Source organism: Mastigoproctus giganteus, chromosome 7 (genome assembly GCF_048544385.1).
Source record: "Mastigoproctus giganteus isolate SK-2022 chromosome 7, ASM4854438v1, whole genome shotgun sequence".
NCBI lineage: Eukaryota > Metazoa > Arthropoda > Arachnida > Uropygi > Thelyphonidae > Mastigoproctus > Mastigoproctus giganteus.
This window is the reverse complement of record NC_143581.1, coordinates 73,317,578-73,389,666: the sequence shown is the minus strand read 5'-3', so window position 1 is coordinate 73,389,666 and position 72,089 is coordinate 73,317,578. Positions and strand designations below refer to the sequence as shown.

The window sequence follows — 72,089 nt, the reverse complement described above, 5'->3', positions numbered from 1 at the left end:
ATTGCGTATTTTGATCTCATATTAACAGAATTCATTCCGTCAGTTCCACATTCTAAGAAACCTTTAGTTTGAAGAATGGCAAAGCAAAAGAAATGTGCTGGCTCTTAGTACGCTGGAAGCGGAATTAATGGTTAAACAATTTTGATTTTGTACACAGTTCAGGAAACATTACAAGGATAAATATAAGCAATAACAACTCCTTTTTTTTTTGTTGCAATAATTTTTTTTTTTTTTTTGCCGAAAATTTGCTAATTCCGTTGATGATAATACGTGTAATATACATAAATATTTATAAATACTAATACTAATATATAATAACAGGTTTCTTGTGACGTTACTCTTTCTGGTAAGCGTCCCACAGTTCCGCTTTGTTTCGAGATTTGAAAATATGGCAACACTAAAGGTGCCAAAAATACCATGCAGCCTCCCAGTTAGTTTGTAGTTGGACAACCTTGATGTATCGCGAATGCGCTCGAGTGACCGTGGTTCAAGCAGGTGCGACTACCAAGTAATAACTCCAGGGGGCTCACTCTGGTGAGTATGGGCTTGGCACACCCAGGGTCCTGAGCTGGATATCATCATTCTTCTCTTTCTTGGTGATTTCCTTTTACTTCTCTCTCTGTCGTGCACGTCTGGTACAGCATAAGCTTCAGGCTTCCTTGTACCATATGGCTAATAATAATATGATGTTTCTTGTATCCTGTCTTTATCTTGTGAACTTCTCTGACCTTATGTCGAAGTCCAGGAGTATAAACAGAAAAACTAAACTAAACTGATACAGGAAAAAAAAACTTAAAAGAAATCAAATTAGAAAACAAGGCAGAATTGTGGGACACTTACCAGAAAGAAGTGGCGTTACAAGAAACTTTCGCAAAAAACTAAAGCTCTTTCTCTCGAGTAATATTAACGTAGGGCATTTAAAGTTTTATACCTGATATTTAGAAAAAAAAACCAACTAAATTTTAATAGCAGAAAAAGTGTAAACAGAGGAAAGCTATGTCTTGACGTGACAGTATAACGTATTGAATGGATACAGACGTACTAGAGATTATTTCACATACCACCATTTCTTTTCTTTCGAGTTCCATACGAAGCGTTCTCAGTAGCTGAAGCTATATTTAAAGCTGCTTTTATAGTGCTGGATCATATACGTTTGAAATCCAGAAGGCTCTGATAGAATGTCAAAGATATTCCTATGTTGGCCAAGTTTAATAGCATCAAATATCTTCTGTACTGATGCAGGCTTTTACAATAGTAATAATTCGCGATATACACTCGAAAACAAAAATTAATAATTACAAATAATAAAATAAAATAAAGTAATTCATTTATTTCATGACTACCGCCGTATTTTTTTTTTTTTTTATTATTATTTTATTATTTTTTTTTACAAGGGTGGTATGCACATATTTACCTATTTAAAAGTTCGCTGTTCCAAACTGAATGAGTGTCATTAATCCAAAACCAAGGAAAGTAGAAAGAAACTGCAAGATGCCAGACAGTTGACAGTTTTTATCTCGAAGGAGAATCTCAAAGAACGTAACATATAACAACGTTCCCGTAGCAATGCCATTTAGAACTCCGACAATTAACTCGGAAGACCCACTAATCGACTCATCGGTAATGACTGCCACAACGGTACCCAAAGGGGACATTACAGAGAAGATAGCCATGTATACCACCACGATCTTTTCCCGTCCGCCTTCGGCCAACACTTCCAAACCCACGACAAAGGCGATAACAAATTTATGTATTGCTATGGCAACAAACAAAGTCCAGGTTCCAGATGCTGTGGATTGAAGTCCCACAGCAAATCCTTCGAACAGGGAATGAAAAGACAGAGCGGCTACTGTGAATAAACCTGACAAGGTGAAGTGGACCGGGATTTCGCTGTCAACTATTGTCGTATTAACGTCGCCATCACGCTTCGATAAAGAAGTGCTCTTTCCGTCTTCGCGAGGACTAGAATGATGCCCTGCAGACGGAGTAACGTCAATGGTTCGAGCACTAAATGATCCACTTGTATAGCTGGAGATGGAAGAAGTATGTTTACGCACGACATCAACAACTCTTTGCGCATGTACTTGGAGTTCGTCACCTGGAGGAGCGACAAAGGAATCGCTCCGATGGATGGAGATAGTGATGACTTTGTTGTCTTTCTCAGATTCTTCTTTTTCATCAGGAGAATGGAGAGAGACATCTCCAGTCGAAGCAACGAAAGAGCGATTTTTGCAGTAGGAAACAGAAGAAGAAGTGTGTGTTCTAACGATATCTCCTTCTGATGAATGGGAATGTCCAGGATGGTCTCCGAGAAAACGGTGCAGCATTTCCTCGATGAAATATACGGCGAAGAATCCACAACACACCACAAATTCCGGCAAAGGAAATTCCTCATGTTCTTCTTCATCATCATTCTGGGGGTGATGATAGATTTTGGAACTCGCAGAAGATTCGGTTTCATTTTGGGATCGAAGATTCGGTGGTTTTTGTTTAGAATTTTGGTACTTCTCAAATCCTTCTCGGGCTTCTGGAAGTAAATGAATAATGCACGTGGCAAGCAATACTCCGCCACCGAAGAAAATAAGAAATGAAGTCACCATGTTGCTATACCTAGACGAGCATTTTGAATCATGTCGTACTGATTTACAGTTGCACGGCTTTATTCTCCGACGCACAATGATTGGAAGAGTGCCGAAGAAGAAGGTTCCTATAAGGAGCAAGAAGACCGTACCAATACGACTAGCTAGTAGAGACATGGCATTCGCACGAAGAACTTTGCGGAAACTGCTAAAGTAGGTGTGGAATGAAAGATCTCTGGAACAGGTAAGTATTTTATTAAGTTATCTAATCATCGTCATCAGAACTCTGGACGAAAGCACTTCTCCAAATCATCTGCATGTAGCCAAGGCTACAAAACAATGGGTGTCCGCTGATACGTAGTTATCTCCACACACTACTGATATTATTTAGAAATTTGGAAATATTATCAAAGTTGTACTGATCACTATTGTTCTTTAAAGTCTGGCTACTATTTATTAGCACAAAATCATGGAGTATGCTCAGATACAAAATATTCTGTTTAAACTAGATGTTTCATACATTTTCAATTTCTGTATAATTACAATACTTTTGCAAGAAGGCACTATACATCCAGTTGGGCACTTCAATAATAAAAATTACGATATGAAAATAAAACAAATTTATAATGCGCATTCACATCATAGGTATACATGACGTATGATTAAATATTTACATCATTATATGTGCAGAATGGCAGCGACTTGAGTACATTAATTTGCCCGTTTTTTATTACCAGTATACACTCTTTGTTTATTCACGTATGCTGTATTCAGGTTGGCCGCCACATTTATTTTCCTGCCTCGTTTCAGGAAGTACTGGGGTGTTTGAAAATGCACAAAGAAGGGAAACAAAATTAGTTGTAACGCAGTCCTACAAGGAAGATTACAACTGTGCGAGTTAAAGTCTAGAAACAAGACGCCTCTGTGGGGTTATTATGATGTCTAAGGCCTTAAACGGGTCGAGAAAACTTTAATTCTGGGAAAATATTTCCACCAATAATGTGTACAACGGAGAGACTTAAAAAAAGGAAAGATAATTAGAGGGTAGAAGTGACAAAATTTGCTGTTATTGAGTTGTCAGCTTTTGTAACTAGTTACAGCTGAACCTTCCGATCTGATACTTGCCGATGTAGTGTAGGTGGGAATATTATTATAGTGTATTACCAAATAAAAAAAAAGGAGAAAAAAAAAGCTACGAAAACGATAAGAAAAGCTAAAAAAACAAAAGTCACATCTCTTTAATTTTTGTAGTACGCTCAGTGGAACAGAAATAATGGGATACCTACCTAGTAATGGGTAAGCCCACCTTCCGTCCAGATAAGGGCAGTCAGACGGCGAGGCATTGAATCCACTAGTTCACGAAAGTTTTCCACAGGTATTTCCATCTGTGCTTGCTGCTGCACCATAGGACCATAATCCCGTCGCATTCCTGAGTGGAGGATCCAAAGCTCGAACGGATCTTTCCACAACAACCCAAAGATGCTCAACAGAGTTCATGTCCGGCGAACGGGGAGTCCGTTCCATGGTGGTAAAATCTACGGAATGCTCTTCGAACCATGTTCTAGTCACCAAGGCTCTGTGGATAGGCGCATTGCACTGCTGGAAGAGTCCATTGCTCCGCGGGTGTATGATGACCATGAAGGGATGTAGATGGTCTGCAAGGCTAAACATGTAACCTGGACCGTACACGGATGAGTCTAGACGTACAAGAGATACCGTGTGCCAGTTGAACACGCCCTAGACCATTTATCGATCGTTTACTGCTTGAACAGTTCCTTGTTGACATAATGGGTGCATAGCTTCGTGCGATTTCTGCCAGATACGCACCCTCTCGTTCGCTCGAGATATATTATACAGTGTAACTCGGTGATAGAGTGACCCGTGCATCGGGAACCCACTATCATCCCTCTTTCAAATTCGGTTAACTCACGACGTTTATCCATACTGACATCGAATTACGGTATACGTGAATGCAGTGATGCAGTGATGCAGTGTACCTATACACCTGTCAAGGCGATTTAGACGATACTCTACAGTTGAATATTATGACACTCTCTCTCTCTCTCTCTCTCTGTGTGTGTGTGTGTGTGTGTGTGTGTGTGTGTGTGTGTGTGTGTGTGTGTGTGTGTGTGTGTGTGTGTGTGTGTGTGTGTGTGTTATACCAGCCGATTTGCATGCTATGCGGGCTGAAAAATTCCACTTCCTATGTCTGAGATCAGCTAGCTATAGCTTCAATTGAACAATCCTTTAGAAATACCTCCAGTCATAGACGGGAATCGGACCCATCGAACCAAAACAACCAACACTGTGGTTGTGATGTCATGACTTCACCATCTTAAGACATCGTACGAGCTGGCCGACCTCAGACATTGAGCAACTGGAAAATGAATATCGCTGCCTCAAAAGGCAATATGCCAAGGCCATAATCCATTTTGGGAACATTTGTTTTAATGGCAGGTAATTCTGACCCTTGTGGTCTAGTTAGCCGTCTTTCTAGAAACAATGTTCACCCACCAGAAATTGACAGGTCTGTTTACCCTCACAATGCCCAAACTCCGACTTGGAACAGCACTCTCAATGCCATTGTTGACGCACTTCTTCCTTCCCCAGCTGTCACCTTCCTATACATCAAAAAATTCGATCGCTCAGCAGGGCCTACGTTACTTCTGAATCTGCTTCTTGCTTCACCCAAGCAGAGGGTGATTTTGCAGTCTCTAAAATCAATAATAATAGTCGTCCTGGAGTTGATAAACCTAAGGGCATTTTTATCAAACGATTAAATAAATTCTATCCATCTGTCTTTGTTACACTGCATAATAAACGTTTGAAAGAGGCAACTTTTTCTGTCCTTTGAAAGATGGTACTGTTAAAATTAATTTCCAAACCGAGGGGGTGCTACTACTTCTGCTAAGGCCTATCGTCTTAGGAAGTAAATGAATAATTAAATGCGTTACTGTCCAACTTGGGTAAACTTGCAATAAGTGGCCTTGGGCCACTTATTGCTGCCTGTCTAGAGTGCCTTTTTACTGAACGCTCTTTAAAGTCCTCTGACCAGTTTGGTTTTCATTCAGGGCGTGGAACTGAGGAGGCCTTGATTTAACTTCTTTCCAGAGTACAGAACTGCACGTTTAAATATGCTATGGCTATTTTCGTAGGTTTCTCTGGGGCGTTTGATTCCCTTTGGTGAGACAGTTTTGTTGCTCATAGGTTGCTGGGAAGCAGCTGTGGTGATATCGGGATGTATAGGTAACCTTAGCTGTAGTGAGATGGCTAGACTGTTTAGTTCTGTTTGAATTTGTACCGGTGAATCATTTGGCTCATCAGGTGTCGGTGCATTGTATCTTACAAATAACATAAAAGCAGAGTATGCGTTTAGGATAATCATAAGGAGGTCATCACTCTAATCCTCTCTGTCACGTCCCTACAAAAATAATCTGTTGCCAAAGAAAGACAATGCCAGACTTCACACAGCCACAGTGACCAAAAGTACCTTTTGGGAGGCGTTTCTCCCTATTCCCTATATGAGCTGTTCAAAGAGTTCTTAGGCAATAAAAAATTTCAATATAACGTCATCGAAGTATAATTCTGGTTCCAACAACAACCATAAAGCTTCTTAGAAACGGTAATCTGAAGTAAGCAGAAAGAATGACAAAGGTGTTTAGACAACGAGGCAGGGTTTTTCGAGAAGTAGTGGTGTTTGTATTATTGATACGAATGCCATTTATTATTATTATTTTTTCATTCATATATGAACTACCATTCGGATTAACTATAGGTCTAAGTCTAATGTTTTACACCTTTATGCTTTTTAATTCGTTGCAAGAATTTTTCAGAAAAAATATCTCTTTACTAAAAAAGCGATTATGTGGTGTGGTTGCCTCTTCTTTCAGATGATAAGAAAGTCGCTCATCTTCGATACACTAATTAATTTCATCCTACAGAGTTTTAACTAATTCAAATATTTAATTAAAAGTCCTTTCGAAATACTGTATTTAAAGAAATTAACCCATCTACTATTTTTCGACGGTTTTTCCTAAAATAGCCTAAATATTTCGATCAATTTATCCATTGCCAAGAATACACACGAACCGCACTGGAAGTAATTCCCGGAGTTTTGAAGTAGTAGTTGATCAGCAGCTGATATTATGTGGTTATCGTGCAGAGTATAAACCACGTGTATTATAAGAAGAAAGAAAATTCCAATTCTTATAAACTAGATAAAATGGTTTCCTCATTTCTGTCTTATGTATGGCAGCAAAGGCAACAGAAGAACAACTAATAAACCTTATTTACGAGCACAGAAATTTCAGTATGTCCAAAAAAGAATTTTGAAAACAATTATGTCAGAAAACATTTAAAATTTTTCTTTAATCTATTAAATACGTCTTCCTTCTCTCTTCTATTGAAATCAATATTTGTTCTTGGAGTAATTCAAACTATTTAATGCTATACGTGTTCAGTTGAATAAGCATAAGGTACCTACAAAATAATGGGAGCAGATGTAGTGAACTCTTTTTGGAATTTTATATGGCAAGCTTCGCTTACATTTGTTGTCGTCTCTGATGACACTTCATAAGAAGCCCAAACATTCGATGGAAAGTTGACAGAGTATCATCTGAGATAATCTGGGAAGCGCTTATACGCGATCATCAGAACTTCTAATAGTAGCATACGAGGGTTATTTCATAAGCAAGTCATATAATTTATTAAGTGCTACTTCGACCAAACTGGCAAACGTATCTGAGGGTCGGGGATTATGGAATACTGCGCCCTTTCATAGTTGGAAGCTATTACACACATCGAAGCAAGGAAAACAAACGAATGAAATTAAAACTGATTAACACAACTACAACTGTAGAGAATAATGATTACTATAGAAAATTTTCAATTGCCACAACACTTTTCATTAAGACGGCTATACCATTACATAATGAATACGTCCTGTTACATCCTTTTCTTCTCCAAAATACGATGGCTTCATTCAATCTGGAAGAGTTGATATAGATTCGTGTTGGCTGAACCAATCTCGCCCAAGCAAGCTGGGCCAGCCCGTCACAGATTGTGTATAGTAGACGTCCCGGGTCCATGTCCCTAGAATGGATTCTGGAAGTTTGCTTTCCAGGTGATTGCAACATCCCAGTAACTGACAGGCCGGTCACACAACACGAATAACATATCTACACATTATTACACACACACTGACTGGTTTGTCCAACCAATCGGTTGGACAAAAATCTTATAGCTGGCAATTTTAATACAATAGGTGAGACATCACAGCAACCATTACAGCTAAGAGAAGAGAATGTTTAATCATGATGAAGGATAATCTAAGACAAGGTAAAAATTTGGAAGAGAAACAAATAGCATATTTAAGTAAATCAAACTTCTGGAGATGATAAAGAAAAATTTCTTTTACATTGCTTTATATTCAAATCAACAAAGCATGAAATTACAGAATACAAGCCAAATGAAATAATTTGCTACATATTTCGGAATATGAGGTACAGCATTTTTTGTGAAGACTATTTTTAAAGATAAAAATAAATAAATTTTGGTTTGGAAGATTCTGCTAACTGATCATTTCACCAAGGCACAGACCAATATGACAGCACAATTTTAGACACAGCAGCCGGGGAAATAAATTGAACCGCTGAGCGAGCTAAAATAATGAATCTAAAAGGGTGGAGGAAGGTAGAATACCAAAAGGACGAAACAACATTGAACAAAACATACACAAGTCTTTTGGAAACAGAACTCTTTTATTGGAGCGAGACTCAGAAATATGTGTGGGTTAAACTAATTTTTTTACATTGATAATCATATGAAAAATAAAAGATGATCAGAATCAAACAATATATATCGGATGAGGTCATTAGCTCCCAGCTAACATCAAGTGTAAATGGGGTGGAGATAAAATTACGACCAATAATCTAATTTGCTTACAAAAAATAAATAACTAGAAAAACACTCACCGCCAAACCGCACATAAAGTGCATATCCGCTTGCTCCTGATTTGAGTACATGGTCAGAATGGAAAACCACTAGATTCTGTCAGTACCTTGTGATAAAGGAAATCACCTGCGGGAGATAAGACATTCCGGTTAATACTCGGGAACCAAGCATTTCCTGAACTATGTTGATATAAAATATTTTTATTTTTTATTGTCTACATATGAGGAACTCATTCGTGAAGTTATGCCGTGTATTTTTGAGACACCCTGTATATGTAGATCTCAGTAGTTTGGGAACCACTGTTTTAGACTATAATAAGCGACCACCTTAGCCGATAAGCAGAACTCTAGGATACTGATGCCTACGCCATCGTGGACACAGAGCAACAGGAAAAAGGCAGCTTTGTACGCATTGAACAATTAGTTTTGTGCTAGAGAATTCCATAATTCTCAATGAGAATTCCTGACAACTCTGAGAGCCTTCCTTCGGAGACACCTTGAAGTGGTGTTCGAAAGTAACGTGTTCGTCCCAAATGACACTAGACCATACACCATTTGGTTGTGGCAAATGTTTATCACGTTTCTGTTTAAGACGACATGAAACTCAACTCTTCCTAGATTCATCAGTTTGCTGAGATCACTGTACAAATATTCCTCAAATTTATAAGGAAAAGAGAAGCATGGCATTAGTCAGTGCGTTTGAATCATTACTGTACAGTTGAAGTTTTTAGACAAACCGAAGTTTGTACATTGGCATCAATGTTGTAACATCTCATATTGTACCACCACTTAAGTGGCATTCAATTGAAAATAAATAACAGTAGCCTTCTCTAATGGAGAAAGGTAGTCTTCTCTAAAAGTACCACAACTCGGGTAGTACTCAACTGAAAATAAGCATTACTTATTTGAAGTATAAGGAGAGAAACTTGTTGTGAAGGATATGTACAATATGAGATGTTACAATAATGATGCCAATGTACAAACTTCGGTTTGTCTAAAAAATTCAACTATTCAACAATACAAACGCATAACTAATATCACAGTCTGAATTTTACATACTATGAGGCTTTCTGCCCTAAAATATTATTAGCCTATGAAAACAGAAGTTAACTTTCCCTCTTTCGTCTAGGCTAGGGATTCTCAAATATACAGATTTTTTTTTTTTTTTTACCGGGATTTCCCGGAAATTTCCATGGAAATTTGACTGATTCTTGGGATCCCGTGAATGGTTATATAAATTTAGAAAAATCGACTGTTTTTGTTTATATATTTAAAAATTAAACAATTTACAGGAAAAAAGAAAGACTAGAACATTATATTTCTTTATTTATAACTAAAATAAATTTATTTGTGAAAAAATAACAAAAAATTAACTTTCTTTTAAAAAATGAAGTGTTTTATTTAAAATTTTGACATTTACAATCAAAATGAATTTTTTTTAAAATGTATTTTGATAATAACTCGTTAAAAAACACAAAGCATCAATACTCCTATCACTAAGGCTAGTTCTGAACTTTGTGATAAATAAACGGACTGCAGAAAATGCTCACTCTAATTCAACAGAGGTCGGTGGAATGGTTTTTAGTGAATCAACTAAATGCATAATGTTGGAGGCTCTATCTCCAGTTGCCTCAAATAATTGCAATTCTTGCTTCGAAACCAGGTCTAAACACTGTTTGTGATCCTGAGAAAAGTTGAAGATTGCACAAGTTTTGTCTTAGATTGAATCGCTGCTTCTAACTTGTCCCTCAATGCCGTGGGACTCATGAGTTGCGCAATTTCTTGATTTTCTTCATTTACTGATTGTGAAGATTATGGAGATTCGTCTTCGTTGAAAAGTCTAATCAATGTCATCTCAAATGATGCTTCTTTGTTCGGTAACGATGGGGAAGACCACGAGTCATGGCAGAATTCACACGATTTTCCTCAGTACTTAAATACTGAAGCAGCCCGACTAAAGTCGTATACCTTCTCTCATTAATCCGTTTTATAAGAGAGTTTTTCATCTTCTTGGCGAATTCTGACTTTTGTATTGTAATCATTAATAATGAAAGCAAATATTCCTTCAGCAGTTAGCAGAGTTGCATCACGGCTGCATAATTTCTCTGCACCAATTTTTACTGGCTGCAGGGTAGAAACAATATCTTGCAGACATCAAATTCATCATTAGTTAAACTTTGCTTTTCTTTAATATCAATTAATGCTTTATTACAGGCCTGGGCAAACTTTTTGGCTGAAGGGCCACATTAGGAATTCAAAAAGAAGGCGGGCTGCACGTAAAAGACTATTTTTAGATTATATTATTTGTTACCATGAAGAAATATAACATAAAAAAATTATTCTCTAACAACCAAGAATTAAATGAGATGAATGGAACTGTTTTTACATCTTTTAACATTTTTTTTAATTTCGGGTGTTAATTTTGTACTTGAGATTCTTAAAACTGCTTGTAAATGTTCATCGGTGATGCTTGATCGTAAAGAATTTTTATTTAGATTAATGATGGAAAATGTTTGTTCACATATGTAGGTTGATCCAAAAATAACCAACATTTTTCGGGCAAAATCTTTAATCTTTTAACTGAAATCCATTCAAACTTTTTATCATATCATGGGCGTATAAATTTTTCCCTTGTAACACGGTGTTGAGAAAGTGTTTGTGTGTCACGATGTCCAGGGTAAACGCAAAATCACAAATCCAGTTATTATCAGTTAATTCGGGAAAGTCCATAATATTTTTAAGTTTTAAAAATAGAATGATGTCATCTTTAAGATCCCATACTCGTCGAAGAACTTTTCCTAAGCTAGCTAAGCCATCGAATTTGGCTATGATAAGGAATATCTGTGTAGTCGTATTCAATATCTTGAAGAAAATTAACGAATTGTCTGTGTTTCAGGCCCCTCAATCGTATTAAATTTACTAGTTTAATAATACAAGATGTGACATGTTCAACTTTTAACACATTTTTACATAATACTTGTTGATGTATAATACAATGAATTGTAATTAAATTATAATCAGGATAATTTTCACAAATTTTATCCTGAATTTTCTTTACCGCTCCAACATTTTTACCTATCAAACTTGGTGCTCCGTCAGTTGTTACGCTTACCATTTTGTTCCATTGTAAATTATATCTTGTTAAGCATTTTTCAAATATATCAGCTCCCGTTGTTTGGTCTTTAAGAGATTCCATTGAAGGAAGCTCTTCAATAATTTCAAAATTAGAGGTACATCCACGTATGAAAATTAATAACTGCGCAGTATTCTTTTGGTCGTTACTTTCATCGAGAGCTATCGAGTACCATCTTATGGATTCTAATACTGATAATAATTGCTCATTCAAATTTTTTTATTATTATTATTATTATTATTATCTGTTTATTTCCATAAGGAAACCACCCCGGGACGGCAAAGTGCCAGGAGGGTGCTAAGTACATATCAGGATACGAGATACTACGTGCAGTGGGTTACATATACTGAACACGTAGTCTCGTCCCGAGATATTATATACACATTTCATGTTTAATATACAGTATACGGTATTTACACATTAATGATTCTGTACATACATTATACAACTCATATATTTACAATTCACTAATAATTCCATCTATAACTTACATATTAACATAACTGTTACAGAAGGTATATTTTTACAGTCAACAAATTATTATTGTTCTTAAAGCAGAAAGCTTCACTTTTATTCACAATTCTTTTGTACTTTGCAGCCGATTCATATTTCGGTAAGTCTGTACGAATCCTGGAAGATCTCTTTCCGGTATGCTGCATCCTCACACAGTTTTTCGGCATCTATGTGTAGTGAGTTAAATATTTTCGCTGCATTTGATGGGAAGAATCTTTGCAAGCTACTAAGATTGTTCAGGACTGAACGCAGTGGATTATTTAGTTCTCCGCAACGTCTAGCAGTGGCACGCGGTTTAACTAGAATATTATCCAGGACTGGAGCATCTACTCTGCCTGTGAGCATTTGTGCGAGAGTGTGTATGTTCCTGTTAGTTGTCCGCTGCATCCAGGGTGTGATGTTAAGGTTTGAGTAGAGAATGGCCCTTGAGATAGTAAAAGGGTGGCCAGCAACTCTGTTAAGCCATCGCAAGAACCAGTACTCGATCCCAAGGACGGACTTATAATTTGTATCGATACATTCAATTCTTCTTACTACGGTTCGCCGAGATAAACTTATATTCTCAAATTTGTGTTTAATGTCAGGACATATAATTCCACAAGCTTCAGTCATACATTCTTTAATATAGTCTCCATCAGAAAAAGGCTCGTTGCTTTTTGCAATTATATGAGAAATAACAAAACTTGCCTCTACAGTAGCTTCTTGTTCCTTAGTTACCCGCGTAAACACATTTTGTTGTCTACATAAATTTTGAATCAATCCATCAGCAGTTTTCTTTCTCGCTTCCGGAGTTAAATTGGCACCATATTCGGAATGTTTAGTAGTGAAATGTATTTTAATATTGTACTCTTTTAACACTGAGACACTCTCCCGGCAGATGAGACAAATAGTCTCGTTATTTATGTTAGCAAAAAAATATTTTGTGTTCCACTCTTCATTGAAGACACGATGCTCTTGTTGAATTTTTTTGTTTTTTTATTCATTTTTAAAAGGGCGTAAATATTATTTTTATCGCTACTGGCACCAAGATAATAACCGAAGATAACTAACTGCGGGATTGACCGTCAGAGAAAACAGATTGGAACTGCGGCCGATCAGCAGTCCAATCCTATTACTCCGCCACCGTAGCAAAGCCGTTGTCGTCATCATCGGTTATCTGTTACCGTAATTTCGCGCGGTTAGTTTATAATCGCAAATTATACCGTTATAAAAGCGCCTGTTGGCTCGCTCCGGTTCGCGCACAATTTCAAATTCTATCAATCTGAACAATACAGAGATGATAAAACAATTTACAAGTCGACAAATTCTATAATGTATTACATATACAAATTTATTTTTCAAAAAGGCGTCGCAAAAGGCATAAAATAAGTAAACTTTTTTTTTTCGAAAATACAATTAAAGCTCGCGGGCCGCACAAAAATGTGCGGCGGGCCACATGCGGCCAGCGGGCCATAGTTTGCCCGGACCTGCTTTAGAAACTGCTGCTCTTCTTTCGAAAAAACATACAGGATTCCGAGGAAGAAGTCCTAGTCTAGGCATTCTTATTTCCTTAAAGCCTGCCCCGACACCATAATGTGCTAAATGTGTTTAGATCTAAATGTGGATCAGACATCTGCAGTTTTTGCGCAACGCGTGTTGCCTACATATACCTTCAGTTGTAAACAGTTTTCGTTACCGAGATGTGCATAAACTACACATTTGAGCACAAACGCCTAAAACAGCTTCACAGTGATGGAAAAAGGGAGTGTAATCTTGATGCTGATTTTTTTGGTTTGGTTTTATCAAAGAGGTAAGTAAAACTCAGATGATATTCTCGTGTAACTTTTAGGCAATACACTGACTTCACAAAAGCGGTCTGGAGAGAAACAAGGAAAAAAAATTGTTTGCTGGGTTGAATCTCGATGACCGAGTTAAAAAATGAAACGTATAGAGTTTTCCATAGCGAAAGTTGCTATCAGGATGTGATACAGTGTTTGGTCCCAAACTCCTACCCCGGTCCAAAGAATATTTTAGTGTCCAATTTATCCTATTGCTGCATTATAGGCGTAATAATATAGGTGCCAAATCAAATTTTAGGCGTTTTTTATGTCTTCAGTGTGCCGATTATATAAATAATCATTTATTGCATTTTACAGCATTTGGCTAAGGGTAGATAAAATATTAGTAGTAAATAAAATAAAAAAAAACACAGCATCCATTAACATGGTAAACGTATGTTATGAACATATATTATTTAGATTGTACTTATTTTTTTACAAATTATGGCAGTTTCTGTACACAGTACGGTATCAAAATTAGTCTGCAGTATATTATGTGTTGAGTTGTTAGGTAACATCTATCAAATAAGATAAAATTTTAACTAAAACTGCTGCACTCATTTGGATAATGACAATGATAAACAAAACGTTTCAGCACAGTTTTTTTGTAATCTTTTATGCATATTCATTATGTAATTTGAAATAAAAATACGTTATTTAAAAGGAAAAAAGACTTTTAAATTAATAAAACTATTCCTGCATTATCTGAATATTAAGAAAAAATTGCAAAAATAGATAAAAATAATTGTTTTTTCTTTATGCATACAGTTTCACCTTCTCTTTGCAAAAAACCAGACACCTTTCCCCTTGTTCAACACTATCGGCACACACATATCAGAACAAAAATCCACATGAGAAAAAAATTCAGGTGCGAAAAAAAAGTGCATTTTAAGCGACATCTGGTGGCATAAATTTTTGTAATACTCAACAGTTCATCAGCCGGCTGTTCATAATTTCCTTCATTTTTATTATATAAAAAATCCGCCCTAGGGGATAACAGTTAGTATAATCAGCGTCCTTACCAACTGGATAAAAAACACTCAAGTTCGAATCCCGTCAATAACGCGAGAAACTTTTATGGTTTTATTTTTCACAAAGTGGCCGAGTTAGTCGGTCTCAGAGGAAGGTAGAATGTTTTTTTAGATTTCAAAACTCTAAAACTAAGGATTTAAAAAACTATTATCAAGCTAATTGAATAGGGTCGAAAATTCTATCATGAAACTGTTTCTAAAGTGATGCTTTGCTGTACTAAAAATTTACATCACTTGATAAATAGTAAAAACCATCGCTTTTTTTTTTCCAAAGCCTTCATAAAAATTTTTATGCCAGGCTTTATGTGCAACAGAGTACGAAGTACAAAGCTGCACTGCATGCAACGGCAGTCTTTAATATAAGCTCTTTCAACAGTGCGCAATACATGCAGGCTTTTGAAAATACACCATGAAAATCGCAGAAAACAATCACAGTTACCAATCACTACTGATCATCATCAGCTATTTTCAATCCACTGCAGGATGAAGGCCTCTCCAGCAACTTTCCAGTCCCTTCTGTTTTTGCATTGTCATGTGCTGGAGGGTGACCAAGCGTCTTTAAGGTAACCACTCTGCACGTTCGTTGCCACCTAAGTGACGTAACAGGGCTTACCTTCCAGAAGGTGTGCACGAGTGGATTTTAGGGAGGCAGGCCAACCGGACTTCTCCTAAATCTTTTGAAATAGAAAAATATTGGATCCATCGGTGTTTTAGACTGAGTGTCTAATAATACACAGAATGCCTGTTCCCCTATAAGCCTCTTCTGATAGCACAGCCTTAAACTTCTTTGTTGGCGGCAGGGGGAATAGGATGCTTCTACTGCACTGGTGCATGTTTGGTTTCGGGTTAAAATTAGTGGACTCACAATTCATAGCAAAATTCAAAATTTTACGATAGGGAGATGTACGTCACTGGTTTCAACAGCAATTTTTATAAAGAGGGGTTTCCAGAATTTAATAAAGCGATGGAACAACTGTATAGATGTTTTTGATGATTATGTTGAAAAGCAAATGCTACTTTAGCATTTAGGTGGCAGAATGGATGGTATAATCAACCACAGTTAGTATAATCAACCCGCGAGGGCAAGGAGAATACAATAATATCGTTGTTAAATTCCATATTCTTCAAATCTTAGGGATATAATCCTTATGATAATTATAGTAATATATTTATTATGTTATTACACTGGTCAACACGTAAAATGTTACGAAAACGAAAATCACATTAAAATTTGTCGATTGGCTCTTGTTTTCGAATTGCAGTTTGGGGTCACACATCAGCGAGTTATTCTACATTATCAACTACGGCTCTCGGCAAAACACATGGCAACACCACAGTTTCAGTTCCACCATGCTCTTATCAAGTGATCGGCAACTATCCTCGCTCGCTCTGCATCACATGATAAGTTGTCGCCTCAAATGCGTCTTCAACTCTGTTGCAGTAATCCTCGAATACGGCTAGGTACTGGGTGATTTGTTCTCAGTTAATGGTTGTTCTCTGTGAGATTACTATTTTTGCGCTGTATTTGTGTCGTGTAAGATTAATATATCCCGTAATTGTGTGAATAGTCCCGATGACTTCTGTTAAGTATGTGGAGAAGTCGCGGATTAGCTTCAAGAAAGCGTCCCTTAACTCAAGCCATAAAAAAGGGCTACTTCTTTTAATTTGGGTGCAAAGTAGGCGACCAGGAGACACGAACTAGGCTCCACACATGTGCTGCACTACCTGTTCATCAAAACTCAACGCGTGGGTGAATCGAAAGGAATGTTGTATGCCTTTCGCAGTTCCCATGATATGCAGAAAGCCAGCAAATCACGTCACAGACTGTTACTTCTGTATGGTGCCTCATATTCGAAAAGGGAGGACAATGAAGAAACCATGTGTGTGAACATGTGTATATATAATGGCGCACCTAGAACGTCTGTTCAACTGCGCCTCGTATCTCTATGAAGAACAGTATCACTACGAATGGACCAGATGTGTGTGATGTAGGTTTGTGTGTATTATGTGTATGTTCTGTTGTTGTGTCTGGCCATTTGGCTACCCAGAAGCATCAGTCACCAGGACAGATGATTCTGGGTACTCGTCCACACCACGGGAAGGTGGGCCAGTCCCAGTAAAACACGAAGTATTAAAAGAGACGCTGATTCACCTAGTGTTGCCAGAAGGTTGCCAGAGCTAAGTTCCGGTCAACCCTTCCATATCTCTTCCATCATGCAGTATGATTGATGACTTTTGAGGTTATGATGAACGAGTGTGGCGAGATCCAATATTCCCTACATTTCGAGGGTACAGCTCTAAAACGGTGTTCGCAGACCGGCCCCTAGTTAGTACACCGGACCGAACCTATTGGTAACAATCTAGGAGGCTTCCGGATCAGCTAGTGTATAATCTTGCTACCTCTACTCTGCCAGATAGTGACTGGAGGGAGTCCGAGTAGTGTGAATGCGGGGAGCATTGTAGAGGCCACGTTATGTCAAGGATCTGGGTATATTCTTACCATGTGTACGCCATATCCAAAAATTTCATTACTTCATACAGCATGTCCCCCCACTTTTTCTTACTACTGAATACACCATGAATTGTCAAACTAACAGAGCAAGCTTATCTGCGAAAATATCTAAACCTCCCAAGCACTTCCTAATTCATTTCACAAATATACGCGGTCTCAATTCTAATCTCAACGATGTCCATTTCCACTTGCAGTCTGCCAAACCCCATGTACTTTTTCTAACAGAATCTCAGTTATCGGTTGATTCAACTACTGCTCATCTCAGATGCCCAAATTATTCGCTGTATCATTCCTTTCGCCTCAAAGGTGGTACTTGTGCATATGTCTGTTCTGATATTCCCTGTCAGACACTTGGCAATTTAGAATCTCCTCTCATTGATCTTCTCTGGCTTAAAATCTCTTACCTCATTGTGTCAAATTCATCTATTGTCTCTAACGTTCTCCCAACTCCACTAATCACTTGGAGCTCTTTGACTTCCTCTCTTTGCAAATTGACTTTCTCCAGTCCAACTTTCCTAACAGTTAGGTAATTTTCCTTGGTGATTTTAATGTTCATAACTCCAGCTGGCTTCCATTTTCTAGTCACACCGACCCAGCTGGTCGAGATGCTGAGGCTTTTGAAATTACTAATGACCTTGCACAGATTGGTCACATACCTACAAGAATACCGGACAATCCTAATCATACAGCCAATACGCTTGATCTTTTCTCATAAACAACCCTTCTAAGTAGACGATCGAAGTGAGAGGTCCTTTAGGCACTTCAGATCACAACTTGGTGATTGACTCTTCTTCAATGGAACCATTATCTCATGGCTATTCCCAACCTCGTGTTGTTTGGCATTACAAGAATGCAAAATGGGATGACCTGCGAGACTTCTTTTCTTCTTTTCCTTGGTCGGATTACTGTTTCAAAACTTCTGATGTCAACGTTTGTTCAGATCGTGTCAGTGAAATTATTCTTGCAGGAATGGAATCCTTCATCCCACACTCCACTTTAAAATCTCATCCTTTATCTAAACATTGGTTTTCCAATAAATGTGCTAAAGCTGTTCAAGAGAAGAATGTTGCATATCGTAATTGGCTTGTTTCTAATTCTCCAGTTTCATTTTCTGCCTACACCAAAGCTCGCAACAATTGTAAAGCAGTTATTAATCAGTCCAAACTAGAGTTTGAACAGGCTAAGAGTAGAAAACTTGCTTCTTGCCCTAATGGTAGCCGAACATTCTGGTCTCTTGCCAAAGCTATTGGCCGCAACTTTTGCCCATCTCTGCTCCCACCTCTGTCCAAACCAGATGGTTCTGTTGTCACTTCAGCCAAGGATAAAGCTGATCTGCTAGCATCCCATTTTCCTTCCAACTCATATATTAATGATCTTGGTAAAACACCTCCCACCATTCCCAACACGTTCCATTCAATGCCTCCTGTGGTCTTCCATCAAAAGGAAGTCAGAAGGATTTTGACGAATTTTGGTGCTAAGAAAGCTCCAGGTCCCAATGGTATTTCTCCACTTGTTCTCAAAACCTGTGCTCCTGAACTTACTCCTATTCTTTGCCGACTATTTTCACTTTCTTATTCGAAAGGTGTTTTTCCTTCTGCTTGGAAATTTGTTCATATCCAGCCAGTTCCTAAAAAGGGTAACAAATCCCTCCCATCCAATTATCGTTCCATTGCAATTACTTCTACTCTTTCTAAAGTAATGGAGAAATCAATTAACCGCCAACTCTTAAACTACCTAGAAACCTTCCGTCTGATCAACGATTGCCAGTATGGATTCCGTCAGTGTCGATCCACTGGTGATATTCTGGCCTATGTTACCCATTTATGGACTAATTCAATGGAAAGGTTCGGTGAACCACAAGTAGTTGCTCTTGACATGTCGAAGACTTTCGATCGCGTTTGGCATAAAGATCTTGTTTCTTGTATTCTGTCTATCTTGTGAACTCCTCTGACCGTTTGGTCGTCCGGGAGTATAAACAGAAAATTAATTAATTAATTAATTAATAATCTTCTAAACAAGCTTCCATCTTATGGTTTGCCAACTCTTTTTAGTAATTGGTTATCCAGTTTTCTCTCTGATCGCTCACTGAGGGTGATGGTAGATGGCTCTCTGTCTTCTAACTTCTCCACTAATGCCGGTGTCCCCCAAGGTTCAGTTCTTTCCCCCACTCTTTTCCTCTTGTATATTAATGACCTTCTTCCATTGACTGGAAATCCCATCCATAGTTTTGCCGATGATAGCACATTTCATTCCACTTTCCATTTTGAGAAACCTTGTACTGCTCAATCAGCTTCTACTTCTCGAAAATCTGCTACCAATTCCTTAAATGCCGATCTTCAGGTAATTCTCCAGTGGGGCAAAGACAACTTAGTTGATTTCAACCCTTCTAAAACTCAGTCTTGTCTTATATCTCGCCAAAAGGATTCTTCTGCTCCTATGCTTATCTTTAGTGACACTCCGATTTCTAGGCAAAATGATATATCTCTTTTGGAGATTACCCTGACTTCTAATTTCTCTTGGCACAAGCACAATACAAATATTGTTTCCTCTGCATCTAAAAAACTTGGTTTTTCTCTTTCGCTCTCGTCGTTACTTTTCTTCCAAACAGCTGCTCACTCTGTATAAATCGCAAATCCGCCCTGCCATGGAATATTGTTCCCACATCTGGGGTGGTGCCCCCAAAACCTCCCTCAGGCTTCTTGATTCCATTTAGAAGAGGGCAGTTAGGTTCATTAATGATTCATCTCTAACAGAGTCTCTCCAATCGCTGTCTCATATACGTACTGTTTCTGCTGCATGCCTTTTCTACAGATACTTCCATGGGCACTGTTCTTCTGAATTGGCTAGAAGCTAATTATAGAATAATTCCCGCTCTCTCTTTCAAAACAGTCCGAACACGTGCCGCCACCAGCCAACATCCATTTACTGTCCAACTTCAAACTCACAGAACCAACTTTTCATCTTCCTCGTTTACTCATTCAACTGCCGTTTTCTGGAACAACCTTCCTTCATACACATTTCCTGCAAATTACAGTCTACAGAAGTTCAAGTCCAATGTCAACAAATATCTTCTTTTGTCTTCTCAACCTCCAACCCAAGCACGGTACTAAGTACTATAGGTTCTAATACCTCTCGTGTTTGGGGTTTACATAAAAAAATACGCTCGAAGACTTGTGCAGCATAAGGCTGCAGTGCTGAGAGGTTTTCTGGTGTTCGGAGTAGGAGATCCGGTTGATGCTCAGTTATGTTTGGTACTGCCTGTGTAAGAGTTCTTTTTATATCTTCATACAGCGGACATTCAAATAGCAGATGCTTCCAGTTCTCTTTTTCTCCGCAGAAACAGCTATCTGTTGTAGACAGTCCTAGCAGATATAGCTTCTCGTTGAGGGAGCCATGTCCAGCGACCAAGAAGGAGGATTCCAAGGTCAGCGACAGCCAGGACTGAAGTTTTCGTTGCAGTATACGAGACCTCTGGAAGGAATTTTCTTGTGACGGAAGTATCCCATGTGGTCTGCCAAATGTTTATTAGTTCATTGTAGCACCTGAATCTTTCGGCTTTGGGGTTGCTGTTTAGATCCTGTTCAATTTCAGAGATTTTAGTTGGAATTTTCTTCTTGATCCTGAAGTTTTGACCTCGATAGATGACGTACAAATCCAGTGGTAATGTTCCTGCGATCACTTGAATGGCAGCTGTGGACATTATACGGCAAATTCTATGAGTAGACAAAAGCATGCTTCGCTGGATGGAGTTAAGTTTGTCTCTCATTTTGACTAGCTTCACTCTATGAAATCACGCCCAGCCGCATATGTCACAATAGGCAAAAAGACCGCTCTGTAGTATAAGGACCGAGTTTTATTTGAGAGTCCCCAGTCACATCTGGAAAATCTAATGATGGCCGCTGAGAATCTTTTAGCCTTGGTCCCTAAGTGCATAAGATGTTGGTGGACGCTCAGCTTGTGATCAATAACCACCCCCAGAACTTTCGTCTGTGTTACGATCAGGAGTTGCTTTCCAGAGATCTTAATTTGTGATGGGCGTCTGAGATCTAGCTTGGATTTGAAGAGCATCATTTTTGTTTTATTCGGATTGATTCGTAGTTTGTTGAGCACCGTCCAGGAGTTGGTACTCTCGACCGCACTCATCATGTAGAACTATGGTTTCAATATTCGAGATGTAAAGCTATGGGAGTGGAAGATTTCACTAAGCTGTTTGCTTCTTAGCTTACTCTCTAGGGGACGCTCGGTCACCCTAGCACGTACACTATTTTAGATATATTTAAGCTAGCTCGGGGCTTTTAACTATTATTTCTGCTGGTTGTGCAGTTCAATTTAATCAATTTTGATTATCAACGTCTAGTGAACAATTAAATACAGATCATACCCATAATGCATTGGAAGTTATTAATATCATTTCATATCCACGTATTTAGGATCAGTATAGCCAGGGCACACAATATACTAAAGTAGACAATGAAGAAAAAAATTGGACAGTGACGTACCCAAATATACCATCTGCAATTTGCTCCATGCCTCTCGGTGAAGTACTACCTATTCCTGAACCACCTGCCGTTTTTCTGTAGACTGATGAACATCAACTTGATATACACGAAGTACAGCAGCCGTCTACATCAAAGGATCCACCATTTTATCCAAACCTTTATCCTTGTCCTTCTGAACCACATAAGATCACAGAAAGTGAGCTTAATGACATTATCAGGAATCTTGAACTACAGATGAATAAGGCAGAGCTTTTGGCCTCGAGGCTACAACAGTGGAATCTTCTAACACATCTCTTACCCTCACAGCCCTTATTTACTTCTCTTATCTCTACAACTTTATTTACTTATATATACTGTATAGGGTGTCCTTGAAATCGACGTCCATATTTATTGAGGGAATAATTAGGAACGTTTTATTTATGTAAAACGTTTTTATTTTAATTATTACTAAATATATGAATAATGTTACTTATACTGTACATAGTTATCAATAAATCCTGTTCAATAAATGTTCGTTGATTAAAATTTAGCTATGAATTGAAGAACACTCATAAACTCAATAACGTTGTACAGCAGAATTAAATGAATTTTATTATTACTGCAATCAAACTGAAGCATGATTAGAAGAAATATCACAAAAGATGTTCGAAATGAGAGGCTTCAACACGGCATGAGATGGAATCCCGTACACGTGCGAGTAGCACTGAGTTGTTTTTAATAGAAGCGACAGCTACGTGGATCCGTTTCAACAAGTCAACTCGGCTGTTAACCACTGCAGCGTAAACAGTTTGTTTCATGTGACCCCCACACAAAAAATCCAATGGGTTAAGGTCATGTGGACATGTGTTTTTGTAAGGAGCGGCTCCTAGAACGTCTGTTCAACTCTGCCTCGTATCTCTGTGAAGGACAATACCAATGTAAAAGTGCCAGTTATGAGAGTAGTATAGGTTTGTGTGAGTAGTGTGTATTGTTTTATTGCTGTGTCTGGCCACTTGGCTACCCAGAAGCATCAGTCACCTGGAGAGATGATTCTGGGTACTCGTCCACACCACGGGAAGGTGAGCCAGTCCCAGTAAAGCTCGTGCCGTCTCAATTCAAGACTCGGACTCAAAATAAAGAGAGAGAAACTTCGGAGAGAGAAAAAAAAACTACACTAGTGCAGAACGCGAGAAATTACGCTGCTCTCTGGGGATCCCCATTCGCAGCCTGTGTTATTCTGTAAGAGGTTTTCCTGCGCGTGAATACCTGCATTGAGAAGTTGTGGAAGGCAGCCACGTTCTCTGGTGTTTGCAACAGAATGTCCATGTGGACATGTGTATATGTAATGGGCGGCACCTAGAACGTCTGTTCAACTCCGCCTCTGTGAAGATATATTTAAAAATAAGTGTCTCTGTGAAGAACAGTATCACTACAAATGGGCCAGATGTGTGTGTGACGTAGGTTTGTGTGTATTGTGTGTGTGTGTGTTCTGTTGTTATGTTCTGGCCACTTGGCTACCCAGAAGCATCAGTCACCTGGACAGATGATTCTGGGTACTCGCCCACACCACGGGAAGGTGGGCCAGTTCCAGTAGAGCACGTAACGGCTCAAAAGAGACTCTGACCCACCTGATGTTGCCAAAAGGTGGGCCAGATTCCTCCGGGGGCCATTCCAGAGGAAAAAGGAAGGAGCGAGAGAGAAAATAAATAAATAAATACAATAATAATAAAATAATAAAAAAATAATATTAATAAAAAAAAGATAATAATAATAATGATAATAATAAAGTAAACACAACCCGTGGTGCTGGTAAAAAAAAAAAATAAATAAATAAAAGAATAAAATAAAATAATAATAAACTAATAGTAAAAAAAGAAGAAAAAAAAAAGTAGTCTTCAATAAATACTCTTGTATCCAGAATAATTCAGGTGTGGAACTGATGACCTTTAGGATCAGTGCAATGACAATTCATGCAGACATGAACCATAGAAGAAAATAAATCAGAGAAGCAAACTATTGTCCCACTTACACAGAATGTCCAGTTAATTTTCAGTGGCAGGGATGTTATTAACTAGATCTTGCCTCAGGTCCTCGTAGAGAGGTGGAACCAATTCTTCTTAGCGCCGCAGTAGCAGGCGTCTATGGGTATTAGGCCTAGTTAGAAGAGCTTCTCGTTCAGTGAGCCATGCCCAGTAACTAGGAATGAAATTTAAAGAGTTAGGCGGAGATGAACTAACGTCCCAGATCTTGATCGGGATTTTCTTCCTGATTCTAAAGGTCAGGCCACGGAAGGTTACATAAGGGTCCCAGCTAAGACCCGGATGGCAGCAGTGGATAACTGTCCTGTATCCAGGAGCATTGTCCGCTGTATAGAGCCTAATTTGCCTACCATTTTTACCAATCAAGCTCGGCAGAACTAAGCACTTGCAGCATACGACACGATCGGAAGGAAGACGGCTTTATAGCACAGCTGAAGCGACCGCTTGGACAGACCCTCCAATTGCTTGCTGGTGGTTCTGATGATTGAACCTGAAATTTTTTCACTTTGGAGCTGAGATGGATGAGATGGGGATGAAAGCTTAATTTGTGATCAAGAACCACCCATAGCACAGTGATCTGTGTGACAATGGGGAGTTGTATCCCGGGGACTTTAATTTGCGGAGGCCGCCTGAGGTCCAGCTTATTTTTAAACAGCATCATTTTGGTCTTACTTGGATTTATCCGTAGTTTAGTTGGTGCAACCCAATTGGTGGTCGGACACCACGATCCTGGGGTCGTCTGCGAAAGCCTCAATCTTTGTAACAGCAAAGGATTAATGTCAAAAGAGCGTGGCAGCCAAGGAATGGGACCGATCAATCCAGTGATACCGATCATTTAAGAATATTCTAACTTGTCGCCCAAAATGTGGAGATACTCCGTCGTGCTGAAACCACATATTGGCACGTGCACTTAAAGCCACATCTTCCAGAAGTGTTGGCAATGTGCTCTGATAAAAATGTAAGTAATGATCAGAGTTTAGGCGGGCAGGGAACTCGTAATGAATAAAGACATCTCCTATGCCTACCCACATATTGATGCTAAACCCCTAATTGGAAACAGGACTGCCGAATTGTGCATGCTGAATATCCCATCGCGTGTAAATGTTGCATCGTCAGGGCTGTTGTTGATACGATTAAATACCATAAACAAAATTGCTCACGCACAAGTGAAATTCCTGCTTGCAATGCCTGAACTCTCCGCATATAGTATGTATACAGCATAGTTCGCCCGGTGTGCACCAAACGAAGATTTTGGGATGACCAGTCTTGCAGAAACCCTTCGTGTGTTATCCGTTCCATGCAGCCTTACATTTTCATCACGCATTTTATAAAAAAAAAAAAAAAAATACAGTAAAGGTACAATTTATATAACAACATTTTGTGAAACAATCTGATAGGCATGGGTAGTCCTTTACAGTTCTGTCGGCAGGTGGTGGTGGTTCTTGCCAGCAATACACACCTTCGTGATGTTCACAAAATGTCAATAATCTATTTAACGCTCTAACTCAAAACTTGTTGTTCCTATTTCAAATTGAGTAGACTTTCTTGTATTTTAAGGAACTATTCCCTCAATAAATATCGAAGTCGGTTCTAAGGTACCCGTGGATACATTCAGTAATCACTGATTATAACCACGAACCTAATACTGTGTTGGGCCACGTTTCGCACGGATAACAGCCGCTATTGTTCTAGACACTGACCCCACTAGATGTCTGAATAGATGACGATTGCATGTCCATACGCCTCACTTCCTGTTCCAAAGCATTCCACAGGTGTTCATTTGGTTTGAGATCAGGCGGATTTGGAGGCCAAGCAAGATGGGTGATATCTTCCCTCTATTCACCAAGAGAAAAGAACTGTGTTCCTTGATCCATTCGTGCCCAGTGTGGGACGGATGACACTGCGCATTATAGGCTTAGAAGATCCTGTTTCTGTCCAGAAAAAATGTAGCATGGAAAGTGTGTACATGGTCTCCTAAGAGTTGCCAGCAAACATTTCTGTATTACAGCCAACCGTAATTTCATACTTATATCCGTGTATGTATTATGTCTCTAAATTGCGTGTGTTCTCTAGTCGATTTGCCTGTTTTGCTGGACGAAAAAACTCCAGTTTCTTGGGGGGGAGGGGAACCTTGCCTACGCCTGAGACCGACTAACTCAGCCACCGAGTGAAAAAAGCCCATTAAAGCTCCTCGCGTCATCGACGGGATTCGAACCCGGGCCTTTTCCATCCGGTGTGGGGAGGACGGTGACGATACCACTGTGCTACCGCGCAGACCAGACACAGTTGCCAGCACACCTCACCAGTGAAATGTTGGTCCATACGCACCAGGAGTCCTAGTTCTTGCCAGCAATACATACCCCATATTAAGCAACCGCCGCCACCTGCATGAATAGTGGGCACCAAGCAGGATGAGTCCATGGACTCGTGTTCCTTGCGCCACACACAAAGGCGTCCGTCGGCATGTTGCGCCAAGTATTTGAACTCATCCGACCAGCACGCACGTTTCCAATCCTTCAATGTCCAACCAGCGTGGTCGACACTACAATATTCGCCGTCGGCGATGATCAGCAGTGAAGGAGGGACATCTCTTGGGTCGTCTGCTGTGGAACCGAATACGTCTGAGTGTGCAGTACTTCGTCATTTGGAATATTGTTCTTTCATTCCCCATATTGTACTGCGATGTCAACTGTCGTACAGTGACCTGCCGTTCAGCCCGTACAACGCGCGCTGCACCTTCGCTCACCACGAACATCCACCTTGGGTAGTCCTTTCGACGCGTTCGACACCATGCTTTGCACACCTTAAAAGCCCTCGTGGGTAGCACATTTGGTAGAATCGTCATCCTCCCCACACTGGGCGGGAAAAACTGAGTTCGAGTTCTGTCGATGATGTGAGGAATTTTTAAGGGCCTTTTTCACTCACAACCTAGATGAGTTAGTCTCAACCGATGGTAGTATGTTTTTTCTCCTGGAAACTCGGGGTTTCGTCCAGCAAACAGCAAAGCTTCCACAGAACACGCGCAATTTACAGAGAGTATCACGGAGCAATACGGCTTTAGTCGCTGAAGCTCCTAAAACTCAACTAAAACAACAGCAACGGCAGCAGCAGCACACCTTAAGCACAGTGGGCCCTGAGCAACCAACATGACATGCCGTTTCCGATATGGAAGCATTCGACGCACAAGCTCCAACAATCGTCCCCGTATGAAACTCCGTGATATTTTTATTACGTTCCATAAATGCTACTTCATCACTTTGACTTGCACGACCAGATGCAAATAACCACTTTTTATACTGCGAGCTATGCGGAACAGTCCATTACAGATGGGTTGGTCAAAACTCAAAAGCAGAGGGTTGCGGCAAATAGTTCCATTCGGTACTATTGGTGCCAATTTAGTCATCAACTTATTTGCATATAATCGATTTTTAATAAATCGTTATAACTATTAGTTATAACACACACTATATGCATATGTTCCTATTGTCGTCACTGTCCGTCCGTCCGCATGTAACAGAAGGACTCCCCGTGTACGGATTGTCATGAATTTTGTATTTCGTTCTTTTAAAAATATTTGTATATTCCATATTCATTAAAATCCAACAAATGAAAATTCGGCTATTATTATTTTTCCCCCTCCATACAATTTGTATAGAAAAAAATAAATTCATAGATTAAATATAGTTTTAATGTAATATTGTTAGCTTTAAACAGTCCGTGCACGCTTTGCCGTGTATGAACTTGGTGTCGCTTGTGAACGTGTGTATATAGGATAAAAGAGACTTAAAAGTATATGGGAGGAGAGTAATAAATATTAAACGGTTGTAATTAAGCTGAACGGCGAAGTTTAGAGAATGTAAAACTATAGTTTTATTAATGAGTATCTTTAGCCAGGACCGCAGTTGTTAAAACTACAAAATAAAAAATTTAAAAAAAAAAACAGTACTGGAGAAGGGAGGGGAGTGATAGAATAAAAGAAAGGACACTAGTTTCAAAAAACACATTATGATAAGTGCAAAACGCAAGGTATTAAATGAATTTTGAATTCCTTAAATCAGGTGGAGCTAACTTCAAAAAGAAAGAAGAAACGTGGCAAAAAAGAGAAAAAAGGAATCTATTACAACTGCAGGTGATGCTGATTAAAGTAATCCAAAAGTTTCTACCACTGTATAGTTATGGTAATTATTGTGGATTTGGTGGAGCTGGTGTCCCCGTTGACGAAATAGATAAGTAAGTATCCAAGGAAATTATTGAAATTCAAAAGAATTTTCACAAGCCTGATAGTTATTTTTTTTTAAATGACTCTTTTCGTGAATATTTGATTTTAATCTTAAACGTATCCATATCTGATCATACTTATATATAATGGCGCGCTAGAGTAGTTGAGAAAGCAGATTGTATCAATTGGTTAAATATGGAGAGGCACGGACTGTTCTAAATATGGTTGAGGCACGGACTGTTCTAAATATGGTTGAGGCACGGACTGTTCTGAGAGAGACAGATTCGTTAAGTAAGACTGAAAGGTAGTATGCAAATGAGGTTGAATTGGCTAGACAAATCTATCTGTTATTCGCTTTTGCCTTTGTTTCTGCCGATAAATTCATTGAGTATTTCGACATACTGACTTCCTAAAAGAGATTTTATTAAAGAGAACTTAGATACTTCCTTGCGCCTCATAGATACTAAGCATATGAGGCGCAAGGAATTAGTATTTATTTGGAGAAAAGCGCAATTGTAACTATGTTAGGGATTATACTCTTCTCATTCTAATAATACGGTTGAAATTTGGTCGACGTATCCTTTTCTACTGCAGCGAGTGACGCAGTCTATCTGGCGCTTAATATACGCAGATTCGGCAATATTTCCACAAACGTTTATTGAATCAGTTTTCAGCAGGAAAAAAAAATTAAATGTATCATCATCATATAAATGGGTGTAAATAAGCGTAAATAAGAGTGTAACTGAATTTAGAATAATAAGGACGTTGTGGAATTTTGTTGCTGAATGTAAAGACAACAGCATAAGGCATTCTATTACTAATTTGTTGGAGACCCTCTTCAGAATGCAGCACGCTTTAAATGAAAAAGCCCAAATTGACATCGTATTCCTTGACATAAAAGGCAGCTTTCCATAATGTTTCGTTACCTGCACTTGAAAATATATTGAAGGTTTATTCCCGCATTGAGGGCAAACTATTACAGAGTATCAAGACCATTTTGAAGCCAAGGAACCTAATTGTACAGAATTCCGTGCAGAATACACCCTCAGTTGGTGAATCCCCCAGGGAGGTGTCATCAGCTTTGCTGTTTGCTGCCGCCCTGGAACCCTTTCTACCACAGAATCCTAATTTTATTTCTTATGCCGATGATATAAAGTGTTTCTCTAACGAAAGACCTCTTGTGTCCGACGTCAATATCCACGCCAACACCAAGCTACACGAATTGCATTTATACTTACATAAAATCGGTTTACGGCTAAACTCTGACAAGTCAGCACAACTGACAATAACTAACAAGAAGATAAAAAATCAAATCGAATTATCCATTAAGGGAGCACAGGTGAAGAAAGTCAGCTCAATATACCGACCAAGGAGTGACATGGGACGAGGGCCTCACCTTCCAAAGGCACTTTCAGAACACAATATCGAAAACTCTTGCTGCTATATGGGCTGTAAGACAGGAGATACGTAACTGGGATTCGAAACTAGCAACTAGTGACTGAATATATCCGAAGATGTGTCGTTCCTGTATCCCTATATGCTTCGACAATTTGGTCCTCCGCCCCAAATACTTATATTAGGAAATTTCTCAGCCTGGAATACTGGCTGCTCCAGTGGCTGAATAGCATTGCCGGGAAACCCTCTAAAATTTCAAATTCCATACTGTATGCAAACTTGGACACAGCTCCGTGGATTCAGATGGTCACATTACGTAACATCTGCACTCTTGCATAACTTCTGACTGGTAGTTTAGATGCCCCTCAAATTGAAAACCATTTGGTCAGGCCCTGCCCGGGAGCCAGCTCCACTACCCTCAGTCTCCGTAGCGCTCTCCATCATTCGGATGGATTAAGGCGGCTGTTTTCTGCCAATACTCGAGAGCTATTTAGAGACTTCAAAATAGACCCGGACAGGTACTGCCATGACAAAACCTACAGGAAGCTCACCGCAGCGGATCTGTACACTAAACTATATATATAATGAAGAATGCATTTTAAGAAAGAAGAGTTTTGTTCATAGCCAAAGACTTCAAAAGCGCATGAACTCATAAAAACTATAATGAACGCTTGGCAGTGTCTTCAAAAGACTCATAGGAATGACGATATTCCGTTCAGCAGAATGACTATGACATTCAATTGAGGTGTAAATTGACTGTAGTTATTCTTATTTATTTATTTATTAATTCATGTATTTTCTGATATTTTATTTTATGTAACTATATGTGTTCCTATCTAATAAGTTATGTTCGATGTATGTATGAGCCACCCTCCTAAATAACTTCTGTACAGAGGTGTTTGATTAATAAACTAATAATAATAATAATGTAACCTAAAATACAATCATATTCAATGTGGTAAGTATTTTAGCAGCACGAAAGTATTTGACACAATGACGGTATCAAATTTCCACGTGGCAGCCCAGCAGTGCACAGTGAAATATATGAAAATTAATGTTAGCAAAAAATATATTAATAAACGAATCGTTCACTTAAGAGCAAAGAATTAATTGCACAGAATATTCATGGAACAAACAAAAATAAATAATAATAATAACTAGGGGGCTCCGCCTCCTGCTCGCTTTGCTCCCCCCCCCCCCCCGCGCACGCTTTTCTACGTAATAGTTAGAGGTACGACGGATAAGTCAAATCTTTTCTACGTAAACGACACACTTGTCGAGACGCTCTGATCGATATCTAATCTAATATATAAAAGAAAATAGAAAGTGTAAGAAAAAACTATAAAAAGTAAAAATGTGTGAATGTTGAGTGAATGAAAGTTATTATTAATTGCATGTTCTATCTTAGCCTCTTCACTGGACAGACTGATGGCTATGCAGGCCCTCAGGGGTCTCATTGTTATCCAAGTTGACACCATGCTGTAGCTTTTAATAGCTGGCATGGTGTGGGATGCTGACACTGGCCATTAGGGTAACCCCCAGACCAGTGTGGGACAGGGCTGCATAAACAAACAACATAAGAATCTCTTTCCTTATGTTCTTTTATTAATACCACCTGGGGTGGTTGAGTCTCTTTCACCCAAGCCTCTTCCCCCTACCCTCTGTGGTCACTACCTCCTTTTGCCTGGTGACTCAGTTTTTTGCTTGAATCAGTCCCGAATTGGTGGCGTAAACTAATATAACCTTCTTTAAGTAGTTCAAAATGAAAATCTATTAAAAAAACATTTCGTTTGCTTGAATAATCCAGCGCCAAAGGAGAGAAAAGTGTGTTTTCTTAATCTACGTATAAGTAACACGATACGCTAAACCTAGATTTGCAAGAATGACGTCAGGCGCATTGATATACCCCGTATAATGCAAGTATGTCAAAAACGTTACAATGGAACATCAAATATTAGACGGGGAAACACGTGCGCGAGGTTGGTGAACGTTATGGAGGCAGTTGTCAATAATTAATTGCATTTGTAGTAACGTAACGGCCTTGCTCTCTTCTCCCACTGGCTCGAATAAATATCACTAGGAGGAAAACTTTTTTAATGTATAGAGAGATACTATTCAGACACAGAGGGGCTAACCTATACACTAAGTAATCACTGAATTGTGACCACGTCATCCGTAATGGATGCTACATAGCTCGCATGATAAAAAGCTGAACAGCTTCATACCCTAGAGCAGTGATGATTTGCATCTGATCGTGCAAGTCAAAGCGATCAAGTAGCAGTTATGGGACGAAGTAAAGATATCATGGGGTTTCGAAATGGCATGATTGTAGGTGATCGTGTCCCGTGTACTTCCATATTAGAAACAGCACATCTTGTCGAATGCTCACAGCCCACTGTGTGTAAGGTGTACATAGAATGGTGTCGAACGGGTCAAACCATCTCCCACCGACAGAACTGTAAAGGACTACGCAAGGGTATTCCTGGTGAGGAACGGTACAGCGCATTGAACGGGCTCAACGGCAGGTCACTGTACGACAGTTTATATCGCAATATAACATGGAGGGAGCAAGAACAAATCCAAAATGACATTTCGCCTCACACTCAGACGCACTGAGTTCCACAGCAGATGACCCAGGAAACATCGTCTCCTCACCGCTGATCATCGTCAACAGAAAATGCTCTGGTGTGAACAACATGCTGATTGGACACTTGAGGACTGGAAGCGAGTGTACTCGTTGTATGAGTCCAAATACCTAGTGAAAAACGAGTCCATGGACCCATTGTGCATGGTGCCCACTATCCAAGCAGGTGGCGGTGGTTGCTTAATATTGGGCATTTTTTGCTGGCAAGAACTAGGATCTCTGGTGTGTATGGACCAACGTTTCACTGATGAGGTCTACCGCCAGCTCTTAGGAAGATCATATGCACTCTGCCACGTTGCATTTTTTCTCGGACAGAAACGGGATCTTCCAAGACGATAATGCGTTGTCTTCGTGCCCATAGTGTGCAAGAGTAGCTCGAAAAACGCTGTGAAGATACCGCCCATCTTGGTCTCCAAATTTTCCTGAAAAAGCATTCCTCGATCCAACTGAACACCTGGGGGATGTTTTGGAACCGGAAGTGGTATAGACATGCGACTGTCATCTATTCCGACACTGTGGAAAGCCTTACAAAAAGCAATGCTATAGATCCCTACAGACGTCTTCAGACATCTAGGGGAGTCAATAGCTAGGCCCAACACGGTATTAGATAGGTGTGATAATTCAGTGATAACTGAGTGTATAACAAAAATAGGAGCTAATATATATACAGTATATATATATGTATATATAATAACGCGTACCGGTATGTATAAAAATATAATATAATAATAATAATAAATAATATAATAAAAATAAAAATAAATTTATATAACATAATAAAAACAAAAAATGGTAATTATTATTTATTTACTTATTTGTTAGTTTTTCTCCGTAGCTTAGCTTCTCACTAGTGGTATTTTTCCCCCACAAGGTAAAAAAAAAAAAAGGTTAAACCAGATATTACATAACTCTATGAATATTGTTCCAGTGTTTATTAATTAAAGCAACCTGATACGGGACTCACCATTCGCTTAAAATATGTATTGTATATACTAATCAAAAATATTTCTTTTTAATATAATGGTCAGTACAGTTTCTTCCTCCTAATACATTACTCTCTTTTCGTTTACGTAGCTGTTGTAAAATCCACGATCTTTGTTATTACAAGATAATGGGTTCTTGCGGAAAGTTTCCTTCGCTTTCTATATATTTGTGGTGGTACAATTGGAGACAACAAGGGAATCAGCTAATATGTGGTAAGTATTTTACGTATATTGCTTGTTACACCAAACCACGATACACACCAATTTAAGTCAGTTTATTGTTTTCTGGATGAAAAACCACGCAATCCTCGTTTGAGATCAACTAACTCAGCCACGTTGTGAAGAAAGTTTTTTCCCAGCCATAAAAATTTCTCGTATTATCGACGGAATTCAAACTCAGGTCTTTTCCATGGACTGGAGAATTCTTTTTTGAGAGATATTAGAAAGGACTGAGTTTTAGGAGGATTGAAAGCAACTATGTTATCTTTGCCCCACTGGAGAAATACTTGGAAATCAGCATTTAACGAATTGGTAGCGGATGGTCATTAATATACAAGAGGAAAATAGTGGGAGAAAGAACTTTAGAGAACACCAATATTCGTGGAGAAGTTAGGAAAGAAGACAAAGAGCTATTTACCAATGCTTGCAATGAGCGGTCTGAGAGAAAACTGGATACCCAGTTACAAAAAACAGATGGCAAACCATAAGATGAAAGCTTATTTAGAAGACTTTCATGACAAAGACGATTAAAAGCCTTTGAAATTTCAAGAGCAACTGCTTGAGTTTGACCAAACTTTCCCATTGAATTTGTCGATAGTTGGGTAACACGCCAGAATATTACGAGTGGACCGACACTGATGGAATCCATACTGGCGATCATTAATCAGATGGTGGGTTTCTAGATAGTTTAAGAGTTGGCGGGTAATTGATTTCTCCATTACGTTAGAAAGAGTAGAAGTGAAATGAGAGAAAGGAACGACGATAAATGGATATGAGGGATTTGTCACTCTTTTTAAGAACTTGCTGGATATGAGCAAATTTCCAAGCAGAAAGAAAAAACACCTTTGGAATAAGAAAGTGAAAAAGAGAGACACGGAACAGGAGTAAGTTCAGGAGTACAGGTTTTGAGAAGTAGTGGAGAAATACCATCAGGACCTGGAGCCTTCTTAGCATCAAGATTGATCAAAATCCTCCTGACGGAAGACCACAGTAGGCATTGAATGGAGTGTACTGAGAATGAGGGAAGGTGGTTTACCAAGGTCATCAATGAACGAGGTGAAAGAAAAATAGGATGCCAGCAGGTCAGCTTTATCTTTGGCTGAAATGGCAATAGACCTATCTGGTTTTGACAAAGATGGACAAATGTTGCGGCCAATAACTTTGGTAAGAGACCAGAATGCTCGACTACCATTTTAGACAAGATGCAATTTTTCTACTCTTAGCCTGTTCGAAATTTAGTTGGAACTGATTAATACAGTAATTGCTTCAGGTAACATTCTTCTCTTAAACAACCTTAGCACATTTATTGGAAAACCAAGATTTAGATAAAGGATGAAATTTTAAGGTGGAGAGTGGATAAAGGATTTCATCCCTATAACAATAATTTCACTGAAAAGATCTGGGCAATCGTACACATCAGAAGATGTGAAACAGTAATCCGACCAAGGAAAAGAAGAAAATAAATCTCGCAGATCATCCCATTTTGCATTTTTGTAATGCCAAACAACACGAGGTTGAGAATCGCCACGAGGGAAAGGCTCCACTGGAGAAGAGACCATCACGAAGTTGTGATCTGATGTGCCTGACTCTGTACAGTACTTATAAGGGTTGTTTTGAGAGAAAAAGATCAAGTGTGTTGGTAAGTAAATGAACAAGCTGTGCAAGGTCATTAATAATTACAAAAGTATCAGCATCTCGACCAGCTAGGTCCATGTGACTAGGAAACGGACGCCAGCTGAAGTTATTAATATTAAAATCACCAAGGAAAATTACCTCTTTGTTAGGAAAGTTGGACTGGAAAAAGTCAAGTTTCAAAGAGAGGAAATCAAAGAGTTCCAAGTAATTAGTGGTGTTGGGAGAACAATAGAGGCAGCAGATGAATTTGGCAGAATATGGTGGAGAGATTTTAAGCCAGAGAAGACCAAAAGGACGGGATTCCAAATTACTAAGTCTCTGACAGGGAATATCAGAAAAAGGATTCTGGGATTCTCTCAGAAAAAGTACTGGGATTCTCTCAGAAAAAGTACATGTGGCTGGACAGACTGTAAGCGGAAATGGACATTACTGAGATGAGAACGGAGATCATGTATATTTGTGAAATGAATGAGGAAGTTTTTGGAAAGTTTACGTCTTTTCGCAGATAAATTTGTTATATTAGTTTGACAAATCATTGTGTATTCAAAAGAAAGAAGATGGAGGGAAATAATGTAAAAATTGTGTGCATTGGTATGATTTGTCTGCCACCAAAAGACAATCTGCCATCAAAAGGCAGATTGTCTAGTGACCATCCTGGAGTACCATGAGTTGGAAAAGAGTTCCTGTGCATTCCGTTTTCTGGTTGTCAGCGGAATTGAATGGCCTCCGTAGCCAAGTTAAAAGAGCACGAAGAAGATTTCAGCGAGTTCGAGGTTCTGCTGATGCTCATGACTTAAGCTTGTTCTCCAGAATGTTAGAAAGACATATTCTCGACAGATGCTGTGTAGTTGCGGCCACAAGATTATCTTGGCTAAATTTTGTGAAGACCACGGGTCGGCTAAACAGTGGTCTCCTATATATAGGTTGATTATCGATAAACAATACATTAATGATGTCTTCTATACGGGGAAGGCAACCACAATGAGTATTTGAGTTAGTCAGCATCTGTAAATAATATTATTTTAGATGCTTTGTTTTTGGCCAACTGTGAGGACACTGGCCAACATTTGATGACTAAGTGAAAACCAGTCTTATTAAACTGAAAGGAGTGAACCTCCCTTTTATCCAGCTGAGCTGACTGACACGTCAACTCCGACCATGTCCCCCTGTATTGACTTTATTGAGGCGGCTGATAATAAGACGTTTAATGAGGTTTGTCCTAGTTACCTTGTGTATAACACCTGTCTTAAGGAAGGGGCGTTCCTTCCTGTTGGAAAGTGGCGGTACTTAAGGTTATAATTAAAAGTCCGAAAAAGCCCATGAGAGGCCAACTGACAGCAAAACAGGCAATTCGACCATAGAACACACACAATTTACGGACATAATACACAATGCACGACAGATGAATTTAATTATTCGGGTGACCTAAAAATAATAGTCTTTTTTTTTTTTTTTTTTTTGAGCTTTAAAGCTCACGCAGTTTAGATCAAAGAGAGGATAAAGAAGCTCTACGCCAAGCTCCAGAGCGTTATCCGTGTAGCTTGGGGCATCAAGAAGAGGGCCCCCTCCATCCCTCCTCTACGCCATCTTTGCCCCAACCGTGAAAACGCGGCGTGGGGAAAGCAGAATATCATTTGCAAATATCTCCTGTCTGCGCAGCGTTTCGCTCTTCTGGGTATAACCCGAGCCAATCGAACGGTTGCTACCGATACATTGTGTGTCCTGGCCGGAAAGATGCCAGCTGAGCTATTGGAGGCTAAGTCTGCCTTGATGTTTGCCGACAAGTGAGGTATCAGAGAGATTTTGGGCATCCAGTCGTTCCCCATTGGGCGAGGGCTGATAGCCTGATTTTGAACTGAGTGGAGGTGAATCAGTAATGAGTTAGATACCATTTAGCAGAACCAATGGACTAATTCTGAGAAGGGAAGAACGACTTATGTTTTCCTGCTTTCCGTTCGAACTCGAGGTTACAACCATGACTCCAGTTTGGATTACCTGTTTGCTGCATCCTGACCAGACATGGCTTGATTTCCAGACTTTGCCAGTTGCGCCTAGCGAAGTCTCAGTTCTGCTTTTGCAGAGAGCCAGAAACTGGCCTCCACACTCTGTTATAATGTCCTCTTTATCAGGATTTCGGTTTTCAGCTGGCGCAAAGGACGTTCGCTCTCTGTGAACATAAATTAGCTGTATTGTGTAGTTCTCGAGGACTTCTCGAGAGTTTGTTAATTGTCAAGAGAGCGTTCACCAGATGAGCATCTTTAAGTTAGCAGCGACCTACTTCCTCTTGGTGGGGACGGTAACTCGTGGGGTGTGGGATGTGATAGCACGTCCCCGGCACGAGGCTAAATAGACGAATGAGTTTAATTTTGCTGTGCTGTTTAAACTGACCATTTGGGTTCTCCGTTTGTGTTATATTGTTCGGAAAAAGGTAGAATAACATTCAAATTTTCCCCTTATGTTAATGGTGTGAATTATATTAAACGAATCTGATTAGTACCAAATATATGTGTACATTCTTACTAACAGGTCACGGATCATTTTTTGCTAAACTAAATAGTCTTGGAATCATAGCAAGATGCAACTGTATGTGTGGTGATCTGGAAATATGGGAACATGTTGTGTTTAATTGTTTGGAATATGCTGATTTGTGTTTGGATTTACTGAATATTGTTGATAATCTAACTCGTCTGGTGGATGGGATTGAGCCATTACTTATTAAATCAAGGGAAAATTTTATTGCCTTGCCTTTAAAAATTTTGCAAATTCAGTTTTCGTAAGAAGGAATATACTTTTGCAATTGGAAGAGTTAAGGTTGAATAATGGATGAATTGGTGGACTGTACCCTCTTCTTTACATGGAACAATATGTTATTTTTTATATAGGAACACAGAACATTCTTTGCAGAGGTGGACAAGATGTTGGTACTCTGTTTCCTTATTGGGTAGGTGTCCACTTTTGCTCCTGCCAACGCAGTTGGCAAGACGCCTAGGTTGTTGTTTTTTTGCATTTGATCCTGAAATAACACCTTCTTCCACCTTGGTTTTGCTGGTTAATATGAGTAACTTCTGTTGAGCTCTCTGGCTGCTGGTAGATGGCTGTTCGTTGAACTCTTTGTCTTTTGGAGAATACCGGCGATGATCTGTCTCTAGGATGTGGTGCATGTGCTCACTGTGAAAGTGTCTCTTCATCGGTTTCTGTTGTATCCTACTTGTCCAGCTCGTTGTGATGATCAGTCTCTAGGATGTGATGCTTGTGCTCATCTGTGGACAGTGTCTCTTCATCGGTTTCTGCTGTAGCCTACTTGTCAAGTTGTTGTGCTGTAGCTGAGGGGATGACCATTGCACAGTACCGTTAATTTGTAATACAAATGTGAAATTTGTATTGTAAATAGTTGTATATTGTACTATACTATTTCTATATGTATGGCGGATTTGCCAGATTTTTTTTTTTGGCTAGGGGCCGCTGTACTCAATAAATGAAAAGAAAAAAAGAAAAATAACACAGTAAATTTGTAAGTTTTCAAACAGATGAATCATCTGTCTCTTATGTGCAAGAGTTTGGGAGCAAAGAACGTAGAAGTTCATTTAAATGGCAAATTACTCTCATCCCGGCTATAGGTGGCAGAAAACGACTAAATTCAGAGCTCACTTATAACTAAGATCTTCCACTGATGCCTGCTAGTCAGCATTTAAATCGCCAGAAAACTTATGTTTTAAAAACATGAAGCTTAAATATTGGCATTATTAATGGCTAAAAGATACAAAACTTCTGTTGTATTGCGCTACATCGAACAATTTCGAATTTTGTTATAGATATTTTGACAACATCCAAGATCCATCTGAGTGGCACTGTAAGACCTAGATCTTACAAATATAATAGAAATATTTGTTTTGCTAAAATAAATCTAGGAAGGGCGATGGAAAGGGGGTATTAAGATTAAAAATAGTAAGTATTAAGATTGGATATTTAGTTTTAATGTAAATAAGGTTAAAGTTTGAAAAACACTGGATTTGGGGATGGGAAAGTTATAGACGTATATGTTAAATAGTGGCTAAATGGAAACAAGTAATTTCCAGTAATATAGAGAGCAAACAGGGACAGCGGTCAGCACTAAGGAAGGGGTGCCATTTGTGAACAGCAAGAAAAGGGTTGCTGAGAGCAAGAACAATAGGACTGTGAAATGGGATTATGAAGCGTCTCTTTTGATCTAAGCCACCGTTAAGAAGTAATCAGGAAATGAGTGGATGTCCAGTTTTCGCATAAAAAGAAAACGGCGTCAGGGTGACTGATATTTGGGTAGTTTGATATATTTAGCAGAGAAGGTGTAAACACAAAAATGAATGTTTTGGAGGTGACCGGCAAACATAAAAAGGTCATACTGCCATGTGAAAAAAAAATAAGAAAATTTCTAGAGAAGGGTTGGTTTGTGCGCTAGGGAGACAGCTGTGGTGAAATGTTTTAGCAAATAGGAAGGAATGAAAAATTAAACTGAGTATGGGGATTGGTTATGAGTCCTTGGGGGAAGCGTTCCAAACTTGAGGGAAAAAGAAAAGTTTGGGGGGAGTAATTGAGCAACTGTCCACTCTGTATCTGACTTCTCTGTGGTCTACGGGGAAAAGGTGGTAAGTTCGCGGGTTGAAGTGGGAGTAGATTTTTTTGTGGTTGCAGTTCACATCTCGTAGTAGCAAGATCAAGAAGAAAAAAAAAGGGAGGGGTGAGAGAAAGGGTGATGAGGCGTAAAGGAGGTGAGTACGTGCGGACTGAAAGAGAAGTTTTTTTGTGGGGTATGGAAGAGTGGGAAACATGTGCATCGAACGTTGTGCAGATAAGTGAGCCAAGAAGAGAAAGAAAGCCTGGTTCGGCATCGGAGGGTGATCGGCGTCCCTAGCAACGAAATCACATGATGTACCTCCGAAGTTCTGTCGTGTAAGAGACTACGCTTGTGTCTAGGTTTCGGCCGGCCCGTTGAGAAATAGCCAGTTGTGCAGATATGTGAGCCAAGAAAAGAAAGCCTGTCTGCCACTAAGGAAAGCAGAGTACCCAAGAAATGTAAGAAAGCCTGTCCGCCACAAAGGAAGCCTGAACGCAAGGAAATTGGAAGTAGCCGCCAATCCAGAACATAAGTCTGTTCCTGTTTTTTTTTTTTTTTTCTCGAATCCTGAACTCAAGGACTCATAACCAACCTAGCTCTGTAAGGAATTGAGCGATAGTCCTTTAAAAAAAAACACATTCCTGTTGTATTAGGCAAGTTAGTTACTAAGGTTGAGATAATTTGTTATGAATGTAAATGAAAACATCCCAACCCAACAACCAAAAAGCGATCCAAAGCCTATATAAAAACTCAAAAGTCTGTATAAAATATTCTAATGGCCAACTATTAGACCCAATTACACCAATAAAGGGGTCAAACAAGGATGTGGACTATCACCAAATTTATTTAATATCTACATCAATAAAATTCTTAAAGAATGGAAACAAACAATTAACAACGGAATACAGTTGAACAACAGGAATAAAATTCAAACTATATTATATGCTAATGATCAAGTTATAATTGCAAAATCCGAAGATTAACTACAGATAGCAGCAAATGAACTTAATAAAATAGGTAAAAAGTACGAGATGAAAATCTCCACCTCAAAAACAAAATCAATGGGATTATGTGGAAAAAACATACAAAGAGTCAAAATTGTTATTGATGATAAAATAACAGAACAAATATCTGACTTCACCTATTTGGGAAATTTAATATCAAATAAAGGGAAAGACAACCACACTAAACTACAAAAATATAATAAAATGAATGAAACGATTAAACGCCACTTCGGAAAACAAATGACAACTGAAACAAAATTACGACTGCACAACATCACTTCAAAACCAGTCCTCTTCTACAGGCTGTGAGACTTGAGTCATAAATAAGAAATATGCACACAAACTGGAAGCAGCACAAATGAGATTTTTAAGACCATTATTAGGCTTTACAAGACTAGACCACCAAAGAAATTTAGATATCTGCGAGAAATTAAAAGTAGATAACATAGTTGTTGTTTGTTTGTTATTTGGTTTTTTAGGAGCATTAGCAACTAAGGCCATATTGCTCCGGGATATGCGGTGGTTATTCCATGACCTTTCCGCATCCTCTGTATTTGGTGGTGACGGGTTTGAACCCCGGTCTAATCAAGAAGCGTGTGCTACGCACTGCTGCTCCTTCCCACCTGGCTACTGAGGCGCCTAGATAACATAGTAAATGGCATAAAACGGTATCAGGAAAAATGGATCAGCCACATAGAAAGAATGAACCCAGACCGGATCCCAAAATTAGCCTTTAACAACAAACCTACAGGCAAGAGAGATGTTGCTCGACCAAGACAACGATGGCGAGATCAAGACCACCTCCAAGAGCTACAATGGAACAGGTTTTAAAAGACCTAAGCAGGACCAAGTTCATGATGATGATGACGTTGTAAATGATTATGAAATAACGTAAGGGTGGTAAAGGGTATGACTAAGATGATAACTAGAGAATAATTAAGGTAGAATAGGTGATCTATAGTGAATATTATTGAGGTAAGAGGATATCAGTTGTAATGCATTTCATGTGTTAAAGGCTAGAAAAAAATATATAGATAGAGTAATAAGAGTTGAAATGAGTTTTAGTGATGTAAGTGATAAAAACTGGTAATGGCAGAGAATGATTGAGTAATGATCGAGGATTCATAATGAGTAAGATACAACTAATATAAACTGATTTTAATAATTTGTAAATTGAGAATAGTTGATAACTGAGATATAGTGTATTGTACTAGTACGGTTTATATATATAGAAACTGATATGCATATATGTAGTTTTTTTTTATGTAAACATTGTATATAATGTTTATTAAAGGTTTGTAAATTTATTGAAAAAATGTGTCTTTAATGTTCTGCTAACACCCGCTTTACACACCCTATAATCTAGAATTTTCTGTGAATTGCAGTCAGATTTGCGTAATGCGGGCTGTTTGAGACTTCAGTAGGGTGGAGGTCTAAGAAAAAGGAAGCAAAAAATAACCCCCACAGCATGAAAAAATTCTTTACCCAAACAATGATCTGGTAAAAGGTATATGAATGAAGGAAGTAAAATTCCTTTCTAACAATCATTTCTACATTAAAATATATAACTAATTAATATTTCGATCTCTAACATTCGATTTTTTTCTTTTTTGTCCAGAAAAGAAAGAGGCCGATAATTATTGTGGAATTCTGCTGTGTGACTGTGATCGTGCGTTAGTGAAGTGTGTGTTAGAAAACCAGTCCGTCTACAAAGAATCATATGTCCATCATGATGTGTTTCAACGTTTGATGGAGAAGTTTAAGACGAGTCAACCCATGAAAGAGATCAGCAATAATCATCTTTAGAATATAAAGCTTACATTGACTTCAAAAAGAATTAAATCAATTGCAGAATGTATTTACTTAATCCAGTCAGTGTATAAGTATTTTTATTAGAATGTAAAAAAGGATGCATGAAAGCATCAGTCTTGAAACATCAGCGAAAGAAAAAATAGTTCTTTCTAGTCCCATTTCGAATTTACACAAATATAACGGGACAATGACATCCTTTTCCTTGCTTGAGAAGGAAACCAGGACTTTTTTTTTTCTGCCGGAACGAGCCAGCATTTTTTATTTTATTTTCATTTTATAATAAAAATTATAAAAAGTAAAAAATATAAATTAAATATATATAAAAATATATATAATAAATACTAGGGGGCTCTGCCCCCTGCTTGATTTGCTCGCCAACCTCCACGCATGCTTTTCTACATAAAATGTAGAGGTATGACGGAGTAAATCAAATCTTTTCTGTGTAAAAGACAGACCTGTCGATATCTAATCAGGAAATTGACCTATGTATTTATTTACATGTGCATTTGTAGCAACGTAATTGCCTCGCCCACTTGTACTACGTACTTGCACCCTCTTCTCCCATTGGCTACCCCACCACGCGACATTCTCAAGATCGAATAAATTTCACTATGTAATTATTTACCTGCGTTTACGGGCGCCTCCGTAGTCAGGTGGGAAGGAGCAGCAGTGCGTATCACACGTTTCTTGATTGGACCGGGGTTCGACACCACCAAATACGGAGGATGCAGAAAGGTCAGGGAATGACCACCGCATATCCCGGGGCAATATGGCCTTAGTTGCTAATGCTCCTAAAAACCAAATAACAAACCTGCGTTTACGTAGGTCACTTAGGAAAAGGCCTTTTGCTTCGGGTTCCATAATGCATGAGGAATACTGTTGCATCTGAAAGAGCAAGACTAGAATATTTAACTAAAATATTTACAAAATACTAAACTATTTACAAATATACAAACTATAATGGGTCCCTTCATCAGCTGACATTACAATGGAACATCAAATGATGCCAGGCATAGTCATGTATTAGCCAGTGCAACACATGCACGAGGTTGGTGAACGTTATGGAGGCAGTTGTCTTTCAATGCGAAGAAAACGTTGGCATGAATCCCGCCTACGCGCTTTACACTGTCAACAGCAAGTGTCTAATTCTTCACAGTAACCCATTTGTATTCCTTCTATTTAACGTTTACAACCTCGTGCACGTGCTTCAATGTCTAATACATAACAACGCCTGGCATCGTTTGATGTTCCATTGTAACGTTTTTTGTATATTAATGTCCGCTGATGAAAGGACCCACCGTACCGATATAGCTGCGGTATGATTGTAATAGTTTAGTCTTTTTGTAAATATTTCTATAGTTTTGTATTGTATAATGTTATTATACAATAATATATAATAATAATATTATACTGATATACAAACATTTAACGCACCGATCGAAATCTAATCAGGAAATGACCTATGTAATTATCTACCTGCGCATTTGCAATGACGTAATTGCTCTGCCCTCTTCTCCAATTGGTTCGAATAAATATCACTACGAGGAAAACTTTTAATGTACGTATAGAGAGAGAGATATATAAAAAAATAAATAAAAAATCATATATTTAAATTAAATGTATATTTATCTTAAATAAAAATGATGTATTATTAATAATGCCATTGGTATGTTCTTTGCTAATGCCGTTAGAACCAAGATTTTCTAAATATTTTTCCTCACTCAAAAAAAAAAAAAAAAAAACCGTGCTAAAAACTATACATGACCACTAGAAGTATTAACTGATATACACAGCAAGGGCATAGGGATAAAGAATATATATCCTGGTCTTGAAACATTGATTCGAAAAGGAATTGAAGTAATGATAATAACAATAATAATAACATTTTCTGAATTTTATCTTCTAACAAAATTTCAAGAAAATATCTCTCTTAACAACTTCGACAACTGGTGTCAAAATTCACACTGATGTTACTTTGAGCGCAGCGCAAAAGAAATTAAAAAAAAGAAAAAAAAACATGCGATGCTCATAACAGATTGTTTTTTGAAATTTATATTACTACAAAATATTTTAATATTTCTTGGTATGTATTTAATTGGAATTACAGAATTTCAAGGAAAAAATTCTTTATTAAGTTTAAAATGCTGCTGTGAATGTCAGGAAGTCTGCATATATATTTTTTTTTGTTCTGACTTTCAGAAAGAGATATATTTCATTGAAAAATAGATTTACTCTTTATTTTATTTATTATTATTATTTTTTAACTGTGGCAACTATGGCGTGATAAAGGCTTGCTGTTTCACACAGCTTTCCCCGTATGATATGTACACTGAAAGGACAGAATTCATGGGATACCTGATTCCCATGCAACGGGGACGCTGTCACCCCCTCTCGCTAATGGACGAACCCACCACTTGGCAGGTATATAAGTACACTGCATTCACGTAGGCGGTAATTCGATGTCAGCATGGATAAACGTCAGTGAGTTAAGACTTTGGAAGAGGGATGATTGTGGGTGCCCGACGCATGGGTCAATTTATCGTGGAGGTGGTACAGAATTTGCACTATCCTCGTTCTAGAGTATCAAGAGTGTATTGGGAATACGCCATTTCCGGAATAACGTCTCGTCGTGGACAGCGCTGTGGGCGGAGAAAGATGGTGGATGAACGTAGTCGTCGACGTCTGTCTCGCATTGTTTCAGCCAACCAGAGAGCCGCAGTGGCACAAATCACCGCTGACTTCAACGAGGGGAGGTGCCAGAAACGACTCCACAAAGACTATCAGGCGATCATTAGCCACAATAGGTTATGGGAGCCGCCGACCCACCAGAGTCCCACTGCTAACACCACGACACAGGACTCTACGCTTCAACTAGGAGAAAGAACATCGGCACTGAACCTTAGATGATTAGAGACGGGTCTCCTGGTCCGATGAGGCCCGTTTCCAGTTATTTCGAGCGGACGAGTGGGTGCATATCTGGCGGAAACCGCACGAAGCGATGCATTTGTCATGTCAACAAGGAAGTGTTCAGGCAGGTGGACGGTCGGTAATGGTCTGGGGCATGTTCAACTGGCACACACTGGGACCTCTGGTACGTCTAGACGCATCTCTGAACGGTCCAGGTTACGTGTCCACCCTTGCAGACCATCTACAGCCCTTCATAGTCATCGTGCACCGCAGGGCAATGGACTCTTCCAGCAGGACAATGCGCCTCCCCAAAGAGCCGTAGTGACTAGGACATGGTTCGAAGAGCATTCCGCAAATTTTACTACCATAGAATGGCCTTCCCGTTTGCTGAACATTAACTCTATGGAGCATCTTTGGGATGCTGTGGAAAGGTCCGTTCGAGCTATGGATCCACCACCCAGGAATGCCGATGGAATTATACAGCAAACAGCAAGCATGGATGGAAATAACTATGGAACACTTTCGTGAACTAGTGTGCTCAATGCCTCGCCTTGTGACTGACCTTATCCGGGCGAAATGTAGGCCTACCCGTTACTAGGTAGACATCCCATGATTTCTGTCCACTCAGTGCACGTACTTTTTCGTTTATAGTACTGCCTATCAGCTCTTTCCGTGTTTTCTATGCTGCACTATCTTTGGATGGTCTCCTCTGGGAATATTGGGAAAAAAAACAAAGAAAAAAAAATAAAACATCAATGATGGTGGAACATCTGATTAGTCAAAAACGACCATTGTTATTTGCATTTTCTAATGTAAATAACAATGGTCGTTTTTGAAAAATATAAATAAATTACAAAGAATGGTGTTTGAAATTTATAATGTAGCTTCCGACAGATAAACTGCCTTGAATTTTTCATAATAGATTTAATACACACTGACAGATACACACACTATGCCCACTATTCCGTTTATACTGTTGTTTACTTGGGGACCAACCCTTTCGGGAACTCAACGAGTGCCCAGTAACTTTCAGGTGAAAGATTATCAAGAGATAAGCAATTACGGGGGAAAGGGGGAGCATAATGTGTCCGGCCGCCAGCATATTTAACGTGTTTTACATTTAAAAGTCATCGGTAGGTGTTAAAAACGTTTAAATTTTCAGATATTAATAAAATTCATAGATAATATAACAATGTTTTATTTTATTAATAATAATACATATCGGTTGCTGAAAGTATTGGTCTGTGATCACTAAAGTAGGAAAAATAATTTTTACATTGAAGAGTTCACGACTAAATACACCATCTATAGTGTTCCATTAGGTGTGGTATTTATCGAAAGATCTGATGACATGTCCAAGTTGAAGAATGTTTTCATAAATGTGCACAACTCTTTTCCAACCTCAGAGTTTAATTGTAAAGAAAAAAATTACATTCAACCTGAAAACACCAGGTGCCTTGAAACCAGATGCGTTTTCGAATTAAATGCATTTCCCAGTTTCCGAAAGTCTTGTTGTATCTTAAAACCTTAATATTTCTGTTTCTGAATTCCTGAGCTTTCCAACGATATGCTATAGGTCCACATTATCCCGTTTATTAGGTGAGAAAATTTCCTTGATCATATTTTCCACTATCCTGGAAAAACTACTGCATTTTTCAGAGGTTTGATAGTTTTTCTTCTAGTACAGACTAAGATGAAGCTCCGTGAAAAATTTCATTAAATTTAGTCCAGTGAAAGGTAAATTATTGTTGCCATCATACAAGTATCATTCCAACAATAATTCGTTTCTGGCAGAAGCTGAAGATGGCGTCACTTCCGTTACGCTTTTCGCATGACGGTTTTTCGTTACAAAATTTTTGGAATAACGCGAGTAAAAGCCAGTATTTTTGACGTTTTTAACGTCGAAAATAAATAGCGAAAAATACCACTTATTTTCCAGGTACATTCAGCATATTAGAGATAACACAAAAAATGCATGTGGAAGTTTCCATTCACGATTTAATGTCAGCTTTTGTAACCGCATCCAAATTTATTTCAGTTTCCTGAAGTTTTCCAAAATTTCCAAATTCTCAGTGATTATACGAAAGGAGCAATCATTAAATTTAAATTTGTTGAAACCTATCACCTATAGGGCCTCTTGCATTTTGATTACATAATAAAATGGATAATTTCTTCCCCGGAGTGCATAATAAGATGGCTTGGACAGCCACCTTATTATGCACTCTAATCATGATTTTTTTTTTTTTTTTTACTTTTGTTTCTTACTTTTAAGTACTTTGATTTGAAAACCCAGAATTTTAAGCAAGTTAAGAGACAGCTTTATTTCAATGTTGGAAACTGCGCTCAAATGACACCACATCGGCAGATTTTACGTCACCGACACATGTGGCTCGACTCACATGTGCCAGTGCTTTTAAAAGAGACTGTGCACGAATAACTCTTCATAGTTCTTGTTACACTAATGGCAAGATTATTTCTGCTAATTAGTTTACTGATTTCGTTTCAAAGCGGTAAGTCTAAATCTTATTACTTCTAAGCATTAAGTAATTCTAAATCTTACTACCATAAATTTTATTTTAATTCTCGTAGTACTTGCGCAATAATAATAGGGTAATCGATATCGTTGTTACAATTTAAGTAGAGTAGGCCCTCGATTTAACGGACAAAAAATTTCTGTCCTAAAGTCAAAAAATTTAGTACATATTTTATATCTGATAGCGTCGCACATCAGACAGCGCATCTGTCTGATGTGCGACGCTATCAGACAGATATGCTGAAAATTCCTTATGAAATAAAGGCTGTCTTACTGCTAGATAATGCACCTGCTCACCATAATACCGAAAGGTTAGTTAGCAGGGATGGGAGAATTAAATGTGTTTTTCTGTTCCCCCCAACACTACTTCACTGACACAGCCGATGGATCAGGTGTAATCGTTGCATGTAAGACGTTGTATAAGAAGTTTTTGGAAGAGCTGGTGGTTGTTTTGGAAGAAACAGAAGAAGCTACAAGAGGCACCAGGACACTGCAAAATTTACATACATACAACGTCAGATCTGCTATCTTCAACTTAGCAACTGCGTGGAAAGATATGAAGATTACTGCCTTGCCAATGCTTGGAAGAAGTTGTTGTATGACGTAGAACCTGAAATGGCCTTTGAGGGAGTTGAGGCTAGACGCCATAGGCGCCTCAACTCTTCTGAGGGCCGGCAACAAAGATGCAACTGAGAACGATGTGGAACAGTGGCTCGAAAATGAAGGTGATCAAATTTTTTGTAAGGTAAATATTGCAGCAAATGTTCTTCATGGAGAACAAGAGGACGATAATGACAAAGAATCAGTTGCACCTCATCCTAAATTGTCTGTTATAAGACAAACATATGGATGACATCATACATTATATTGAATCATCATCAGACCCTGATGTGCTTCTTTATTATGAACATTTTAGAGAATTTCGATCTGCAGTAATAAGGAAGCAGCACCAAGGAGTAAGGCAACTGAAGCTTGATTTCTTCAACACCACTTCAACTGGACCTGTTTCACCAGAACCCACTACCAGCAAGGAATTAACACCTCTTCCTCCATGTGACAGTTGTTTCTGACTCTGAAAATTGTGATCTTTCAATTAAGTTAATATTAATATTGAATATTATGTATCTTTTTTTTTAAGTTTTTGTATGTTTTTTATTCAATGGGGTTTAAGAATTTTAAAGTATTTTCCCCTCTAAAATGGATTTAAATGAAAAAACTAACGTTCACACTGAAAACAACTTTGTGTGAGTTTAAGAAAAAAAAAATAACAAAAAGTGGTGGAAACACTCCATTCGTTATATTGTATAGTTTTGACGTATTTAATTAAAATTAAGTTTGGTTCCTGTCGTAAATTTATTTTTATATTTTTAACAGATGTTTTTAGTGGGGTGTATAAATTACTCAATGTACATTATAATAATATTTTATTCATACTTATAGATTATAATAATATTTTAATACATCCTGTACATTGTAAGTTCGTTATTAATATATATTTTTAAAATACATTCGATTTAACGGACTTTCAGTAATAGCGGACACCACTTCCCCCAATTAATCCTTTAAATAGAGGGCCTATTTGCCTGAAAACGTCCTCGATGCCATCTGTGTTATTAACTTAGTACAAAATATTATAAACACTTATTAAATTAAATATTAAATTAAAATATTCAATTAAATTAAATGTTAAATATTAAATTAATTATTAAATATAATGAAAGGGTTTTTATAATATAAGTGGCAAGAGTTACAGGTATATAATAATACGATGTTGGGCCACCCTTTGCTTTTATTTGTAATCTACGTAGAGTAGATTCAAATGAATCTCAAACTGTCTGTAAGAGGCATATTGGACCATTCTTTTGGAGGAACGCTTTAAGTTTCCTAAGTGAAGTTGGAGGAAATCTGCTTCTCACTCTCCTCTCTAAATATGCACACAGTGGCTCAATAACTTATAAGTTCAGTTTTGGGTGGATCCAATATGATAGTTTTTTTTGTTTTTTTTTTATCCATTGTGGCTCCTCCGCGTGGTTAACACAGTGGTTATAATCATCATTCCCCCTAGTGGAAAAGGCCAGGGGTTTGAAACCTGACAATGAAGCGAGGAACTTTTATGGGCCTTTTCACTCTGTGGCTGGGTTAGTCGGTCTCAGGTGTGGGTAGCAAAGTACCCCCTCCACCAAAGAAACTCGGGTTTCTCGTCCAGCTAAACAGGAAAATCGACAACGCGTTTATTTATGGACAAATTTGGCAGAAGGTGGCTCTAATATGACAGGTATTGTGGCTCAGAGGCGTAGCTAGGCTTTTGGCACCCTTGGCAAATTCGTGGCTACACGCCTTTTTACGATAATTAGTAAAACCATCATAAAAGGCGCGTAAATAAAATTATCATAATAAATAGTAATAAGTACAGTCTGACCTTTGTTTAACGAACTTCTTTATCTAGATTTTTCTGTTTAGCGAATTTTTTTTGAATTCCCCTTCGCAATTACATTTAAAATAGTGTTTGTAGAACAAAGAAAATTTTCTATATGAGATTACGTGGTTAATGGATTACGAGAGACTTAACTGGGTACGCACTGTTCGCCCTTCTCGCCTTCAAGAAATTTAGGCAACAGTGCTTTTGCTAAGCACAATGGTAATCTCTTTGGCTTAAAAGATTACCATCGCTTAGTGGTACTCGTAAAACCTATCCAGCTTCCTGTCCCACATTTGATCGAATACTATGATGTGGTCACAAAGGAACTGCATGCCAAAAATAATTTTGATATCATATACTTGGATTACAGGAAAGCTTTTGATACGGTTGCACATGGAAGACTAGTATACAAATTGGAGCAGTATGGTATTAAGGGCAAGTTGCTATAATGGATAAAAGGGTGGTTGAGTGGGAGACGACAGAGAGTGGTAACCAATGGACGCTGCTCTTTGTGGAATAATATTATTAGTGGAGTCCCCCATGGTTCGGTATTGGCCCAATGTTGTTTTGTATATTTATCAATGATATTGTTGAAGGTATATCAGGCTTAATGTCCAAGTATGCAGATAATACAACGGTTAGCAGAGTTGTTAATGACAGTGTGCTACTGCAACAGGATCTAGAAAATTTAGGCAAATGGGTTGAGATGTGGCAACTGAAGTTTAACATCAAATGCAAAGTGCTGCATATGGGTAGAAAAGGAATCCCAGTGAAATGTACCAATTGTGTGGTATGATACTTAGGGTGGTAGAAAATGAAAATTACCTGGACGTAAATGTGCAGTCAATTATGAAGTTTCCTGAACAGTGCAGACAGGCTGCTAGAGCAGGTCATGTGATCTTGTCAGTGATATACAAGAATTTTGCGAGCAGGGATAAGGAGATGATTATCCCCTTGTATAAGGCAATAGTCAGGTCACATCTTGAGTACTGCGTACAGGTCTTGAGACCTCAATTTAGGAAGGATGTAGAGCTGTTGGGGCAAGCACAGAGAAGGGCAACAAGATTGTTGAGGGGAACGAAGGGGTTCTCTCTCTTACCAAGAAAGGCTCAAGTTCTGCAAATTGCAGCTTCTGGAGAGTAGGCACTTGCGAGGGGGTGATCTGATTGAGGCGTATAAAGGTTTGAATGTATTGAGCAGGCTTAATTCTGATAGGATTAAGATCTTATTGTTCAGATTACGAGCCTGAGGGAGCATAAATTCAAATTGAGAAAGACAGTTACAGAATAAATGTGCGAAAATTTGCCTTAGCTAGTGGGTAGTTGATTGCTGGAACAGACTTCCATCTGTTGTTATAGAAATTGACAGCTTAAATAAATTCAAGGAGGAACTCGACAAACTTTTAGAGGGAATGGATGTGTGAAATGGGTTTTCTTTTTTTTTTCTTTTTTTTTTTGGCTGATGTTACATAAGCTTGCTTTCTTGTATCACATATCTCTACTACCACTACTACATACCGAGAAGTCGAGCTGGTCAACTACTTTCTGTGTATCCATAGTCAATGGGCAAATCAAGGGTATTCAACATTCGGACAATAGGCTCTGGTCAAACTTCTACTGTAAGCACCCTGTTAGAGTTTTATGAGAGAGTGGTTTTCCTGTACCCCAACAAAGGGGTGATCCGTTGTTTCGCTGAAGTGAATATCTGAATCGTCTGCAAACTTAGACATTAAGCTGGTTATACCTTCATCAATATCATTAATAAATACAGAAAACAAAATGGAACCAAAACTGAACCCTGGGGGACTCCACTAATAACACTCTATCTTCTCCCACTCAACCATCCCTTTATCCATTCTAGCAACTTGCCTTTAATGCCAGACTGCTCCAATTTGTACAATAGTCTTCCATGTGTAACAGTATCAAAGCTTTCCAAAGATCCAAGTATATGATATTAAAATAATTTTTTGCATCCAATCAAATTGGACAGACAAAACCTCCCCTTAACAAACCCATGCTGTCTGAATTATAACAGAAGTCTTGTCTAGATGATCCTGCAGTACTTCTTTAACCAGTGCCTCCATTAATTTCCCTGGAACAGAAGTTAAACTAACAGATCTGTAATTACTTGTCACCCTTTGATCCTCCTTTGTGAATGGGGATCACATTTGCACATCTCCAGTCCATGGGTACCTCCCCTGAGACCAAGGAACGTGTCATAATTATGGCTAAGGGTTTGCTTAATTCCTATGCTGCTTCCTTCAATATAACTGGATAGATCTGATCCACCCCAAGTGCCTTTCTTATGTTTATCTTCAACAATTTCTGCTCCATTTGGCTCTCATTTATTAAGAAATCATTTAGCTCATTGCCAGGGCTTCTGTATCACCTTTGGCATTCCCCCCTCCCAGAATAACTCCTCATTTGTAATTGTAGATGCAAAATACTGATTCAGTTTGTTAGCTACCTAAGCAGGATCATCAACAGTTGAACCCTCGACATGAAGTGGACCAATCTCATTCATCCTCTTCCTTCTAGAGTTTACATAAGCTACTTTTTGCATCTTTTGCCAGAGATTTCTCGTAATCTGCCTTTGCCTGCCTAACCTAACTTTTGACTTGATTACAGACCAGCATATATCTACCATAGGCTTCTGTATCACCTAAATTAAAAATCACAATATTAACGATCAACTCTTTATACAGGGTGTTTCAGTTAAACGTTTCAGAACTTCTAAGAGGAGTAGGGTACATCCTGACAACTCGAAATCATATAGCAATGTGGGGTCGGAAATGCTTTCCTGAAGCGGTGTTATACACAGAAGCACCATAAAGAAAAGAGACCGTAAGTGAGAAATCGTTTTAATAATACATGAAAAGAAGCAAAAGGTACATGGATTAAAGTAAGTGTTCGAAGTTTCTTCCACGGGCTACAATGCACGCCTCACATCTCCGACGCATGGACATCCGAACATTCTGGAATACTCCAGGCGAATTTCGAATTTCTTCGGCAGCTACTGCGATTCTTGCAACCAGCTCCTCAGCATTGTCAACAGGGGTGTCATAAACTAGCGATTTTCATATGACCCCAGAAATAAAAATCAAGACATGATAGATCGGGTGACCGAGCAGGCCAACGCACAGGACCACCACGTCCGATTCACTGTTGACCAAATGTGACATCCAGGTAGTTACGAACATCTCCGCTATAATGGGCAGGGGCTCCATCGTGTTGGAACCACATTGTCTGTTGCGTCGATGCAGAAATCTGTTCATCTCTCAAAAGTTGTGGCAATACTTGCTGCAGAAAGATCAAGTAGATAGGTCCGGTTAGACGACACGGTAACAGGTAAGGTCCGATGAGGTGATCTCCCATAATACCGGCCCATACATTGACCGAAAATCGAATCTGTGCTGCACGACGTCGCACGACGACTTCTGTGTACAATACCGCTTCAGGAAAGCATTCCCGACCCCACATTGCTATATGATTTCGAGTTGTCAGGATGTACCCTACCCCTCTTAGAAGTTCTGAAACGTTTAACTGAAACACCCTGTATAGCACAAAAACAGTATATATACATTATTGTGTATATACTGTCTAAGATATTAAACTTATTCAGTATCTTAGAACGTACACAGTTCTTGAATGGCGAAGTGCTGTGCATTCGAGCATGTACCCGTGAAACAGTCGCCTGATTGGTCCCTTAAAAGTTGCGTTCTGGACGGCAAATAGATGTATGTTAATATGCAGTATGTACTCAGATTTAAGGATGCGTGCAGGCTTGAATCACCCTCTGAAAACACGCCATTTTGAAAAAATTAATTTTCACCTCGCACTCTGCTCTCATCCTGATGCGACATCTAGGGGCGCCATTTCGTCAGCTAGCCTCGGGCGTTGAAATAGCTTGATACGTAACTGATATGGTCTGTCAGTGGCTCCCCTCTGATACCAGCGCCCTTGGCACCTGCTCCAGTGCCACGGCGTTCCTACGCCACATAACGTGGCTGATCAAGCATACGCCTTCACACCGATGGCACAGGTGTGTTCCAGTAGGATAATAAATAAATAAATTTTCTGTTTATACTCCGGGACAACCAAACGGTCAGAGGAGTTTTACAAGATAGACAGAATACAAGAAACAGCACCGTATTCAGCAGTCACGGGCTTGAACCCCGGTCACGCAAGGCACGTGTACTTATGCACCCGCGCGCCTGACCACTAGGCTACGGCAGCCTTGCTAATGTGTCCTGCCACGTTAAAGATATCGTTCTACAGTAGCACCTGGAAGTCACTTTCGTGTTCGGAGCCACTGTAGAACGATACCCGTTCCAGGTACTATATAAGAGTTTTCTTGATTACCATCAAAATTAAAAGTGGTACGGGTTTAAGTTTTAGATTATTGAAGGCCTGACGTAGCCCAGTGGTCAGGAGCGAGAGTGCATAGCACGCGTTCCTTGAGTGAACCGGGGTTCAAGCCCGTGACTATTAAATACGATAAATATTTGTATTGACGATTTATTGTAAACTCTACTGACTTGGTTGTCGTGCCGGAGTATAAACAGAAAATTTATTTATTTTAAAAGAAAAACAACCATTGCAGGTATGTTACCTTCTTAGTGATGATCTAATGAAAGCTCAAGTTGAAAACAATGTTGCTATTGCATCAAGTTAAACATTTTCACTAACAGGAATTTTCTGGTTTTTAATTAAAAACGTTTGATCTTTGATCCTTGTGCTTTATTAGTGAAAACTCAGTTACCTCAATTTAATAATCATAAATAATTAGTTTTCCTTTATCAAATAAGAAATATACAGTTTTAAGTGGATCTTCACTAATTTATTGTTTCTTATTATCATTATGTTTGCGATGCTTATAATTTGATTATTAAATAAGACTATCAAGTATAGTATGCCTGTTATAAATATTTATTTTACTTTCTAGTAAACTATCGTAAGAAATGGTTCCACTAAAGCAGTTAAAAAAAAAAATCTTGATTTCAGAGGCAGATGAGATATGTACTTTCATAGCAATAGCTGTGTACACTTTACGTACTTATTTTATTTCGCTTTTATTTATTGTACGTGTTTTTATATATTATGTCTGTAAATTGCGTGTGTTGTGTTCTGTGGTCGATTTGCCTGTTTGCCGGACGAAAAACCCAAGTTTTGGGGAGAAAAAACCATGCTACACATGCTTGTTGAGACCAACTAACTCAGCCACGTTGTGGGAAAAAAAAATACCCACATAAAAATTCATCACGTCGTCAACGGAATTCGCATTGAGATCTTTTCTACGCGGTTTAGGGAGAACGGCGATTCTATAAATTATTCTACCGAGAGAGAGCAGTTTTTTCCCTGTCCTGTGTACTGTATTGTATATTAAACAGTGGGAGAACTATTTCACAAATTAAATCTTATTTTTTTCTGTTAACCAAACTAAAAGAAACTGCGCCGTGAGTGTGCGCAGAATGACTTCTATGCGTACCACAACGCAGACTCCGCTTTCTGTTGTACGGCCATCTTAGTGGCACTCAAGAAATACTTGTACTATTTCTTGTATATGCTATTATGATTAAGAAAGAATAACAAATAGGATATGCATATTGACATGTTCGAATTTCTTTATTCTGTGCTTCTAAAATCTGTCAAAAAACTTAGCTTTTCTATCATATTACAAACTAGTTTGTTCCAATAAAAAAAGAAAAATTTTTAAATAAAAACCTCGGTTTTGCAGATGATGTACCACATATGAACATTAAGGGTGATACTACACGAGCGTGTAAAACGCTGGAATGTAATCAGCGTAGCGGAGTGCTGCTGCTGTATCAACTAGTTACACTGTTTGATGCTGAAAATTTTATTAAGTAATTTGAATTTTTTTATTTGCTTAATTTAACTGTACTGTTTTGTGCATCCTGTCTTCTGTGGTGAAATGCGGCTGAAAGACTGTCAGCCCCCACTGCCCAAGCAGCATCTTACGCGCATTTTCTTTCTCCTCTTCCTAGAATTATATTAACCGTCCATGAGTTTTGGTAGCATCTGCTCACACGCACCCAACAATCCAATTCTTCTCAGAAGTTCTCTGTAGAATTGAAGTCAGGGCCAGTGACTTTTTGACGCTTGTGTCCTCAGACCAGTCCGGACAGACAACGCGAGTAGTATGACACGGAGTTTTGTCGTGCTGATATAGGTATGTGCCTTCTCCGACGTGCCACAACGCAAGTAACGCATTATTATACACGGCATTTATATAGATTTCAGCATTCATGCTTTTGTCCAAAACAACCAATGGTCCCAGGCCAAACTGTGAAAAACAGGCCCAGACTATTACGCTGCCTCCATCAAATTCCATTGTCGGGGAAGTACAGTCCAACAGGTAGTTTTTTTCTGGGCGTACGCCACACCCAGACACGATTATCAATGGCAAACCGTATACTGTGATTCGTCACTTCTAAGAACGGCGAGCTTTACACCAAGCTGGCATTAGTCGAGGTGATTAGTGAGGGTTGTAGTACCGTGGAAACCCACATCATGCAACGTTACTTAACGTGTTAATATGTCTTTGTGTCTCCATGAAGCTGTGTGTCGGAGTTGTGTGCTGCAACATCGTCCACCTGCGTTCCGTTAGCTTCAGAGGTTTTCCTGCTCGTTTCGTGTTGGTTTCAGTAGCAGTACGCGTCTATCTGCATATCACCAACCGCCGATCTTAGGAATCTTTAGTGCCGTTGAAATGTCATTAGCATTAGTAAAGGCACATGCAAGCTTAGGTAGCATCAGCCAAAAAAAAAAAAAAAAAAACCTTCTCATTTCACCCATCCACTCACTCCAAATGTTTGTCTAGTTCTGCCTTGAATCTGTTTAAGCTATCAACTTCTACAACGACAGAGGGAAGTTTGTTCCAGTAATCAATCACCTGCTGGCTGAAAGCAAACTTCCGCACATCTATCCTACAACTGTCTTTCCTCAATTTGAATTTATGCCCTCTCAGGCGATTATTCTGAGATGGGGGAAAGGATCCCATCAGAATTGAGCATGCTCAAACCATTCAAGGCTTTATACACCTCAATCAAATCACCTCGCAGGTGGCTAGTCTCCAGACACTGTAATTTGCAAAACTTAAGCCTTTCTTCGTAAAAACAACCCTTTGTTTTCACTAATCTTGTTGCCCTTCTCTGTACTCGTTCCAACAGCTCTACATCCTTCTTAAAATGAGGCCTCCAGACCTGTATACAGTATTCAAGGTGTGGCCTGACCATAGCCTTTTACAAGGTGGAAAATCACCTCCTTAGCCCTGCTAGAAAAATTCCTGTATATCATTGACAAGACACCATGAGCTACTCTTGCAGACCGTCTGCACTGCTCAGAAAATTTCATAACTGCCTGCACAATTACCCCCAGGGCCTTTTCACTCTCTAACACTGTCAGTGTAGTACCACACAGCTGATACGTTACTCTAGGGTTACTGCTTCCCATATGCAGTACTTTTCATTTGTCAATGTTACACTTCAGTTGCCATCTCTCAGCCCATCTGCTCAACTTTTCAAGATCCTGTTGCTGCAGCGTACTGTCATTAGTGTCATTAACAACCCTGCCGACCTTCGTATCATCTGCAAACTGGACATTAAGCCTGATATACCATCATCAATATCATTGATGAATACAGAAAACAACAATGGACCCAACACTGAACCCTGCGGAGCTCCACTAATAACATTCGTCCACGAAGAGCAGTGTCCATTGATTACCACTCTGTCTTCTCCCATTCAACCATCCCTTTATCCATAGCAGCAATTTGCCTACAATGCCACACTGCTCCAATTTGTGCAGCAGTCTTCCATGTGCAACAGTATCAAAGGCTTTTCTAAGATTCAAATATATGAGACTACATCATCATTGTGACTACAACATAGTATCCAATCAAATTAGTCAGACAAGACTTCCCCTTAACAAACCTATGCTGTGTCCGAGCTATAACTGAAGCCTTGTCTAGATGATCCTGCAATGCTTCTTTAACCAGTACCTCCATTAATTTTCCTGGAACAGAAGTTAAACTAACATGTCTGTAATTACCTGTGTCTCCCCTTTGATCCTCCTTTGGGGATGGGGGGGTCACATTTGCATATCTCCAGTTCATGGGCACCTCTCCTGAGTCCAAGGAAGCTCTCAAAATTATGGCTAAGGGTTTGCTTACTTCCTTTGCTGCCTCCTTTAATATAACTGGATAGATTCCATCCACCCCAGGTGCCGTTCTTATGTTTATCTTCAACAAATTCTCCTCCACTTTACTCTGAGTTATTACAAGATTATCTAGCTTACTGCTAGAGTTTAATACACCTCTGGCAATCCCCTCCTTGAAGAACTCCTCATGTGTGAATGTAGATGCAAAATATTCATTTAGTTTGTTAGCTACCTGAGCAGGATCATCAACAATTGAACCATCGATATCAAGTGGCTTAGAATATATTTATATCTATCATAGGCGTATAGAATATAAACACAGTCTCAGACCACCGTAGTTACCTTTACGAAAGCAAAAACCCTTTCCTTTACCCCTGATGTTAGTTACCTCTTTGAGTAAATCCCACTTCAGCACACTGTGATCACTGCCACCTAGTGGTTCCTTTATTTGCAGATTCTTAATGCATGAAGAATCACTACTGATAATCAGATCAAGAGTATTACTCCCTCTAGTTGCCTCCCGAACATGCTGCTGTAGAAAACAATCATCCCATAAATCCACAAAAGCCTTGCTAGTGTGTGAGTGACCAAACCACAAATTCCAGTCAATATCTGAGAAATTAAAATCCCCCATTATAAGACTCTCTTATTTACTGGCCCACTCTATTTCCCTGTACAGTTTCTTATTATACTCATCAGAGTCATTAGGGCTATAACACACTCCTACTCTCAATTTTGTCACAATGTCATATGAAGACCGAATGCTTATATGGCACCCTATTATCATTCCGAGCTGGAAATCTTAACTCCATCAATTGCGGTATCCTGCATTTAGGATCGTATTACTGTTTCCTCGAAGGCCCATGAGCATATCATAGTTTGTGTCTGACACGTGGACGTGATCAACTATCAACGGAGGGGTGTCCGAATATTGATGGTAGGGTAGTCTATATTAACTAGGCCGCAGTGGAGTAGCTACCATGTAGGCAGGCAAGGCAATTGCCTCCGTGCCCGGGCCCTTTAGGGGCTCGGCTGTCTCCTCTTTTTTGCAATTTTCATTAATTAAGTAGGGGCCCGAACATGTTCTTTGCCACCGGGCCCGAAAAAGGGTAGCTACACCACTGCTAGGCCGTTAAGTCCTGCTGGCCGAAAATTACACGAAAAGACAAGACAGTCTTCTCCACCTCATATAATTTGAAAAAGGCCAAATAACATTAGCTAATTGATAATTTTGAAGATGTGACTTTGTATATTTACCCAAATAAACAAACAATTTAAATAATTACTCTTAAACTATGTGAAAGGAATAATGCTAGAATTAAAAGTGTTTGTTTATTTGAGTAAATATACCATGTAAGTTTTTTTCTCTTTTCTTTTCTTGTTTGAAGATTTTTGTATGGTTAAATTGAAAAACAGTAACTATATATCTTTCAGTTTTGTGTATTTTTATTTTATTGCACAAAATAATACAGGGTGTTTCAGTTAAACGTTTCAGAACTTCTAAGAGGGGTAGGGTACATCCTGACAACTCGAAATCATATAGCAATGTGGGGTCGCAAATGCTTTCCTGAAGCGGTGTTGTACACAGAAGCACCATAAAGAAAAGAGACCGTAAGTGAGAAATCGTTTTAATAATACATGAAAAGAAGCAAAAGGTACATGGATTAAAGTAAGTGTTCGAAGTTTCTTCGACGGGCTACAATGCACGCCTCACATCTCCGACGCATGGACATCCGAACATTCTGGAATACTCCAGGCGAATTTCGAATTTCTTCGGCAGCTACTGCGATTCTTGCAACCAGCTCCTCAGCATTGTCAACAGGGGTGTCATAAACTAGCGATTTCATATGACCCCAGAAATAAAAATCAAGACATGATAGGTCGGGTGACCGAGCAGGCCAACGCACGGGACCACCACGTCCGATCCACTGTTGACCAAATGTGACATCCAGGTAGTTACGAACATCTCCGCTATAATGGGCAGGGGCTCCATCGTGTTGGAACCACATTGTCTGTTGCGTCGATGCAGAAATCTGTTCATCTCTCAAAAGTTGTGGCAATACTTGCTGCAGAAAGATCAAGTAGATAGGTCCGGTTAGACGACACGGTAACAGGTAAGGTCCGATGAGGTGATCTCCCATAATACCGCCCATACATTGACCGAAAATCGAATCTGTGCTGCACGACGTCGTATTGCATGCGGGTTCTCGACCGCCCAGATATGGTCGTTATGCGTGTTGAAAATTCCTTCCCTTGTGAAGGATGCCTCATCGGAAAACAACACTTCAGCAGGAAAAAGGGGATTTGTAGCACATTTTCCAAGGTACCACTGTGCGAAAGCAATACGAGGTTGAAGAAACTTCGAACACTTACTTTAATCCATGTACCTTTTGCTTCTTTTCATGTATTATTAAAACGATTTCTCACTTACGGTCTCTTTTCTTTTTATGGTGCTTCTGTGTACAACACCGCTTCAGGAAAGCATTTCCGACCCCACATTGCTATATGATTTCGAGTTGTCAGGATGTACCCTACCCCTCTTAGAAGTTCTGAAACGTTTAACTGAAACACCCTGTATATAGACGAAATACAAAATAAAAGCATATCTTGCATACCTTGTTTACTGTCATTAACCACCCTGCCAACATTTGTATATCTGCAAACTTAGAATTAAGCCTGACATACCTTGGTCAACAATTATTAACGAAAATAAAACAATGGGACAGCACTAAACCAGTTATTGTTTTCTCTTTAATAAATATAGAAACAAGAACAATAGGCCTGAACTAAACTGAACTGAACCCGGAGGGACTCCACAATAACATTAGTCTACGAAGAGTAGTCTATTAATAACCATTCTTCGACTTCTCCCATTTAATCATCCTTGAATATCTCGTAATTCACAATATATTGAAATGAAAACAGAAAATACAGCATAACCCGCTAGAGAATATTGCTGGGGAAAAGTATGGGAAAAATAGATTTTTTTGCAGATTGAAAAAAAAACAAAAAAAAAACGGAGGTTTGCATGTACCAACCTACTATTTGTATCATCAGTACTTTAATAGGGTAATGAGATCCTTCAACAAGACAGACTTTATTTAACGTTTTTTCTTAATAAAGTAACATTTATAAGAACATGAATAAAACAGAATTTGTACAGGTAATATATATATTACTCACATATAGGTGTCTTTTTACGTTACTGACTTTTTATTTATATAACTTGAAAATAAAATGCAAAGACAACATTTTTTGAGTTCTATTTTTGAACCGAAGTCCTTTTAAATGCGCAACGTCACGTTCGATGTTATGAAAATGCATTACACACACTGAACTTTTGAATTTACGAGTTTGATTATCATCATCATATTTTTCCGTATGTTTAATCGTTTTAGTTTTTCATTGCTACTTTCAAATTGAATTGTAATTTGAAACCACATCCTTTGATTGTATTATATTTGAATTATAATTTTTTTAAAAAGTTACAATCTCCCATTTTAGGCCATTCTGATTTACTAGCCCACTATTTCCTTGTATAGTTGTGTGTTACACTTATCGTGGTCATTAGGCCTATAACACACTCCTCTCATTTTTGTTTTTTCAAAGTGCTTAAGTCAAACCAAACTGACTGAACATTGCATTGCCCACTCATGTCAACTGGACGTACTGACTTAAATTTAATATGCTTCTTAACTAAGAGCATAACCCCCTCCTTTAATATACACATTGTACTCAGCATATCCAAATTTTGCACCCATCTATTTCTGAGTGATAGATGGGTGCAAACTTTTGTTACCGATACCGCGTTGGCATTTGATGACTTAACCACTAATTCAAATGCATCGTATTTGCTATGCTTCTAACATTATTGAACTTGCAAGAGTATATGCACCTATTCTTACTCACCATAATACCGACCACGCTCGTTCCTTAAGGACCCCCAGCAGGCCTTGAAATTTTTCACTTTCACCTCTAGCTGCGGCCGTTGTTAATATATTAGCCTGTGTATCCCTCCAATGAAAATATAAAATACAGTATAACCAGTTAGAGAATATTGGTGGAACATTAGTCAGTGTATTCCACCTAACACTGCCTCGATAGCATCAACTTGCACTCCCTACTATTTAAGTGTATCTCTTCCCTGTAAAATCGGCCTCTCCTGTTAACAAGCACAAACCACGCTGGAAAAATTCTACCCCACAATCACTCCAGGGAGGAATTGATTGATAACGCTCTCGTCATGTACTTCCTCCTATCGTGTCAGGGCAAAATTGTAGAAACTTTCAAACTTAATCCTCATTGGCGATGTTACAATTTGTCAGATTTTAATATGGGAGATTAAATACAGCCCAAATGAGCAGAGGAAATTAACTTGGGCCAAAATCCGAGAAAGTGCCCATATACAGCAGACTCTCGATTTACCGGGATCGGATTAACCGGGACACTTCAAGACTCGAAATTAAAAAAAATCATCCAGAAATCATAAAATTGAAGTAATAACTTCAATAACTAGAATAGGTATAAACAGATATTTTGCAAGTCGTAAATAAGCGACAAGAAGCAGCTGCGTTATAAGTCGTCATTGGGAGATTAGTGTACCTATTACCTTGCAAAGGAACGAATGGAACGAATTATATTGGGAATCAGACTGTTAGATAAGAAGAGAAACACATGGATTAAGCAGCAAACTCAAGTAAAGGACATTCTTATCAAAACTAAAGAACTAAAATGGTCTTGGGCAGGACACATAGCTCGAAGACATGATGATGACAGATGGACTAAGAAAATAACAGAATGGTACCCAAGAGGAGCTAGAAGAAAACCTGGAAGACAAAGGCGGAGATGGATAGATGAAATTCATGTGTTTTTGGGTAGTAAATGGATGGCCAGTGCTCAAAACAGAAGGAACTGGAAGGAAGGAAAGTTGCTGGAGAGGCCTTCATCCTGCAGTGGATTGAAAATGGCTCATGATGATGATGATGATACCTTGCAACCCCTGCTGTCTTTACATCCCCTGCTCAAAAAAGAGAAGAGACCAAATGTTTAGTTTGTTTTAGTGCGTCGCGTCGATTGTTGTGTTCAACCAGCACACAACAAAAGGCAAATTTTGTTTCGTTATTTATGTCAGGGATATCGGAATTTTTATTATTATTATTTTATTTTATTTTTTTTTGTTGTTCAGAAATCGCGAAAATGATGGGCAAACGCAAGAGTTGTTCTTTCGATTAAACAAAGACTCGAAATTATTCAAAAGTTTGAAAACGGTGCAGCCATTAAATCTCTAATGAACCAGTATAATGTTGGTGACCAAACCATTCGCAACACTGTAAAAAATAATGGGAAGCTATTAGATTTAAAATCGATGTCGTAAAAAATAAAGGGAGGCATCGTATCGGACAGGCGAGTAGTGCGTGGTAAGTTTTTTTGTTTTTTTATCTATCGCCATACTTTTTACGTAGGTTGCTGAACATTTTTCGATACAGTAAGTCCCCGACTTACATTGCTTCAGACTTACGTTACGTTATTTATATGACTGAAGATTTCAGTGAAGGGGACACATTTCACTATAATACTGTAACTTAAAAACCCACAATGGGTTTACAACGGGTTTCCTCAGCCTACAAGTTATTTTTTGGTAGGAATTTTTTCCGGCCATAAAGTGCGGTTCAAGGTGTCTTGGTCGGTTAAGTATCGGGCTGTCATGCACTCCCGTACCCCATCCATCCATGTCCTCCTAGGTCTTCCTCTTCTCCTTCTTCCAGGAGGTATCCATTCCAGGATAGCCTTTGGATGGTAGTGACCTCCAGAAATGTTCTTTAGTAAAATGTGAGCTCGCGTGGGATGATAATAGTGAGTTTTCGCCTTAACCCTGTGAAATTCTTTTCAGAACATTTAATTTTGACTTTTATCATGGTGCCGACTAAGAGAATAAGTGAGAGCGGTACTAGTAAATCTATCAAGAAAAGGAAAGCGATCGAGTTGCATCAGAAAATTAAAATAATAAAGATGTATGAAAATTGCCAAACATTAACAAGTATCGCGAGGAATTCAGATTTGTCAGTGGCAACGGTGAACACGATAATAAAGGAGAAAAACAGAATACGAGAAGCGGTGAAGGGATCGGTACCAATGAAGTCAACTATAACAACCAACGCTACGACACATCAGTTTTTACAGTACTAACATGCGTTTTTTCTTCCTTTTATGTTTTCTTTTCTTATGTGCCACTCTGGCTACGTCACCGCTGTCCCCAGATAAAGTTTTTAATTGAACTAATTAAAAATATAACTATTTTTCTTCATTCTTTTGGGGATATTATGTGTTTTTGTAATTTTGGCATATCAGAGATATAGTAGCAATATTTTATTAGCCATTCCCGAGTTACGTAAGAAGTCCTGGGAAGTATTTCTGACGTATGTTGGGGACTTATGGTATTTTTGGATTAACCAGGAAATCGATTAACCGGGAATTTTTTTTTTTTTTTTTTTATTAACTATCCCGGAAAATCGAGAGTCTACTGTATTATAAAAACCTTCGAGATTTGGGCAGATATTTATAGAAGAAAGATATAAATCCCTTTCATCTTCAGCTGCTAACATGGTGACTAGCAGAAGTCACTTAAAAAAAAAAATTCTGTTTTTCTGTTAAATATAGATATAAAATCCTCCCGTGTATCTTTCTCCACCAATATTCTCTTAACTGTATTTTATATTTTCATTTTGATATATTATGAACTACAAAACATTAAATTTGTTTGGCGTTTAGCACCCGCCAAGTGAACAAAGGCACCTGCCTTTCTTGTGGACAACTTCCATTCCAACGTGGTATCTGTGAAATGCCAGAGACAGGTGCCTAATCTTCCAGAAATACTTTAATTTCGTCGGCTAAACGCGAACAGCTAATAAAAATACGGATGTTCAGGTTGCATCTAACAGATGCAACGCGAGCAGCTGGGTTTCAAGCTGGAAGGTCGGTGACCTTAAATTCTAAAAAAAATCGATAAACAATCTTTCGTTAATGTTAGATTTACTAATTTATTTTCGTTCGATATTCTTTAACTGGCAAATCTTTGAGGCTGTCACAAACATTCTCTAAGGTATGTGAAGCTGGGCTTACTAGTTAAGAGTCTAAAACGCTGATACAACTGATATTCAGGTGACACTCAAGTCAAGCAGACTGAACTTCGGCAAAGTACAGTCGGTCTCTGAGAGCCAAATCCTCTTCTTGCACCTTCACGATGGTATGACTGTTAGTTTGTTTTGTTTGTTTGTTATTTAGTTTTTAGGAGCATTAGCAACTAAGGCCATATTGCTCCGGGATATGCGGTGGTCATTCCCTGACCTTTCCGTATTTGGTGGTGACGGGTTCGAACCCCGGTCTAATCAAGAAGCGTGTGCTACGCACTGCTGCTCCTTCCCACCTGGCTACGGAGGCGCCGACTGTTAGTAACCGTGGGTATAATCCACATGTGTAAGTCCTGCAGTACGGCGTCTAGTATACTGGAGGTGACCACCCAGGTGTGAACCAACTGAAGCAGGGGTAGAGGTGTGGCACCCACACCACACGGAGGAATGCCGCCCCTCTGTGTTACCAGGCAATACTTGGTGTAGTTGACTTTCACCAACAGGTGCAATACCTTATTGGAGGTTTCTGGTCTCCAGAGCAAAACTCTGGCAACCCATCCAATTTATTCTAACACACAGCATGATTGATGTCTTCTGATGTTATAATGGACATCATTGGGAGATCCAAACTTCCTTACATTTCGAGGGTACAGTTCTAAAACGGTGTTCGCAGGTCGGCTGCTAGATAGTCAAAGGGACCGAACCTATTGGTAGCTCTCTAGAAGGCTTCCCCATCAGCTAGTGCATAATCTCGCTGCCTCTACACTGCGAGATAGCAACTGGAGGAAATGAAAGTAGTGTGCATACGGAGCGTATTCTCGAGGGCACGTTATGTAAAGGAGCTGGGTATATTCTTACCATTCGATATCCAAATATTTCATTACTTCATACAACATGTCCTTGCCACCTTTTCTTAATTCTGAATACATCATGAATTGTCAAAATAATGGAACAACTTATCTCCGAAAAGATTTAAACCTCCCAAACACTTCTTCGTTCATTTCCCAAATATATGTGGTCTCAGTTCTAATCTCAATAATGTCCATTTTCACTTACAGTCTGCCAAACCTATATCTACTTTTTTCTGACAGAATCGAAGTTAATGGTTGATTCAACCACTGCTCATCTCAGTTGTATGAATTATTTTTGCTGAATGATTCCTTTCGCCTCAAAGGTGGCATTTGTGCAGATGTCCTCTGTGATATTCAATATCAGAGATTTAATTATTTGGAATCCCCTCTTTTCGACCTTCTCTGGCTTAAAATCTCTCTACCACATTCTATTAAATTTATCTTCTGCCTCTATCGTTATCCCAACTCCACTAATCACTAGGAACTCTTTGACTGCGTCCGTTTGAAGCATGACTTTCTCCAGTCCAACTTTCATGAAAGTGAGGTAATTTTCCTTGGTGATTTTAATGGTCACAACTCCAGCTGACTTCCGTTTTCAAGTCACACGTATCCAGTTAGAAGAGATACTCAGACTTTTGCAATTACTAATGGTCGCGTACAATTGTTCATTTGCACAGCAGAACACACCTGACAATCCCAACCATACAGCCCAGTGCTTGATTTCTTTCTCACAAACAACCCTTCTAAGTACAAGGTCCAGGTGAGAGGTCCTCTATGCACCTCAGATTACAGCTTGGTGATGGTCTTTCTCCAATGGAACTGTTTCAGCCTCGTATTGTTTGGCATTACTATAATGTAAAATGGGATGATCTGCAAGGTTTCTTTTCTCCTTTTCCTTGGTCGGCTTACTGTTTCAAATCTTCTGATGTCAACGTTTGCTCAGATTGTGTCAGTGAAATTATTCTTATAGGAATGAAATCCTTTATTCCACACTCCACCTTAAAATATCGTCTAAACCTTGGTTTTCTGATAAATGTGCTAAGACTATTTAAGATAAAAATGTTGCATATCGCAATTGGCTTGTATCCAAATCTCCCGGCTCATTTTCTGCCTATACCAAAGCTGACAACAATTGTAAAACAGTTACACTGGTGTGCAAAATTTAAGGACCAGTCAGGTTTTCATGTAGTTTCTCATAGGAGTGGCCTGGATATGGGAAACGCATACCAAAGGAACCCCGTGAGGTTCAGAAATGATGAAGGAAACAACACCAACACAACAACGGAAACAAAACGGTACAGAGGGACTTTATTCAAAAATGGCAACATAGCACTGGCTGCCATGATACAGATGCATCACTGCCAAAGATAGAACAAAGGGAAGAGGTGGTCCTCAGTAGGAGATATGGCCACCCCTATGTCGATGCAGGCTTTGCACCGCCTGTCCATACTTAGAACAATGTTGTTGATAAGTCCTTGCGATAACATCGTCCATTCTTCTGTCAGCGCCATCTTAAGCTGGTGAAATTTTCTGGTGGGTGTGGACGTGCCGCTAGGCGTCTCCCCAGAGCGTCCCATATGTGTTCGATGGAATTTAAATCGACGGAAACGGGCAGGCTAATCCATACGAACAATGCCCTCACTTTTCAAAAGCATATCAACAGCTGCAGTGCGATGGGATGTGGCGTTATCATCCATAAACACAAACTCGGGGCCAATGGCACCTCGGAACAGATGCACATGGGAAAGGATTACCTCAGTACAGTAGCGTGCATTGGTTACAGTACCGCCTTCCAGAATCTGGAGTTGTATACGTCCATCCAAGATAACGCCTCCTCAGACGAGAACACCCCGATCGCCATATCAATCCCTTTCAGTGATGTCTGCGGGGTGATACCGTGTGCCAACCTCTCGCCAGATTAGTTGACGTCCAGAATCGCTGCTGAGACTGAATCTACTCTCATCAGAAAAGAGTACCTTAAGTAAAGATTTTGTGGTTGTAACAGTGATGTCTGCGGGGTGATACCGTGTGCCAACCTCTCGCCAGATTAGTTGACGTCCAGAATCGCTGCTGAGACTGAATCTACTCTCATCAGAAAAGAGTACCTTAAGTAAAGATTTTGTGGTTGTAACCTTTAGAAATAGTGTTGGTCCTTAAGTTTTGCACACCAGTGCAAAACTTAAGGACCATATTATTCAGTCCAAACTAGATTTCAAACAGGCTAAGAGTAAAAAACTTGCTTCTTGTCCAAATGGTAGTCGAGCATTCTGGTCTCTTACCAAAGCTACTGGCCTCAACTTTTGCCCACCTCTGTTCCCACCTGTATATTCAAAACCAGATGGTTCTATTGCAACTTTAGCCAACGATAAAGAAGACTTGCTAGGATCTTGCTATTCTTCCACCTCGTGTATTGATGACCTTGGTAAACCACCTCCCACCATTCCCAGTACGCTCCATTCGTTCTGTGATCCTCCGTCAAAAAGATGTCAAAAGAATTTTGAACAGTAGTGATGTCAAGAAAGCGCCAGCTCCTGATGTTATTTCTCCATTTGTTCTGAAAATCTGTACTCCTGAGCTTACTTCAGTTTTGTGTTGCCTTTTTGCATTTCCTTATTCTACGGGCGTTTTCCCCTTCTGCTTGTAAATTGCTCATATCCAGCCAGTTCCTAAAAGGGTGACATATCCCTCTCATCTAGTTATCGTCCCATTGCACTCACTTCTACTCCTTCTGAAGTAATGGAGAAATCTATTAACCACCAACTCTGAAACTATACATAAACCTTCCGGTCTGATCAATGATCACCAGTATGGATTCCGCCAGTGTCGATCTACTGGTGATATACTGACCTACGTTACCCAAGTCTGACAAATTAAATCAAAAAGTTTGGTGAAACTCAAGAAGTTGGTCTTCGTATTTAAAAGGCTTTTGATAGAATTTGTCATAAAGTTCTTCTAAATAAGCTTCCATCTTATGGTCTGCGAACTTTTTTTTTTTAATTGGATCTCTCTCTCTCTCTCTCTCTCTCTCTCTCTCTCTCTCTCTCTCTCTCTCTCTCTGACCGCTCACTTCGGGTGATGGTAGATAGCTCTCTGTCTTCTAACCTTTCCACTAATTCAGGTGTTCCCCAAGGTTTTAGTTCTTTCTCCCACACTTTTCCTTTTGTATATTAATGACCTTCTTCCATTGACTAGAAATCCTATTCAGAATTTTACTAATGATAGCATATTGAATTTCACATTCACATTTTGAGAAACGTTGCCCTGTACAAACAGCTTCAACTCGAATATCCACTACCAATTCCTTAAATGCTGATCTCCAAGTAATTCTCCAGTGGGGAAAAGATAACTTAGATGATTTCAATCCTCCTTAAACTCAGTTTTGTCTTTATGTCCTGCAAAAAGGGTTCTGCTACTATGCTTATTTACGATGACACTCAAGATTTCTAGACAAAATCTGATATCTCTATTAGGGATTATCCTGACGTCTAATCTCTCTTGGCATAAGCACGTCATAAACATTGTTTCCTATGCATTTAAAAAACTGGATTTTCTCTTTAGCTCTTGGCGTTACTTTTCTTCCAAGCAGCTGTTCACTCTGTACAAATCGCAAATCCACCCTACCATGGAATATTGCCACATCTGGGGTGGTGCATCGAAAACCTCTCTCAGACTTGTAGATTCCATCCAAAAGAGAGCAGTTAAGTTAATTAATAACCCATTTATAACAACGTCTTTTCATCCTCTATCTCATAGATGTTCTGTTTCTGCAGCATGCCTGTTTTTCTGAATTGGCTTCTATAATTCACACTCTCTCTTCCAAACAAGTCCCAACACGTACCACAACCAGTCAGTATAGTTTTACTGTCCTACTTCAAGCACACAGAACCAACATTTCTTCTTCCTCATCTATCCACACGTATTTCCTGAAAATAACATCTTCTTTCATCTTCTCAACCTTAAACTCATGTATGGTACTAAGTACTACAGGTTCTAATACCTCTCGCGCCTGGGGTTTTCTTAAAATAAATTCATAATTAATAGACCATTTTCAAAACAGTAAAAAAAAAAAAACTAAAAATTATTTTTTTTATCAAAATAGGGGGGGGGGTTAAACAGACGCCGTGCGACAGTCTTGGTTACAATTGAGGGTACGAGTGAGTGAAAGGGGACGGTAAAAGATCTCTACTGGGTATTATTTAACTTAGAATTACTGCAGAATCCAGAAATTTAATAGTTTCTGGACTCTACAGTTAAACCGTTATTTAACTACAGAATCCAGAAAATCAAATATTAGTTAAGTATGAGGCGCGGTTATTTTTTAAAATTCTATAAACTGGCGGAAATTACCCATTGCATACTAATTTTTCATAGGGTGGAGGAATATTCCACTGAAGCAAATCACGTATAGTTTTAGTTCAAGGTGAGGGGAAGCAGCCTTTCTGGCACAAACATACCACTACACTCATTTCTAAGTAGTGGTATGAGTGTAAAGGTATACGCCATTTTTCAGAGTTTTGTATATCATCACAGAGAACCATGCCGGAGTTGAAATAACGTTTAGGGGCCACCCTAAATAAGACACAACATATGTCCAAAGGCGATAGGTTATGTGAGTTTTGTACTGAAATCGAAACAGTCTACCATTTTTTTTTTTTTTTTTTTTTTTTGAGTTGACTATGGAAAGTAAAACAAAGCATGTCTGCTTCCATTCAAATGGTTTTTGCAGTTGGAGAAGTGGCGTTTAGGGTATTGCAAGATTCCCGAAAGTAGTATCCTGTGGGACAAACCACCACTTCTGTGTATTTCGGTTGAAGAGAAATTACATCTGAAATTTTGGTTATTAAAAAAAAAACTATTAGGTTTTAGGAATTGTGTCTGACGAGGATTCAAATAGTCATAGGCACTATTTATCTTTGGACTTGATGATGATAATTACTTGTGTTATGAAGCAAGCTTCTAGTTTAATAGTCCACCTGCCTGATTGGGTGGATCCGATCCAAATGGGATTTTCCCACATTAATTCCAAACAGCTTCGAAACGGTGCTGTCTGGATGGTGGCACTCATGTGAGAATAAAAGTAACAGGAGACTTGAAAATGGGAAAGCGCTATTCATTTGATGTATAAGAGGAAGGCAACTCGTTGTAAAGGATTGCACAATATGAGAGGTTATAATAATGTGCCTAATCTAAAAAACTTCTATTTGTCTAAAAATTCGACAGTGTAGTAATGATGCAACTGCACTAAACAATATCATCATTATATTGCAATATTAATTAATTTTTGAATTAATTATAAAAATATATTTGATTTTTTATAATAATTATTATATTAAATTATAAAAATGAAATTATTATCGATAAAATGGTACTTTTATATAAAAGTGACAGGGCTGTTATAATTATTGTTTGAGATAATAATGATTGTCTTTTTTTTTTTTAAATAAATTATAGTCTTTGATATAGTCTTCTTAGTCTTTGACTCAATTCGGAGCCTACAATGTAACGGCGCCTATGGCC

General features: G+C 38.8%; 2 protein-coding genes across 2 annotated transcripts; one reads left to right on the top strand and one right to left on the bottom strand.

Moving 5' to 3' along the window:
- Positions 1-1,418: 1,418 nt before the first annotated feature.
- Positions 1,419-2,756, bottom strand: LOC150082993 (zinc transporter ZIP1-like). The gene is made up of 2 exons (XM_090378345.1): positions 2,498-2,756; positions 1,419-2,395 (listed from the first exon to the last, which is right to left on the bottom strand). The coding sequence occupies exons 1-2, from the start codon at positions 2,754-2,756 to the stop codon at positions 1,419-1,421; spliced, it is 1,236 nt and encodes a 411-aa protein (XP_090234471.1).
- An 11,116-nt stretch (positions 2,757-13,872) lies between these two features.
- LOC150082992 (basic phospholipase A2 PA-12A-like) lies at positions 13,873-42,549 on the top strand. Its single transcript, XM_090378344.1, has 4 exons — positions 13,873-13,965; positions 28,112-28,283; positions 33,386-33,507; positions 42,362-42,549. Exons 1-4 carry the CDS (start codon positions 13,908-13,910, stop codon positions 42,547-42,549), a joined length of 540 nt encoding a protein of 179 aa, XP_090234470.1. The 5' UTR covers positions 13,873-13,907.
- Positions 42,550-72,089: the final 29,540 nt, after the last annotated feature.

Excerpts from the sequence above, each read along its gene's own strand:
- LOC150082993 (XM_090378345.1), bottom strand. The coding sequence starts at position 2,756 with ATGTCTCTACTAGCTAGTCGTATTGGTACGGTCTTCTTGCTCCTTATA. Across the intron at positions 2,396-2,497 it reads AGGATTTGAGAAGTACCAAA|ATGAGGAATTTCCTTTGCCG; the intron begins ATTCTAAACAAA and ends ATGAAGAAGAAC.
- LOC150082992 (XM_090378344.1), top strand. The coding sequence starts at position 13,908 with ATGGAAAAAGGGAGTGTAATCTTGATGCTGATTTTTTTGGTTTGGTTT. Across the intron at positions 13,966-28,111 it reads GGTTTGGTTTTATCAAAGAG|GTGGAGCTAACTTCAAAAAG; the intron begins GTAAGTAAAACT and ends TCCTTAAATCAG. Across the intron at positions 28,284-33,385 it reads CCCGTTGACGAAATAGATAA|CTGTTGTAAAATCCACGATC; the intron begins GTAAGTATCCAA and ends TCGTTTACGTAG.